Here is a 68,946-nt window from a genome sequence, read left to right on the forward strand (position 1 = left end):
ATATCGAAGATGCTCAATACACAAACAGAAAAATCACTTGTGATGCTTAAATCAATCTAACAGCAAGCTCTTGCAAAAAATTTATATAAGCAAGTATATTATCTAATTAAGTTAGCAGGTCAATAGAATGATTGATATGAAATCGATTCAACTTCGTCCGGTTTTCAAATAATAGAAGCTAATGAGACAGAGCCATGTATCATAATTAACCAATTTAGGATGTTAGTGAAGGTGATTAGCGATTTTCATAATAGATCTTCCAAGTCAAAATAATTGTAAATCTAAATTCGAGAACATTAAAAAACGCAGCGACAACTTAATTTGTCCGACAACAATTATTAATATAGGCAGTCTAAGGCTTTGTTTGGCAAAACTGACTGAAATGGAGCTAAAACGGATAAGGTGACTGAACTGATTAGGTAGCAGCTGAAACTGTTAAGGTGCTGAAACTGATAAGCTAGCTGATTGCATAACCTGTTTGGTAATATTATTTATGACTGTAGCTGAAATTTATTTTTAGACTTAAAAACATAAAAAGAAAATATATTTTTAGGCTTAAAAAGATAAACAGAAAATAATAATAATAATAAAATTTCAACACCTGATCTTAGAAGCTATATTTTACTCCAACTCAATTTAAGTCAAATTTTGGACTTAAATTTTATTTAAGTTCCTCCACCAAACACCACTAATCATATAAGGTGACTTAAAATGATAGCACCTTATCATTTAAGTCACCTGAAATGCTTCCCCAAACAGAGCCTAATTCTAACATAAAACTAAACAAACTTAAGCATACATACTCATAACAAGCCCGTTTCATCTCACTCTAATCCAACACTATCCATAATCAATAATCACCTCGCATCAACTTAGTCATCCCTTCTCTTCTCCTTCCTTTGTTTCCCTTTGAATCTCTACAACTGACAATGGTTAGAAAATAATTCGACAGTCTTACCAAATGGATTAAACTAGTCACTAAATGAATTAAAGAATGTAATTACTGAATCGATTAAACTGGTCACCAAATAAAATAAACAGATCAAACTAGTCATTACATTTAAAATATGCTCTATTCTCTTCTTAAAATTAAGATTATCCCATTGTCTAATTTTCAATTAAAAAGTAGACGATATGTTACAAAACCAGCGGTTGAGAGGAATATCGACTCTGTTTGAGAAGCATTTTAGCTACCTTAAATGATAAGGTGCTAACATATTTTAGGTGTTAAAATAATTAATAGTTTTTGAGGAGCAACTAAAATAAATTTGTAGGTGGTTAAAATGACTTAAATGATAAGTTAAATTTTTTTACCTTTTTAGAATCAAATGACTGAAATTTTGAAAAATCTTTCCAAAATTTTGACAATAATTAATTTTGCCAAAAAAATTTATCAACTAATTTTGTCAAAATAATTTCTCAACTAATTTTTTCAAAATAATCTTTCAACTAATTTTGCCAAAATAATTTAACTTATCAGTTTCAACTTTATCTTATTAATTTTAATTAACTTATTAGTTTCAATTTATTTTTATCTGTTGCAAAGTCGATTTTATATTAGGTAAATATTTGAAATTAACAGCATACCCCTAATTTTGGCATAGTAATAAATAATTAATCACAAAACTCGAAAAGTTTTTTTTAAAAAATGGAAATGGATAAAGCTGCTTCCTTTTTGTATTCTTTCTAAATTGACAGAACTCAGAGGAGAGAGAAAGAAGTGAAAAATAAAAGCCCTTCTGCTTCCAAGCGTTAGTTACTTATGGCCGAAGCTTCTCTATCTCCACAAACAGTGGGATTATATTATTATCTTAAACTATTTTTTCACTAAAACAAAAATAAAATTATTATAACCTACTCCTTTTCCTATCAAGATTAGATGTACAGAAGACCTAATCAAATTACCACCCAAGTCTGAAGAGTTTCAATAATTAACCCTCCAACAGATTGCGTGAAATACTCTATTTTCTCTCTCCTCTTCAATTATCTTTTGGGGCAAGTTTTCTTCTCTTTCTTTCCCAGAATTTTGTTATTTGTTGTCAGATACTTTTTCTGGGTTGGAACTGACGATCTAAGTGATTGATGCGTTTGTTTGACTGTGAATTTGGTATTCAATTGACTAATTTCTTCATGGGTATGTTAGATTCTGATACTTTTTGATGATTTTGTTGGTGGGTATATGATAATTTAGGGTTTTATTGATAAAATCGTTGGTGGGTCTGTTCTTTTTCTTGATTTTATTTGGTGGGTATTGAGAAATTTGGACTATCTTGGTGGGTTCTTTTCTGTTATGCTGAATTCTGCTGTTTTTGGGTTGATTTTGAGTTTGAGGTAAGAAGCACTGTTTGCTTATAGTTATAGTGAAATTTCTGTTGCTGGATAATTTTCAAGGTTACGTAATTTGCATATTCAGAATAATTGCTGTAGTTTTGTCTTTTGTCTGCCCAATTTCAATGTTGGGTAGATTTCAGTATTAGAAATTTAGTTGTTTTTGAGTTGCTTGGTTGTTTTCCCGGTTTGTGTTTGGCTCCATTGGGTTGTCTTATAAGTAAGTAAGATTACTTGGGAGCTAGTTATCTAGAGGTTGGTGCAAATTAGTTTGGAGATCAGTTGGTAATTACTTTTTTAGGGGGTATTGTTGTTCGGGGATAAGATGAGCTCGAACGTCACCGGTGGTTACGTATGTAGGGGAAAGCTTTTGATACACATTGCTGAAAATGGTCACTCCTACGAGTTGGATTGCGATGAATCCACTGTTGTTGAGGCAGTTCAAAGGTTTATTGAATCAATGGCAGGGATCCAATTTGGTGACCAGCTCCTTCTATGCGGGGACATGAAACTTGAGGCTAGTGAGGCGCTTGGGGCATATAAGCTACCATCAGATGAGCAGGAAGTGTTTTGTTTCAATAAAGCAAGATTGCAAGCCAATGCAGCACCCCCTCCTCAAGAACAAATTGAAACTCATGTCATTCCAGAGCCAAGTCCACCATCTTCGAACCATGATCCTCACCCATTGGATAATGCTGTGGACCCTGCACTCAAAGCCTTGCCTTCTTATGAACGGCAGTTTCGATATCATTACCATTGTGGACATGCCATATACAGTCGGACAATTGGGAAATTTGAAATCTGCGAGAGGCTTCTGAGAGAACAGAAGGTGGAAGAAAGGGCAATAGATATTGCCAGGCGTAACTTGGATTACTTTTTTAAGATACTTAACCAAAATTACATGGATTTTCAGAAGTGTTACACACAGCAACATCGTGCACATTCTGATCTGTTGTTGAATTTTGCTAGAGACATCGAAAAGTTGAGATCTTGCAAACTTATCCCAGCTCTGCAAACATCCTCTCGCAAGTGTCTGTTGGATCTTGTAAAAGAAGAAAACTTGAGAAAATGGCTTGAGAATTGCACTGGTTCTCACAAGCAATTTGACAACAAGGTTTCTCAATTCAAACATGTGTTTGGAAAATTGAAGCACGATGTTGAAGATCTTTTTTCTAGCAAAGCTTCATTGCCAATCAGGGATCTAGAATTGATGATCAAGGAACGTTACCGCCATATCAATGAACAGAGGAGTATTATGCAGTCTTTGAGGTTAGTTTCTGAGTTAAATTTTGTAAGATGATGATGATATTAGCTGCTTTTATACCCCCTACATTGCTACCCTACAAGGCTACAACTACTGGTTTGTCCATGCTACTACTATGTTCTGCTTGTCCCTTGGTTCTTGGTGTTTGATTTACTTAGTAGATGTCTTGATGATTCTCTTTGATGAATGATTGGGAGCCTGAAGAATGTTTGTGCAAAAAGCAAGTTCATTGATGCAGTCTAATTTAAAGTGCTCCAATATTGCATCACACTATCCTATATGAGAGAGATACAACTTTTAATCGATCTATGAATATCTATTCTCATACAACTCATTTAACCGATTGTTACTTTCTATAAGCTCTTCAATTTTACTTCCAATTGTCTTTGTGGCTCTAAGGAATCAGTGACCTATCTTGAAGCGTGGAAGTGTTTTTTTACACCTTGTTATTCTGATCCCTTTATGGTTGCTGTTCATAGCTGCTCTAGCTTCTAGAATTTGTTACAATCTGAATAGTTTCTTTTTGAGCTTTATTATGTTGGTCTGGCCTTCATATCTGCGATTATAACCATATGTTACATCCCTTCATGGTATGACCTTACAGTTGTTACATAGAGTATCCTAGGGTTCATTTCCATGGGTACTTAAGTAAGAAACTTTGCAACTTTCCTTTCAGCCCTTCTTGTAATGAGGTGGCTCCATAATCTCGAATCTTATCAGTTCCGGCCTGTAGACCAAATAATACAATGCAAGATAAAGTTCCTAGATTCATGGAGATATAGAACAACATATGGTTCTATTTGCTTCACTTGAAAAGTCACCTAATGATTTTCTCTTTTATTCTTTAAATAATATGTTGGCTAGGAAAGTCAGGCACCATTGGAACTCCAACATTGACCTATCTTGCCTTTTCCTACTTCTATAAGAAATTCCTCCACTACACTCCTAAACCTCGGAGTTGCTTTCTTCGGACTTGCTTTCCAAACCTCATCAGATAGTTTCTTTCTATAACAAATTCATTAGGCCACCTCTCTAAGTCCTTCCAAAAATATCGTTGAATAGATTCCTCTATGTCGAGTTGACGTGCATAGGGATCACCTTGTCTCACAAAACCTCTGCTCTCATGATTCTACAACTCTCTTCTTTGTAAAACTATCTATCATTTATAATTTCAGCTCCACTCTAGTTCCTTTTTTTTTTTTTGGGAATTGCACACTTATATATCCAAGGTGCATTGGTTCTGGCTCTCTCCTACTCGCTTGGTTTCTTGAAGATGCATGATTTTTAGTGACACTTCTATCAATTAGGCTGACTTACGTGTATGTAAATTGATGTTTCAAAAAGGAATTCCAATGTTCTTCCCATTCCAACTATTTCCAAGCATACATGTCTAACCTTGTCTAATACCTAGAAGCCCTTATTTTAATGCACCGCTACCAGGAAGCAACCTAGCAACTTATGACACTTCATGTATATAGCCCCCATATATTGTCATATTTGTCTTTGTTGCATGAAGATGTTACAATGTTTTACGTTCCTTGTTACCTATCTACTGCAATTCTTCTCTTTATATGGGTTAGTGTACTCGCAATGAATGTCGAGGAAGTACTCTCAAGTGGAATTATCTTCAGTTGTGACTCTATATTGAAGACTCAGTCAAAAGTACGTGAACCAAGATCCAATTCTTATAATTTTTAGAATAATTCAGAACAAGAAATGGATATTCTAAGGTTAGACGATCATTCTTGAATTTCTAACAATGAATCTCAAATGCACCTCTATTCTTTTGGATTGAACTAAATTGAACTGAACTTAATTTATTAAACTAAACTGAAATGAACTTAATTTATCTGGACTTAATAAAAACTGTAAGAGGAAACTAATTGAACTGAATTGTCACCAAACTGAATTTCCATTGATTCAGTCCAAGAACAGAGTCTTACGTTATTTGAACACTAGTTTTTTTGGTGACATTTTAGGTATAACTATTGCTCGATATTAAATGAAATAAAAAATAAAATTATGAAAGTCTATGTTCACCTTCATTTGGTGAGTAAGAAGTATTTAAATACTTACAGATAATATCTAAAAATATTTTAAAGTAAGTTAACTGTATAAGTGATGAAATTGCTTATCTAAGTAATGAAGAAACTGATTTTTTTTGGAGTTTGTATTTGATTAATTTTGTATATGAGTTGTCTTTCTAATAAAAATGCCATATTCTTTTTTATTGTCTATGGTATCAATTTTTGGTAAATTCTTGATTACGAACTTTTTTAGTTTATTGGATCTAAATAAAATTTAATTGAATCTTTTTTATTGGCAAGTTATGTGATTGACAAAAATATGAATTGATTGGGTTTAATAGAGATTTGGTTGATTTTTTTTGGTAAGTTTATGTGTGTAATGGTTTTATGTTGTGGAGGGGTGAATATGTAAATTCAAAGGGGGACACCATTGCTCCCCCTTGGTTTATATAATAGAGAATAGTCTTGTATGTATGCAATGCGTGCGAAAACAAACAAAAGGTCAATTGCGTAATAATATATGCGAAAAATTGTTCATAATATTCATTGTATATATTTTTTTCTGTTTTCTGAAAACCAATAGATCGAGGATGATGTAAATATTTTGTTAATTGAGGGTATAATAGTAAAAGATGGTAAATTTGTATTTTGTTACTTAAGGGTATAAAAGGGTTTATCATTTTTGGTGTCCCCCTCCTCTTCCCTTATATAATGGAGATTAAACGAAAAACTCTCTTGAAATTCGGTTAATGAAAGCAAGCAAGCAAAAACACTCACAAAGCAATAATAATATTTGGATAAACACTCTAACCCTTTAATGTAGGTTAGCCGTGTATATCTATAGTCCTAGAGCAAGAAATACTTGCCCTCCAAGCACCATTCACCATCACTAACCGGTTTTAGGTACAAAGAAACAAAAGAAAACTTTCCTAAAAACATCTTTAAGCACACGCCTAAATCAGATTTAGGAAAGCATGAAGAAGCTTTCCTAAAATATAATCTAAACCACGTGGCCAGATCAGATTATGGGAACTCTCCTTAAATCTTGACCTTGCTGTGCAAGCATATTCTATCTTGGTAAAGTATAAGCTACTTTCCTAAACTAACACTGAAAGCCAACTAATCAACTACTTGGACTTCAAGGAACGGGATTATAGCATATTTTCGGATCCCCTTTACATTATTCTACGCCAACTAACAAATTTAACTAACAAGTAACTACTAGAAAGCAATAAAGATATTCTAAGCAAGGTTACAAGACTTGAAAATCAAAACACAAGAGAGGAATTCTTGCTTAGATGCAAACAAGTTGAACCCCATAGTAAATCAAAGCGATTGGCTCATCTTGAACAAGTGGCTTTGAATCCGCATCGAAGGTGTTAGTAATATACGTGTTCTCTAATGTTTCTTCTGCTTCAAGATACATTGACAGGGGCTGTCTTATTTAGGGATGTAAGCATATTAGTCAAAATTCTGCTGCTGCATGCTTTCTTAGATTGCTTTTCTCATATTTTAATTTTTGTCTTATGTGGACCTTTAAACCAAATAAAGTGTTAAGATATATCCACAAAAAAGTGCTAAGATATAGTTTACTGTGAAAGGTTTATCTTCTATATCAATAGTTGTTAACATGGTTGATCGTTCTCTTAGGTGGACCTTGGTTGAATATTGTCCATGCCTTGTTATTTGTTTGAACATTTACTTACATTGCTTGGTAGGTTGTCTAAGATGCAGAGGATTATATATGAAAAATGGATTAAGCTAGTAGGTTGGCTGGCTTACATTGCTTTGTAGGTTGGTTAACATGGTTGATTGTTCTCTTAGGTGGACCTTGGTTGAATATTGTCCATGCCAGTTATTTGTTTGAATCTTTGCTTACATTGATAAAAGAATATCTACTTTTTTTGAATGAAGAAGCAAGTCAATTTCCATGTTTTTTGAAGGTTGAACTGAGAGTTCCTCTTGAGAGTTGGTAGGCTAAAGTTTGCATTTGACTCCTTCTAGATTGTGCTAGTATTGGTAGTTTCATGTGCTAGGTTTATGATTTGCCTCATCAATTATGATAGTATGTCATGTTTTCGAGTGCGGCCTCTGTTATATGAACGAAGAGGTAAGTCAATTTCCATGCTTTTTGAGGGTTGAACAGAGAGTTCCTCTTGAGAGTTGGTAGGCTAAAGTTTGCATTTGACTCCTTCTAGATTGTGCTAGTATTGGTAGTTTCATGTGCTAAGTTTATGATTTGCCTCGTCAATTATGATATTATGTCGTGTTTTCGAGTGTGGCCTCTATTATATGCATGTATATGGTGCCGATGTGCTTATCTACATGGGAACACATATAGCTTTTACCAGGCTGCTTCCCTTGGGAGTGGAATCCAGCTTCATTATTCCATTAGCAGCAATATTGTCGTATATTATAAGTTCTGCGACCTCAATGCTCAACTTTTGTTCTTAAAGTTGAGGGCCGAGTTGAAGCGATCTTCATATGTGTCCGTGAGATTTATATATTTTAAATTTGAATTCACATCAGTTATTGTACAGTATCTGTACTACTTGATTTTACATGTTGAATCTGCTATTAGGAGTGATCGTCAGCAGTTAACGCAATGCATAAAATGATTCTATTCGTGCTGTTATCTCCAAGCTGTATGTTTCTTGGCTTTCAAATCAAATTGTGTGCATATTTTGTAATCATCATCTTTCCTGAAATTGACTAATGTACATTTTCTTTTCTTCTTCTGCATGTCCTTAGCCTATTTTTAGTTCTATAGCTCTTCAGTTTTACTCTGGGATATCTGAGTCCAAATGATGTATGCTTTTGTCATTTGCAGCAAGGATGTTAGCACAGTCAAGAAACTGGTGGATGATTGTTTATCAAGCCAGTTATCGTCTTCTCTCCGTCCCCATGATGCAGTTTCTGCCTTAGGCCCCATGTATGATGTCCACGATAAAAATCATCTTCCGAAGATGACAGCTTGTGACAGTTCAATTTCTGAGCTTCTTGATTACTGCAAAAATAAAAAGAATGAAATGAATATATTTGTTCACAGTTACATGCAAAAGATTGCATATATTCAACATACCATAAAAGATGTTAGGTTGCAATTCAATGCTTTCTCAGAGGCAATAAAGCGCCAGGATGCTGTATTTGAGGGCTTAAAGGTGGTTCGTGGTATTGGCCCTGCTTACAGATCATGTCTTGCAGAAGTAGTGAGAAGAAAGGCTTCCATGAAGCTTTATATGGGCATGGCAGGACAATTGGCTGAAAAACTTGCTATAAAGAGAGAAGAGGAGGTGAGGAGACGGGAAGATTTTTTGAAGGCACAAAGTTCTTATATACCAAGGGATGTATTAGCTGGCATGGGATTGTTTGACACTCCAAGTCAATGTGATGTCAATATTGTTCCTTTTGACACTAGTTTGCTTGATATTGACATTAGGGATATTGACTGTTATGCTCCAGAATCTTTGGTTGGACTGCCATTCAAAAGTGAGAAACCAGGGAATTCACGGACCTCACTTTCTATGTCCAACAGCAGTACTTCTTCAGATGTTACAGGGAACGCTGTTGTTACCCCTGAAAAGTATGAATCTGAGGACTTTGATGTATGTGATATGTTCGATGTTGCTGGAACTAGTAAAATTGAAGTTGAAAATGCAAAACTGAGAGCTGACCTTGCTTCTGCCATTGCAAGGATTTGCTCTTTGAGCTCTGATGTGGAATATGAATCACTTGATGATAGTAGGGCAGATAGTTTGCTAAAAAATGCTGCTGAAAAAACAGCTGAAGCATTGCAACAAAAAGATGAGTATGTAAAACATCTCGAGTCCATGTTGAAGGCCAAACAACAGCAGTGTCAATCGTATGAAAAGCGGATTGAAGAGCTGGCCCAGCAATTGTCTGACCAGTATATGCAGGCACGAAAGTGTTTAGGCAATAATGATGCAGCTTACTCCACGAAGGCAGATGATTGCAGGTCAGAAATTCTAGATCACACGGAGAGGCAACTTGCTTGTAGGAGTAGTGAACTGATGGATGAGATTTCTTGTACATCTAACCGAGATGATGCAAAAGATGGACTTTTGCCTACGATGACTAGCAAACCTCAAGAAGTAGATGAGAATATGACCGATTCTTCTGGAACTCAGAATCTTCATCTGGACTCATCTATGATGGATCCACAACGTGATGAGCAGCTGCTTGCCACAGGTAGTTCTTTAGATGTGTTACCTTCTGAGGCTCCTGCTGATCCAAGTCTGAGTGCTGCTAAGGTCAATGCTGATGTTGTGCTAGAACTGCAAAGGGCACTTGAAGACAAAGCAAACCAGCAGGCTGAAACTGAAAGTAGGCTTAAATCTGCATTGGAGGATATGTCCAAGCTCGGCTTAGAGTTGGAAAATAGCAGGAAGCTTCTAGATGAATCACAGGTATAGCTTTGACAAATGCCAAGACTTGTTCTTTACTGACTGTACCTAATAATATCCCTCTGCTCGACTATCTTGATACGATACATCTTGCTTATTAGTGCTCCTCTTTGAAATCCTATCTAGCTTAATCCAGCTTGATTTTATCTTCACAGGGGGGTACCCTTAATCTTCTAGTTTAACTTTTTCTCCTCTTTCTCTTGGATTTGCTCACAGATGAATTGTGCTCACCTAGAGAACTGTCTGCACGAAGCTAGGCAAGAAGCTCAGACCCATCTCTGTGCTGCTGACCGTAGAGCTTCAGAATACAACACTCTGCGTGCATCTGCTGTGAAAATGCGTGGACTTTTTGAAAGACTCAAGTCTTGTGTCAATGCATCTGGGGGAGTTGCTGGTTTTGCTGATGCACTGCGTTCTTTAGCTCAATCTCTTGCCAGGTGAGGGCCAAATGGGAGAGTATGTTTGTTTGTTTATATGTCGATACTAGATTTTCTTACATGTCCTGCTAAGTGCACAGTTCTTGTTGAAACTATTACTAAGTTGATCTATCTTTATTCTCTTGGCAAGTTGGGGGTTAAAATGTGGTTATTGGAATAGTGTACTGAAATATATCATGTTTTGCTGCTGTTTGTCAGTTCTGCAAGCGATGCTGAAGATGATGGTACTGTTGAGTTTCGTGCATGCATTAAGGTCCTTGCTGAAAAAGTTGGTATCTTGTCAAGGCAGCGTACTGAGCTGCTTGATAGGTATTCAAAGGCAGAGGCTGCAAACAAGCAGCTCTCAAAGGAGTTGGAAGAGAGGAAAGAATTGGTTAAAACATTATACACAAAGCATCAACTAGAGAAACAGGTATGTTCCTGATCGTGATCTTTATTTTATCATACATACCATATCTTATTGATCTGGCGTCCATACAGCAAGTTACAATTGGTTGAATGCACAAAAACTGACCTACATAGAGTTAAGATAAGCAAGTTAAAGACGGTTAGACTGGAGAGTCAGATAAGTGCTCTAGAATTTGTGGCTAGAGAGTAACTGTTGATGTCATCAGTTTGTGTGACAGTTAATATTTTTATCCTTTAACAGGCAAATAAGGAAAAGATCTCTTTTTGTCGTTTTGAGGTCCATGAGATTGCTGCCTTCATCCTCAACTCATCAGGGCATTATGAAGCAATAAGCCGGAACTGCCCCAACTATTTTCTATCTTCAGAATCTGTGGCCTTATTCACTGACCATCTTCCCACTCGCCCTGCCTATATCATTGGGCAGATTGTCCACATTGAGCGACGTGTTGTGAAGCCACAACCCGGATTGTCAAGGTACGAGCACAACAGTGGAGGAGATCAAGCCGATTGCGTGACATCATCATCAACAACACCATCATCTGACACCTTAGCCAGTCTTCTTCCCAAGGGTTGTGAATACTTCATCGTAACAGTTGCTATGCTACCTGATACAACCATTCATTCGCCGTTGCCTTCCTGATCTCCGGCGTCAATCTTAACAGACATGATGGAAGTAGGGATAATAAAAAGTAAAAAACAAAGAAAAGAAACTGTAAATAATGTATCATATCTTAAACTTTTGGACATTCAAATCCTTAATCTTTATTGGGGTTCCTGTATAGTTGAATGATGAATTTGGTTTAGACTTTTCCCTTTGTAAATAAGGTTACTTTAGCCGTAGAACTGTTTAAATATGCTCTCTAACCTTTTAATGGTCTTTATTGTTCTGGTTCTCACAAACCCATTCATTATGTGGAAATTCAAGTGCCTCTTTAATATGTCTCTTCATTAAGTTTAAGCTTCTCATTTGTTTTGGCCTAAATCTTTGGTCTATCATTGGCAATTATGAAGCTTTTTCTCACATGCCCAATATGTCTGGACAACCAAGTCATACTTTAGTGTGTGAATTGTGATCATACCCTTTCTTTTGGAATACAAAGGTAGCTATAAAGTTACTTCTTTAGTTTATTAGTATGTGCTACCATGTTTTATGTGTTAGTGTCTTTTTGATATCATATGATTTAAATTAATGAACGAATTGTTATTTCAAAAAAATGTGTTAGTATCTTTTTTAAATAATTTATATGTAGATTGATCCATAGGATTTGTTTAGCCATTTTTGCTATTTTACTTGGCTTATTTTAACTTTTAGCTTGTTGATATGTTCAAATGATCGTAATTGTCAATCTCCAAATTTTTTGTAATCTTGCCAATGCAAGTCTCTTGACATCGTTTGTTTTGCTTAATTAAGAAGTTCTACTCTCTACTTTGAACAACTAATTTAATTTATTTACATGCCTTGCAGACTATAGGAACATAAACTGATTTATGCATGTATGTGGTTGTGTAGATTGTCTCATGTGATGCTAGTGTATTTGGTTTCGACGAATGCATTTTCTTGACAAATTTACATATAAATTCATTCTCATTACCAATATTTGTACTAATTATCAAACAAACCGTATGAGATATTAACTATCTTGATGATTTTTTTATTGTAACCATACGATTTCGCTATAGTTATTGTTAAAACTCATCGTTATTGGATGATCTTTAGATTATACTAGCAAATAGATGATCCGTACAAAATCGCACTCTTATCGAGGTATAGAATGAAATCAAGGAAGCTATAAAAAATCTCTATTCTTTCCGATTTATTTATCTGAATTGATAAATGACGTCCTAAAATTTCCTACCTATCCCCTAAATATATACTTGTCCGGTTATCCCCACCCCTTCATGCATTTGAGGCCTTGTTTGGTTGTATATAGAAAGTCATACTTCCCAGGAAGTTATTTTTTTCCATGTATTTGAAATTCCTAAGAAGTGTAAAATTGTGTTTGGTTGATAATGGGAGGTAAAACTTTCTATGGAAAGTTCTACTTACCTACGGGGACCTAGGTAAGTAACTTTTTCCATTTTGGAGGAAGAAAAACTTCCTAAAAAATACAAATTCTCATGATTTTGCCGATCAAACAACTTCATGTACTTCTAATTCTTAGGAATTTATATTTCCCATGATTTGTTTTATCAACCAAACAAGCCTGAGTTTCTCGTTTAATTAGTATGAGGGTTCTATACTTCTTCTATCCCCTCACTCTTTCTCGATTCTTCTTCTCGTCTTTCTCTTCAACTCTTTTTCATCTCTCTCTTCTTTCATTTATGTCGATTCTTCAACATTCAGACCTACAAATTCTCACATTCATCTCTTAGGCTTAGGTCATACCGAATGAGCGCAAAAATGGAGCCACGGCTTGTTGAGAGGTTGGAGAAGGCTGTGTTTCACGTTTAGAGGCGCTTTCTTCTTCTTCTCGCCGTCGAACTTTCCGCCGATCGATCTCATCGCGATGGTATGCATTTTCCCCTTTGCGTGATCTCCTCGTCAAAGCTAAATTAACTCAGGTAATTCCGATTTTTTCAAGTTTTGAGTTTCATGTGATTCCGATTTTCGAGTTTTTTTTCGTAGTTGATGAATTTGATTTCAGATAGGGAGAAGTTTGATTTGTTTCAAATGAGCGTGTTTCTTTGTGGAATTTGTGTTATTGTTGATTTTGATTGGAGAAAAACGTAGTTTAGATATGGAAGTAGAGCGGATAATAGATCTGCACCTAGTAGTATCTCACATGTATGTATGTATGCAATATCCAAAAATGTTAGATAATTTGTGATTTCAGTAATTCAGTTGTTTTTCGTTTCTATAACCCTTGACATAGATTATCTTGTTGGTGTTGATTTAAAAGTGCAATGTTGTTTATTTCTTTTCTTCCATATTAGTTTGTGCTTTGTTAGAATCCTTTCCCCTATGTTTCTCTCCCAATTTCTGAATGAACTCATGCTAGTCGTGTAGTTGTTGCCTTTTTGTGATTGATTCTCATCCTTGCATTGCTTTTTTTGAGGTTTCTATGCCATTAAGATCCCAAAGACTTGTGTTGATTTAGAATCGAATGAAAATCATTTTGATCTAAGATTTGCTGCTCCTTTGAAAGAATTCTGTTTGGGAAAAATTGATAAAATAAGTCCCAAGTTTATGGCATTTTCGTTTATTTATATCCCCAAATTTGATTTGTTTACTAATTATTCCAAATTCCAGGATACCCTTCTTATAGTGGTCTCAATTTAAAGTTGACAAATTTAGCACCTCATAGTGATGAAAATAGACGCGTCATGCTCAAATTGGTCATGGTAGCTTTTTTTTAACTGAAATAATTGGTCATGGTATTGGGAGCTTTAAGAAGGAATAGGGTAGAGGGGGAGATATGAGAATTTTGGCCCAAAAAAGGGAGTAATATCTAGCCTATGAAATTGGTCATGGTAAGTTACTTGGGACCAATATAAGAAGTATTTTCAAATCAAAGTTTAGATAAATATGGGAAGACATCCCAAACTTCAGATACATAATGTCAAATTTTCCTTTTTTCTTTTTATATATACAAGCTCATCTTTGTTTGATTGCTAATATTATAGTGACTGATCAGTGAATAAGTCCCTCGTATATTTCTATGGAGGATTATTGCATTGGTAGTTGTCAGCTATAGGATAGTCTATTACTAAAGAAACTAAGCACGAAACCAGCACTCATGTGGTTGGATGCTTAATTAATTAACTGTTAAAACAAGCGGGTTTAAGTGCTACATGGTGCTATAAAAAGGGGAATCCTTTTGGGGGAATATTGGTTTTAGCAGTTCACATTAGCAGCCAAAAGCCAGTTTTAATTTTATCTTTGACCATAATATCTCCCACCTTGATGCTTCTTTGCTCTCTGGTATGCTTCATTCTGATTACTGTGATACACTAATGCGTTCATCAGAAGGAACAATCCACCTAGTATGAACGAATCGTTCGACTATCACCTGGTCACTCAATTCTATTAATGCCATCATTGCGTGGACCGACTATGCTCCTTTATCTTAATAGCCAGTAGTATGAAAACTGGTTTATATGCGAGTGAGTAAATGTGATTATTGTATCCTAATAAGAAATGTGATTATAGTATTTGTCGAAAGTCGGTTTGATCAACAATATTGTACGTATTGAGTATGTATCTTAAATCTTATTGCTTTTGGGTTTTGACATTCATCTGTAGAGGATTCTACAAGCTTAGATACCAACGTCAAATTGCCTATCCCAAGAACTTTTCATAAGCACATATGATAGTGACTGGCATTTTTCTTGTGAGTAAACTGAATTCACTTTGATTCTCTTCTGTTGTTCAAATTTTTCTTTTGTTATAAATGATAACCTAGCTAATAGTATTTAATACTGTTTGCTTAACATTGAATGATTGAATGTTGGGTGCAAAATCTATTTACTTGAACAGTAGCATTTGTCCTTTCCTATTTGATAAAAAACCGTTCAACAATAATGATATTTATTTAATCTGTATGTTACTAAGAGGCATATCATTTGTGTTGATGTAAAGTCCATGTTTGGGTCTTGCTCAGGTGAGATAACACTTGGTTATATTTTAGTTATTTTTGATGTTTCAAGCACCATGGTTAAGCACCATTACTCTTGTTTTATCTGCTTACTCTTCTCATATACTTCCTCCGTTTCTTTTTAAGTGACACATTTGCATAGTGTTTACTATTCACAGTTTAAACTTTAATTAGCTTTGGTGATTTACATTTTAGGAAAAACATAGTCATGTGGGATCTTGTTAGATTCGTCTAAATGTGAATTTTTTTAATATCAACTTTTTATAATTTTTACTTATTAATAATTGAAGATATTAATGGTTAAAATAATGTATTGGCAAACGTGAAAACAAGAAATGTGTCACTTAAAAAGAAACGGAGGAAGTATGTTTTTACATACCAATGTATGTTCATTGCATTGGGATCTCAAATAGCAGTGACTCCTTTTTTTAATAGTATTGACCGGAAAAATATTAGAGACTATGCTATTGCACCTGCTAGGAGTGATTCATTAAATGTTGCTATAGATATGCGCATGTCATCAACTCTATTGTATCTCAGGTGAGTTGCTAATGTTATACTAATTAATTTATCATTGAAAATTCTGTTATTGAATGGACAACTATTTACCCGTATCCATATATTTTAAATACATAGATTTAGCTTAATTAGCTACCAATGAGAGAACTGTCAAAAAAAAAAAAAGCTACCAATGAGTGAGCTTGCCTAATGTATGGAACTAAATCCGTAAAGAGAAATTCAAGAATGTCTAATGTGGCTTTTAGGAAACCAATTTTATGATGATGGTGATTAGGTTGCTTATCGCACGAGTTGAGACCGAGCTCCCCCGTGCTCACCTCGTGGGCTTGTCTTGAAATTTCATAGCGCGGCTCCTGGGCTCGTCAAGCCTAAAATTCCAGAGCTTGGCTCGTGTCAATTGGTTATGCTTATCAAGTCTAAAGAATTCATACATTATAGAAGCTTTACTTTTTTAAATTAATCACATAGGCTTTTGGTGAGACCCTTTTTTCAAGGCCAAAATGTTGGATTTCACATAGAAGATCCAAGTTCAATAATGTGTTTTGTAAGACAATCTTGCTTTCCTTTTTATGTTTTGTTGTTGTGGATAAGGATGGAGTGGGTGATAGACACACTCTAAATGGAAAATATTTTAGCATTATTTTGTTTGTTCAAATATTAGTCGGAATCAACTCATCAAAATGTTTCTTTAACTTCTTCTCATGGCGAAATGTAATTAACATGACATAATTCTGTTTTACCCCTAATTAGTTGAAACTTTGAGACTATGAGAAGGATAGGAGTTAATATACCAGATAAAATATACTTCCATTGTTCCATATGTACATGGCTTGACTTTGGAAAAGTTACTACACCTAGCCACAACCCTTTGTTACGGCTATATTTTTTCTCCATCTCTCTCCCTTGATTATGTACTTAAGCTCTATATATAACTATCGCTATAGTGTGCTCATCTAGTTTTTAATATGGGTGTATTGATGGTTAATCGTCATGAAATGACATTTTAGTTAGGTAATTGAAAGTTTCGATTCGCTCTTTCGATTAACTATTAACTGTTATACTACATTTTACTTAATGTATGTATATATTTTCTATTTTTTTGATATAATTTAATACTTTCTTTGTTTCTCAATAAGTCAAAAAATAGAGAAAGTGTGAGAATACCAAGAAATATAGGTAGAGAAAGTTGAAATTACAATAAAGTAAGGTAATTCTTGGTGAAACAAAAAAACAAATAATATTTAACTTTTTTAATCATTTTGAATTTGGTTGTATTTATTGTGACTATTTCAAATAAATAAAGTGTTTCACTTATTGAAAAACGGAGGTAGTATTATATATATATTCTAATATAAAATGTAGTATAAAGTGAACAACAAATTATTTGGAAACAACATTAGAAGTTAATTTCATTTCTTAGTTATATTTTGTTTCTTGTTATTTTGATGAATATTATGACATAATTTTCTAGCTGAAGGCACTGTGTATGATTATGCGGGAAAGTAGGGAGTAATAACACAAGAATAATTGCTCTGGTTCCTTTTCTATAACCGCAGCATAATCATAAACAGTGCAGATAATAAATGAGTAATTGTTTCGGTTTCTTGATACAACCGCTGCAAATACTGAAAGATATAAGCTCCGGTTTCTTATTTTGCGACCGCAGCAAATATAGAAAGAGTAATTGTTCCGGTTTCAGCAACAACCGCAGCAAATGCTGAAATATTATATGCTCCGGTTTCGTCTTTACGACCGCAGCAAATATTAAAAGAGTAATTGCTCCGGGTTCAGTTTTAACCGCAGCAAATGCTAAAAAGTATTTACTCCGGTTTCAAAATACAACCGCAGCAAATACTGAAATAGTATATGCCCCGGTTTTGGCGACAACCGCAGCAAATGATGAAAGAGTATTTACTCCGGTTTCAAATATACAACCGCAGCAAATAATAAAAAGTATATGCTACGGTTTCCACTAACAACCGCAGCAAATGCTAAAAGAGTATTTACTCCGGTTTCAATTTTACAACCGCAGCAAATAATGAAACTATGCTCCGGTTTTAACTTTACAACCGCAGCAAATAATGAAAGAGTGTATACTCCGGTTTCTATTTTCGTTTATTTTCGTTATTGAACTTTCAAATTTGTTGTTTAGTACTTTAGGATTACATATTTTATTAATTTTGAAATAGCAAATTTAAGATCAAGCGCTTAAAAATAAGCTTATAATTTATGCTCCGATTTTTCTAACAATTGTTTTTTGTAACTTTATATTTGAAATAGATTAATTTATAAAAGAATAATTAGAGAATTTAGTTAGTATGGTGTATTAAATTAGAAACATGTGTAATTGACAAAAAAATAATTTTAGAAAATTAAGAAAATCGATTCAGTACATTTAGGGAGATTCGAACTCATTTTTTTCGAATCCTTAAATAAGAAAGATTCATTCTCTTCTTAACGAATTATTGAATATAAATGAATTTTCATATATTATTAATATTAATGAAATTTTATACATCGTTTAATTAAAATCGAGTTCGCGATAAAAGGACAAAGAGAAGTTTCTATCTAGGGATTCTTGACATCATACTCATAAAAAAGAGTAATGATCACATCAAGGAAGACAACAGAGATGCTTTTGGATGAGCACTCAGTCTTCATCAGGCGTAAAAATAGATGTCATGAAAATCACTATGAAAAAACATATAGTAATACTGTTAAAAATCATACAAATGCTCTTTGCTCCGTAATAGTGTAGCAGACACCATATTTAACAAATGCTTTCGTTTCTTTAAAAACCAAAGCATTTTATAATTAACGAGTCAAATGCTCCGTTTGTCAAGAGAAAATCAGAGCATTTGCTATATTAAAAAAAATTGCTACTGTTGTACCATACAATAGTAGATGAGTAGACCAAAACATTACAATGACACATACTATGCAACAACTACCATCCTGAATTCGCATAAGAGAATCCATCTTAGAGCGCGTAACTTAAAAAAAACTAACATATAAATGAATGAGCTATTCCAAGTTTCAACCAGCATAAAAAAAAATTATCAAATAAGTGAAAAGGAAAGGTAAAAGGATCATGATCCTATACTTCTCCTTCCACATATCAGACAACTCTTCAACATTAGACTCATGATCTTCCTCACTCCACTTATCTTCGACACCCATGTAAATTTCAATCTATCTATTCCCAAAGAATGATTGTGTCAATGCTGCAATGGAAGCGTAAATATCAAAAATCTCTTAACCTCATCAGGAAAAAAAATTAGGGAGCATCATCTTAATTCTTCAAGGACAAGAAAAGGGTGATACTAATAACTTAGGCGAGCTAAAACACCTAATTTGACTCTAAAATGACATAACATGTACTATCAATCTTAAACACCTAATTTAGGAGTGGTATACTAGTCTTACCACCAAAAGATCAGTATAACAAAAACATTAAGATGAAACAAACACTTCTTAAGGCAGTAAGTGTTCATTCAGAGATGAAGCACACCAAATTCTAAGCAGGATGGGAACCCTTAATGTAGTACATCATATGAAAAAGAACTTTCGGGGGAGTTTAATAACCTGGACAAGTGTCAGAAGAGCTTCACGGACTTTGCCTCTATCAATAACTGGTGTAGCAACACTATGTGGTGTAAGAAATGACGATGGTGCACGAAGGTAAGGTTGAAGGAATGAGGCAATATATGGGAGTTGCGGATTCAATGAAGGCTGCAGTGCACTGGTTGGCATGGACAATGAAACAAGTGGCAATAAAACTGCAGTTGAAGAAGAATGGCGGTTGAGATAGCAAATTGAAACTGTCTATCAATGCCAATTGATCAAAGAAAGGATGATATGCTTGCATTGACTGTCTTTATTACAGATATTGGCCGTCGCCTAAAATCATTAAAAAGAAAAAAAAGCACATCCAAACCAGTCAGATAAATTTTCTTCTTTGCTCAACAATTAAACATCCAATATATACTACATAATTCAGAGAATAACACAACAATTCATGCATCCTAAAGTCATTAATTATGCAAAAAAAAAAAAAAAACTAGTAGCAGATGCAACTCTATGTCTTCGAAAAATATGTAATATTTGTTCTATTACTTATGGTCAAGCTTGCAGTATATACAAAACCATGGAGGAATTCATGCAACCAAACAATCGTATACCATGGAAAAGCATGGCAGATGAAGCAAGTAGGAGGATAATGCTACAGAATCTCCCTTCTCAAAATTAAAAGCATCTATTCTTCTCAAAGATGGAAAAAATTATTCAACATAGAGAATTGAAAACTATACAACAAAACTAACAAAAACAAACAAATGTCAGTTACTCTCTGCCGACATCTGAGATATTCCATGGCCTATATATACAACAAATGTCATGCATAAAACGTGTAATGAATGTATGTATTATGCAATTTCAGGAAATTAAAGAGATCAAGTCATACATTAACAGATTTAAGATACAGAGAGAGGGAGAAACAAGCAAACACTACATTTGCTGGCAAGATCCGAACTCAAATCCTCAAGAATCTAAGATAAGAATCTTGTTAAGTGACTAAGTTCTACTTGACCTAGTTATTCTACAAGATTAAGTAAGACAGATAATGTAGCTAGTATACTGATTATAACTTATAAGTAGAGGTGACAATGGATCGTAGGTGGGTCATATGGGGCACCATCTACCACCCGATTTACCCTTCATCCACATTTGATCCACCCATTATCAATGGATGAATAATCGAAAAAAATAAAAAGTATACATTGTATTGTGACACTTAACATTTGGAAACATAATGATTAATATAAGAAAAATTTGATACATTTTTCTAATATTTGTTCTTTTTTACCGACAAAAAAATCACAATTCAACCCAAACGTTTCAAATAGACATCAAAGTGTATATATGTGTGTGTGTTCGAGCACGCGCGTGCGCATGCGTGTGTGTGAAATTCTATTTTTTTTATATATACATTTAACGCGTGGATGTATGGGATGGGTTGGATGGTCCTCCACCAGGATCCCAACCGATTTGTCACCCGATCCATCCAACATTCGTTTATCATCCAATTAAATTTGACTTTTCATCCACATATCTGGATCGGGTGGATCATGGATGGTCATCAATTGGGTTTAATGAAATTGTCAGCTCTAGTTATGAGTATACATGTTTTCAGAATCAAGTGCGCACGCATATACACGTGTATGTATTATTCCCTCCATTTCTTTTTAATCTACACACTTTCATTTTTGGTATGTTTATTTTTTATCTACATGACTACACATTGTTGTTTTTTCTATTATAGGTAATATGTCTCATCTACTTTCTCCTCGTTTTTCACCCATGTCATCCACTTTTTAATATTTTAACCCACTTTTCAGTTTCTCTTTTCACCTTTTCGGTTTCTCTCTGATACTCTTGTAGTTCCTCCTTGGTTCTCCCCCAGAGTGAATGAGTAAATTAAAAAGAAACGGAGGGAGTAGCTCTTAGAAGAATCCATTTAAAAAAATTCTAGATAAAAAATAGTACTTTAAGCGTATAATTTAATTTGTAGATTGTGGAAATCGTAACTTAGTATGTAGCTATATTCTCTATCATGCATTTATGCTCTACAAAAAAATAAGAACATCTATACAAATATATTAAAAGGTTTGCGTGACAATTATTTATACACGCCACGTGGTACCTTCGTTACTCCACTAGAATTGTCCAATGTGTATATAAGTCATATCAATTAACAAAAGTAAAATTAGCTTACAACAAGCTTTGAACCTGTGACCTCTTTATATTATAGATGACATAAGTACCACATCAACCAACTTTTAATCATGCTTTAAGTATCCACATTATTATATTTGTACCTTTTAAATGTTGCATTTTCCTTAATATATTTTAGTAGGAATGGGAAAAAATGCATATCAAATTCGACAAACACAATACTAACCTGGGGCAACGCCCGGGCCCAAATACTAGTAAATATATTAAAAGTCGTTCTTAAACAAGAAACGGTACCACGTGGCCTCTCCCTAGAGGTGTTTTACTTTATGTAATTCATGTAGAATAAAAAAAATTAGAAATTGCATAGTATAGGATTTGATCCCGTGACCTCAAGTTTATATATACTAGTTGCATATGCACGCGATGCGTGCGTCGACTATATTATGTAGTTATATATAAATGGACATGTTTTTTTTATCTAAAATTATTTTGATAGTTATGTAAATTATTGAGTTTAATTTGTGATGTTATTATCTTTTTAAATTAAAGATGAATGATTTTTAACTGTTCAATACCATCACTGTAAAATTTGGTTGATGATTTAATAATTTTTCTTTTCAACGACTTTAGTATAGTTCTTTAACAATAGATGTTAATAAACCATATTGTTTGAACTTTGTAATCACGATATGTTGCTAACTTTTTTTGGTTGAAGATTCTAATTGATTTCGTGAATTGATTGTGTCAATCTAGTTTGTCAGGTTATTAATGGTATTGCATATTTCATTTTTGACCTACTCATATGCCAAGTTTCATTGATTCTCATTTTTCAATTTTTTTATAAAAAGAAAAACTTACACTAGTGGAAAAATCATCAAATGCTCCGGTTAAAAAGCCCACAAATGCTCCGTATTTGACGCGTAGCAGATGTCATACGAGCATTTGAGCATTTTACAAATGCTCCGGTTGTAAACCGGAGCATTTGAGCTTTTTTATATGGGTATAAATCAACAAATGCTCCGGTTATTAAGCAAAACCGGAGCATTTGATACTACAAATGCTACGGTTTTCCTAAACAACCGGAGCATTTGTAACTTTTGAATAATAAAAAAAAAATCAGCTAGCTACTGCCAGCCTGCAGCCATTCTCTATTGCTTTAAGAGATACTATCCATGCCTTCCTCTAAGGCTATCCATGCCTTCCTTTAAGGCTTCTAGTAAACTTCTATGAGCAGTTGGGCAACCCACGAAGCATCCAATTACACAAAGAAGATGACATACAATATATGTCACACTCATAAAATTTACTAAAATAGCCAAACCAATACTGATGCAAACAATCACATCAATTAATGTGAGAATCTACATCTTATAATAAGTTGGCAATATTTATACCAAGTTATTCAACTATACAAGTAGGATATAAACACACAGAGATGAAATCACACACAAGTTTCCAAGAAGTCAAGATTTTTCTACTAATTCATCCATTGGTTCAAAACTTTAAGTTATCGGAGATCCGGATTAAGAAATGTGATACATGAAGCTTTAATTTGGTTGAGGATAAGAAAGATTCATAAACTACCCATGGTTGTGGTCGAGAGTGTTGTTCTTCCGCTCTTAGCTCCTCCGCTCTTTCTATTACATTATAATTGTATTACATGAAGCCATAAGTACTATCTTGTGTGCTTCTGCTTCATAGCATTGTATCCATCTTCACATTCTAGTACTGTGCACCAAAAAACAGAAAATTAGAAAAACAAAGTGAATTAAGGACATTTAAAATATACTTCATAATGGTAGTTCCCATAAGAAATTAGCAATATGGAACTCTTTATATGACACTTAATGGCTTTCAAAATGTCAAGAGATCTATACTACAAAGTACTTGAAAAGAAAAGGTTAAACTGGGTTGCAACAAATATGTTGGAACATTTATAGGGTAATGGGTTTGAAACTCATAAGGGTATGTACTAGAAGAGGAGGAGGTCTAGTATGCAAAAGACTAGTGTGCATCAAGTGGCAAAACGCATTGATAAACCAAGGGAGACAGAAGACTGGCCGCGAGTCGCGAGTCGCGACCAGTGGCCCGTCGCGGGTCGCGACAGGCGTCGCGGGTCGCGACCAGCGCCTCGCGACTCGCGAGCTTCTTCGCGAGTCGCGACGTGTCTTCTGCCTTGGAATGCGAAAATTGCCTCGACGGTTTTATATCCGTTGTGATGCTTTGTTGATCATTTTAATGACTTTTAAGGTCCTTTAATCAGTAGATTAAAGACCTTTGATGAGTGATTAAGATGGGGGTTATGTGATTAACCTCTTGAGTCAATGTGATTAAGATGGGGGTTATGTGATTAACCTCCCTAGTCAATGAAAGGTTTATTCTTCCTATATAAACCTTGGGATTCCTATGAGTGAAGGGTTAGAAAAAAAAATCAGATTTTCTATACTCTCAAAACCTTCTTGCTTTGCTTAAGAGAAACTTGCAATCTTCTCTTGAGTGTTCTTCACAAACACAAAACACAAGTTCTTGTTGATTCACTTAGAAGATCATCTAAGTGGATTGTTTCTCTCCATTGTATCTCATTAGTTATTTCGTGTTAACCCGGTGATCCTAGAGGGGCGAAATTAAACTAATAGGAAAGCGTAGTTTCCGTGCCTTGGAGTGGATATCCGGTTCTCTCATTGATCACATACCTAACAATCTATTAGTTTAATATTCCTTTCTTTCGGATATGGCTCAATCACTCAAGGACATGACTATGAACTTCCAAAAGTTGGATAAGTTTGAGGGGGTGGGCTATCGGAGGTGGCAAAAGAAGATGCACTTCTTGTTGACCGCCTTGAATGTGGTGTATGTGTTATCAACTCCTATGCCACCACTCCCGGAAGATGGAGAGGAAGAGCCTCTTGAGACTACTAGGAAGAGGATAAAGTGGGAGAATGATGACTACATTTGTCGTGGTCATATTCTCAACTCTCTCACCGACCCGTTGTTTGATCTCTACCAAAATGTGGAGAGTGCAAAGGAACTTTGGGATGCTCTTGAGGCCAAGTACATTTCGGAAGATGCTTCAAGTAAGAAATTCCTTGTTAGTAATTTTAATTCTTTTAAAATGACTAATGATCGGCCTATTATGGAGCAATTCCATGAGGTTCATCATATTTTGAACCAAATAAGATCACATGGTATGGTGATGGATGAGGCAATTGCGGTTGCCTCAATCATTGACAAATTACCAAATTCTTGGAAAGATACAAAACATCTTTTAAAACATAAAAAGGAAGACATGTCCATGGAGCAATTAGGAACTCATCTTCGTATTGAAGAGGGGATCCGGGCTCAAGATGGGGTTAAGGATACTACTCCTAGTATTCCTAAATCTACCGTTAATTTGGTAGAGGTTGGTGGGTCTAGTAAGACCAAGAAATCCAACAACAACAACAAACAATAAACAAAACCAATGTTGCAAACAAGAAGAGGAAGACCCTCTCTTGTTGGATATGCAATGGTCCTCATCTTAAGAGGGATTGTCCTTCTAACAACAAGAAGAAGACAAAGAACACACAACCTAGTGTTGTTCAAAACCAAGGTAACAATGCACATGTTAATGTAATTGAAGAAATGCATTTTGTTGCTATGATTTCTGAAATTATGTGTGTGCAGGTTGATGATTCTTGGTGGATAGATTCGGGAGCCTCTAGACATGTGTGCAATAACAAGGATTTCTTCAAGTCTTTGAAAGATTTGGATGATGGTCCAATCTTGTATATGGGGAATGATTCTACGGTAAAGGCTAGAGGCATAGGCCAAGTAGAATTGTTGTTAACCTCGGGAAAGACTTTAACTCTCCGGGATGTTGTGTATGTACCGGAAGTTAGGAAGAATCTTGTGTCAGGAGGTCTCTTGAATAAGTATGGTTTTAAAGTTGTTTTTGAGTCGGATAAATTTGTACTTTCCAAGGGTGGTATTTTTGTTGGACAAGGTTTCTTTTGTAATGGAATGTTTAAATTTAGTATTGATAATAAAATTGGTACTAGTTCTATTTACATGCTTGATGTTTCTTCTCTATGGCACAATCGTTTATGTCATGTGAATTATCGTAGATTATATGACATGTCTAAAATGGGGTTATACCTCCTTTCGATTTAAAGTTAGAGAAGTGTCACACTTGCGTGCTAAATAAAATTACAAAAAATCCTTATCCTAGTGTGACTAGACAAACGGTATTGCTTGAATTGGTGCATAGTGACTTGTGTGACTTTCATAGTTCACCTTCTTTAGGAAATAAAAAATATTTGTAACTTTTATTGATGATTTTTCAAGGTTTTGTTACATATATTTATTATTTACTAAAGATGAAGCACTAGAAAAGTTTAAGACCTTTAAAATCGAAGTGGAACTCCAACTTAATCAAAAGATTAAAAGACTTCGAACGGATAGGGGTGGTGAATATTATAATCCAAGTTATTTTAGTTCCATTGGTGTAATTCGTGAAACAACCCTCCCCATACTAACCTCAAAGTAATGGTATAGCGGAAAGGAAAAATAGGGTCCTAAAAGAAATGGTTAATACCATGCTTTCTAATTCGGGTCTTAATGACGGTTTTTGGGGTGATGCAATTTTAACTGCATGTTACATTTTAAATCGAGTTCCTAATAAAAGGAATAAGACTACCCCTTATGAACTTTGGTGTAATAAAAAGCCTAATCTCAATTACCTTAAGGTATGGGGTTGTAGGGCAATTGTCAAATTGACGGAACCTAAAAGGAAAACTTTAGGTGAAAAAGGAATTGATTGCATTTTTATAGGCTATGCGGTACATAGCAAAGCCTATAGGTTTTATGTCATTGAGCCCAATGACTTTGTCTCTATTCACTCCGTAATAGAGTCAAGGGATGCAATATTTGATGAGACTAGATTCTCATCGATTCCAAGACCAAAGGACATGATACCTAGTACTAGTTCCAATGTTGTAGATGACATTTCAAATGATCATGATACTACAACACCGGAAATTAGGAAAAGTAAACGAATTAGAAAAGAGAAATCTTTTGGACCGGATTTTCAACTATATTTAGTTGAAGGGTCAAGGGAGTCAATTTCGACTCAAATTTCATATTGTTACAATATGGAGGAGGATCCTAGGTCCTTTGATGAGGCTATGAAGTCTCATGATTCTGCTTTCTGGAAAGAGGCAGTGAATGATGAAATGGATTCTATAATGGGTAATCACACTTGGATTTTAGCTAATTTACCTCCCGGTTGCAAACCCCTAGGTTGTAAATGGATTTTTGTAAGGAAAAAGAAAATCGATGGAACCATACTAAAACATAAGGCCCGGTTAGTGGTCCAAGGTTTTAGGCAAAGATATGGTATCGATTACTTTGATACTTATGCTCCAGTAGCTAGAATAGCTACTATTAGACTATTGATAGCATTAGCTGCGATTCATGGTCTAGTAATTCACCAAATGGATGTAAAAACTGCTTTTCTTAATGGTGAATTGGAGGAGGAAGTGTACATGAATCAACCTGAAGGGTTTGTGGTTAAAGGTCAAGAAACTAAAGTTTGCAAATTAGTTAGATCTTTGTATGGTCTTAAACAAGCACCTAAGCAATGGCATCAAAAATTTGATGAAGTTGTGTTGTCTAGTGGGTTCAAAATAAATCAGTCCGATAAGTGTGTATATAGCAAATTTGATAATAACGGTAAAGGAGTTATAATTTGCTTATATGTTGATGATATGCTTATTTTTGGGACTGATTTGGAACAAGTGGAAAAGACCAAAGTCTTCCTTTCCTCTAGCTTCTCCATGAAAGATTTGGGTGAAGCGGATGTTATTCTAGGTATTAGAATAATAAGAGGGAAAGGGTCGTTTTCTTTATCACAATCTCATTATATTGAGAAAGTGGTCAAGAGGTATAATGAGTCAAATTCGACTCATTTTGCTACTCCTATGGATCCTAGTATTCACTTGGTTCCGAGTAGTGGTACTCCAATTTCACAATTGGAGTATGCAAGCTTAATTGGAAGCTTGATGTATGCTATGACTAGCACTCGGCCGGATATAGCCTTTGCTATTGGCAAGCTCAGTAGGTATACTAGTAATCCTAGTATGTTGCATTGGCAAGCATTGAGAAGAGTGTTAAGGTACTTGAATAAGACCTTGGATTATGTCATAACATACAAAGAGAACCTTCTATCTTAGAAGGTTACTCGGATGCTAGTTGGATTTCGAATAAGGAAGATTATTCATCCACTAGTGGTTGGGTGTTTCTTCTTGGAGGAGGTGCCATTTCATGGGCATCCAAGAAGCAAACATGTATAACGGATTCCACTATGGCATCGGAATTCATTGCTTTGGCTTCTTGTTGCCAAGAAGCGGAATGGCTAAGGAATGTGTTGAGTGAGGTGGACTTATGGGTGAAACCAATGTCACCTCTTGCTATCCATTGTGATAGTGCATCAACCATAGCTAAAGCATATAGTGAAGTCTACAATGGCAAGTCAAGGCACATTGGAGTTAGACATAGCTATGTGCGGGAAATGATAAGGAATAGTTGTATAACTATTAATTTTGTTCGGTCTAGTTTGAACTTGGCGGATACGTTTACAAAACCGTTGTCAAGGGAACTAGTGAACAAAATGAACAAAGGGATGGGTCTTAAGCCTATTGATCAACCTATGGTGAAGGAAAACTCTATTTGATGTCTAATACAACGTTAGATCTCAAATTCAAGGAGGATAGTACTTCTCTAAGAGGTTGGGAGCACTTGTTTAATACATCCCGAGGTTAGTGCTTGTTGCTACAATGATAAAGAGGTTGAATTTTATTCTTAATAAATCTTTGATAAGGTGCTCAATTGTAGGAGCATGTCCGGAAAGATTTACCTATGTAAGCTAGAAGTTTGGCCGCTTCATCAAGTCTTAGGCTTGACTTGGAATGCTTATGAATGGATATGGACACCAAGGCTTCATAGGTGTCGGAGGTTTTAAGAACCTAGTTTATGTTTGTGTGTATTAGTAACTTCAATAATTTGTAATGGTTATATGATTCAAAGCTTTGTCTATCATTATGATCTAAATTATTGTAAAGATTACTTTTACTAAATGGAAATTCAATCGTTAGATATTTCCATGATGCATGAACATGTGTGTTTGCGATTTATAGCAAGTTAAAAACTTTTCAACATTACCCTATAAATGGGAGGAGGATTGTTGGAACATTTATAGGGTAATGGGTTTGAAACTCATAAGGGTATGTACTAGAAGAGGAGAGGTCTAGTATGCAAAAGACTAGTGTGCATCAAGTGGCAAAACGCATTGATAAACCAAGGGAGACAGAAGACTGGCCGCGAGTCGCGAGTCGCGACCAGTGGCCCGTCGCGGGTCGCGACAGGCGTCGCGGGTCGCGACCAGCGCCTCGCGACTCGCGAGCTTCTTCGCGAGTCGCGACGTGTCTTCTGCCTTGGAATGCGAAAAATTGCCTCGACGGTTTTATATCCGTTGTGATGCTTTGTTGATCATTTTAATGACTTTTAAGGTCCTTTAATCAGTAGATTAAAGACCTTTGATGAGTGATTAAGATGGGGGTTATGTGATTAACCTCTTGAGTCAATGTGATTAAGATGGGGGTTATGTGATTAACCTCCCTAGTCAATGAAAGGTTTATTCTTCCTATATAAACCTTGGGATTCCTATGAGTGAAGGGTTAGAAGAAAAATCAGATTTTCTATACTCTCAAAACCTTCTTGCTTTGCTTAAGAGAAACCTTGCAATCTTCTCTTGAGTGTTCTTCACAAACACAAAACACAAGTTCTTTGTTGATTCACTTAGAAGATCATCTAAGTGGATTGTTTCTCTCCATTGTATCTCATTAGTTATTTCGTGTTAACCCGGTGATCCTAGAGGGGCGAAATTAAACTAATAGGAAAGCGTAGTTTCCGTGCCTTGGAGTGGATATCCGGTTCTCTCATTGATCACATACCTAACAAAATATATCTGGGTTGCAACAAATATATCTATTTTTTTTGTTCCTATGTCCTAACTACACTAAAGATGGGGTCAAACATAATCCTAAAAGAATATTAGAACGAAGCAGGAATATTAGCCAAACCTTGACAATAAAATGCCCCAACAAAAATCCAATTCAATTCTGATATTATATTGACAACATTTTGGTTTCTCTTCCCAGCTGAATCAAAACATGGCAAAAGCAATGTGGAGAAATAACACTAACTTTAGTATCATTTTACTCTTACCCCCAAAAAGAAAATATAATAACTTTCCCTAGATAAAAAAGAACAAATCCATACATAATTTCCTGATTGAAATTATCTCCATATATTCATTAATCAAATGAGAGGTTAGTTCAGCTGAAACATCTAACACACTATATCTACTTTTATCTACTCAAATGTATCCTGACCTTTCAGAATATATGACATGAAAGAATTGTAGTTGATCACATATTTTTCCTCACCTTGTATTTATCCCATGAAAAAGGGTTATAACTCTTCAAATCAAGTACTACACTTAACCTAGTTTGTGCATTTCTCCCAGTAAAATGCAATTTAAGTTCTCACCACTTAGTGAAATGTAGTTGAAAATGTTATTTCAGTCTACCTCTTTATAGTGTAACTTATATCACTGATGAACAAAGAGGTATGGGGTTTAAAATGTTATTTTAGTCTCACACCATCTTACTTGCAGTACTCATAGTCATTAAAGAAGGCTTAGAGGAAGGAAATCAAGGGAAGTTTTCCAGGACAGTCCTCAATATCACCTATCAGGCTTCTAAAAAATCATACAATGATTCCATACTTTTATCAGAATCCAACTATTGAATACAAGCAAAGAATGAACGACTTAAACAATTTCACTTTATAACATGCAACAATCAACCAACAATACAACTATTCAAACAATTTCAGAGTGCACCTGGGGAGGTGACTTTATCGTTTCATCGAATAAAAACGAAAATGGGCTAAACCTTCATTTTCTTTTCCCCTCTCGTTGCCTGGTCCAGCATGCCTCTGCTCGCTCGTAAAGCTACTTTCTTTGCCTGTGCTAGCTTCCATTTCCTCTCTGCTTCAAAGTCCTGGTGTAATTAAATATGTTATGATTGAAAGTATTTCTTTAAGGGAGTGAAGCTGAAGAAGAGTTCAAAGTAGCAACTATATCGAGAGTATTTCTTTAAGGGAGTGAAGCAGAAGAATAGTTCAAAAAAGCAACTATGACACATGAACACATATACCTTTGACAACCAAATCATCTCCTCTAAAACATGATCCCAATGTGTTTTAGGACGGCGAGGTCCTCTAGGAGCTTCAAGCGCCTGGAACAATATAAAAAGCAATGTATTAGATTATTAGAGGATATTTTAGTCACTTCAAAAGAGGACACCACACCTCCTCCCTTGGCTTATATAATAGAGATATTAAAGTTTTAACCATTAGACCATGTTGTATTTAGTGTTAATATTTTAAAGTACAATATTAATAAAAGAAATTTTTCCTTACCCGAGACATAGTCCAAACCTAATAAGTAATAACTATTTTGCCTTTAAAACCGAATCAGGATTTTTTTTTATAATATTAAAATCCAAATAAGTTATAAGTTAACCACAGACTTTTTAAGTTAAATTAGGGTACACTCAACTCAACTTATTTTGATCTTAAATTAAATCCGAATCCGATTCCAATTAAATAAACTCAAATAATCAAACTTTAACCGAAATCTATTCAAATAAGTTGCTCGCGAGAACCTCAACTTGGCGGTAGCCACACATTAAAGGATTCGAAAAGGATTCGAAGTAAAAGAGTGAACGAGGGCAAGAAAAAAAAGGTTGTATGTTGATGGAAAGGAGGAAAAAGGTTAAAAAGGACAAACTAACCGACTAAACCGATACCTTTAAAAGGCCGCCTTTGATAGTTTTGTCAAACCCCCAAATCTTGAAATTCCCTGCAATTTCGACGCCTCTGTTTCGCTAACTCTTTAACCCCCTTCATCCACCTTTCTCTCTCTCTCTCTCCTCCTCCTCTACGATTTGCAGGAAAAATTCTTTTTCTTCCGCTTTCAGGTAATAATAATTTGTTTTAATTATAGCTTTTATTGGTTTTTCTTAGTTTATTTTATTGCTTCTTTGATTTTCTGCATGATGTGTATTTGATAATCGATGATTTGTTGTTTTTTCATCTGGGTATCAATAAATTATCACAACTTTTATGTGTAACAGATTATTTCGTGATCTGGGTGGTTGTTGAAATTTTTATTGAATTTTTGTGGCTGTTAATTTTTTTTTGTTTAATTATTATGTTAATTGAAGATGGGTAGTTAATTATTGATGTACTGTAGTTTTTATTTATTGAAGTTTTTACTTTATTGTTACTTCTAATATTAAATTGATGCTACTAGTTTATAACATAATCTTTATTGTTATGATAATTGATATGGTAATAAATTAATAATGAGATTGTCATTATTTTTACAGAATATATGTTGTTCCGATAGTAATATGTTTTTATGAGTTTTTACATGGCTAATGAAGAGGTAATTGATATTCATAAATTCATGGTTGTAAGTTCTTAGATGCGCCCGGGAGCACCTAGCATTGTGGACATGTACAATATACATGTGTCTGCGTGTGCATATAGGAAGCGCGTGCCCCGCATGTGGGTGCACAGGGTGTGTGACGTGCAGTCGTGCACACACCCATTCATGCGCGTATTATCTGGCGTGCAGTAGATTCTGATATTGTTGCAGTCTGTCATGACTCATGACAGTAGATTCTAATATTGTTGATACTAAATTTTTTTTTGGCTTCAGTGATCTGAGATACCATGTCCAACAGGAGGGAGAAAGAAGGCGTAAAAGAGAGACACGCTGGTGGTGGAGGCTGTGGATTGCCCTGTGAAAACGCTAGTACTGGTAGACTTACACGTTCTGGAAGATCATCTAATATTACAACAAGAAAATGCTCTACCTCTACTGTTCCTTGCAGTACAATTGAAATTAAGAAGCCAGATAAATCTTCAGAGGCTGCTAGAAAGCCTACTAAGGCCCGTGTATCTGTGACTGAATCCACGAAATCTGGAGCAGTTACAGTGCCCCTTGGTGTCTCGAGAGTGAGAGCGTCACAAGCAACTGCAAATTTTGCCACAAATGTGTCTCCAGAAGTTAAGCGCATCGCTGCTACTGAAGCTGCAAATGAGCCCCCAGCAGTTAAGCGCACTGCTGGTATTGTTGCTGCAAATGCATCTCCAGCAGTTAAGTGCACTGCTGCTACTGTTGCACAGAGCAAAGCAAGAGGTAGTAATTTGATCTTCTGTGCTTGGTAAATTGCTGTTTGGATGGTTAGTTCTTGTTTCCAAAGGTGCCGAAGTTGGAAGAGTTTTACCCCCTCCATTCCTTTTTGTTCTTCCTGTCTGGCATCCACAGTTTCAAATGCAAACTTTAATCATAGATCTTTGGTTATGTTCCCTTGATAAATTTTGAAGTTTGACTTTTCAAAACGCACATTGAAAGAGTTTTAGCAAGATCCCACATGATGTTTTCTCTGATGTGTTATGAAAATTAAAGCTGTTTGGCTCTGTAGCGAAACATTCCATCCAAAAAGAGCGTATAGGAATCGAGGGATAACTATAAGATGAAAATGTAGCATACTTATAATGTCCATTTAGGTCGAGTAAGAAAGTCTTCAAAAATCTGTGATCTTGTATTCAGATGTTTCTTTTTGATATATTAGCAGGCAGACAAGAAAGAGCTCAGGTGACTAGGACTCCTGTTTCTGAAGAACAGCCCAATCCCTATCTACCGGATAACAAGACAAAAGAAAAAACTCTACGCCCTCATCAAATTTGGAAGGAGAAATCTCAACCTGAGTCCACAAGTAGGAAGGAGTTCTCAGCAAGAAAACAGCAATTGCAAATTTCGATTGACAACTCAATGCAGTCCACTCAAAAAACTAATTCTAACCGTCACACTAACAAGTCAAAGATGCCTGCAATTCAAAAGCAGGTTTCAAGAAAGGAACCTCTACGTAGAGTTCAATCTTCTAAAGGGAAGCAGGTTGAACACAGAGTTTCTACTAGCTCATCGGATTTGGAATCAGAGAGTTATCTTGAACATCATATAGTATGGAATGGTATGTTTCTGCTTTAATTCTACTCGTGTAAACTATCCTCTTTTTTCGTTGACAGAATAAACATTTAGGAACAGTGAAACACCTTAGGTTGTTACTTTTCTTACCCTTATGCTTGTGTTCCCAAGTAATAATTTGTGGCATTCAAGATCAGTTCAATCATCATTTGTTGAACTAGGACAATATAAGATCTAGTGAATGGCTTGTAATAGTGGTTTATGTTGTTGGTCCTATTATCTAAAGATTTTTTATTTGAATCCTAACCCGAAAATTTCGATCTTGACATGTGATTAGAGTTATTTACCTCCACTTTATTTGATGAATAGCTGATCAATAAAAGTGTCACAAGATTATACTAACTATTATTTGTTATTTTTTGCTTTTACAGGTCTTGGTGAATCTGGTAACCTAATAGGAGTATGTTGCTGCCTATGTGAGGAGGATCTGGGGGTTGCACCATATGAAGTTGAGAGTGAGTGTGATTACGGGTTCTCCGCAATACCAATTGTAGCCATCCTTCCTTGTGGTCATGCCTTCCATAGTCACTGCCTATGGCTTGGTGAACTTGAAGGACCAGGAGAGCCACCTTGTATATTTTGTGAAAGTTTTGCGTCTTCTTGAGTAGGGATCACTTGCACCATTTTTGTAAATCTCGGTACAGCTTGTTATATAGTGTTGGAAGAGTTTGTGCAAGACTGCAAGTGCTTCGAAGTTTTGCTGTGCATACCCAAAACTTGTACAGATGATTAACTGCTTGAGTTAAAGATGTTCGGCTTCCTTTGGTTCAAGCAGATTACTTGTTTTGGAAAAAGCTATTATTGAATTTCTTCAAGTATGCAAGGTTTTTTTTTTTTTTTTCTCACCAACTAATACTAGATCTAGTGGCAAGGGGTGTGCCTCATGACTTTGTTCATGGGATCAAATGGGATCCAATTTCCATTACCACCAGGGGACATTGGTGGTGAGGATTTCTCTTTTTCCAACTCTTAAGCGTAATTCAACTAAGTATGACTCATATGGGTTGGATCCAGCTGGATTATTCACTTTATCCACCTAAAATCATCTACATTTGTTAACCTCCCTATCTCATGAGATTCCCCATTTACCATCTCTCCAACTTTTCCGTATTTCACTATCTTTTCTCTCCCTTACTTTCCATAACCCGCCAACATTAATTATATAATTTGATTTATCACATTAATTTTAGATAATATTAACTAAACCAAAATATGGTAATCATGCTATGTAATTGCCTTCTAATTAATCGAATTAAGTCGTTAATTGTATTACATTAACAAAAATGTTATTTTTAATTACTCTGGTTTAATCTGTAATTACACTAATTTACCTGAGAAATTACGAAAATTTTGAAGTGTTATAACTATGTCAAAATTGATCTCTATTTGTAAAGGATAAAAAATATGACCGTTGGTTTTTTTTTTTTTTTATATAATTCATTAAATTAAAAAAATTATTATCATTTTTTGTGAACGATAGTATGACCATTGAAAAAGCAAAAAAAGTAATGCCCTTAAACTAACGTGCTGCAAGTGTCTTAGTTTCCTCTTCAAATGTGACATTACACTTGATGACAGTCTCGGTATTCTGACCAACGTTTAATTGAATGTTCTTCGTAACTGTTGGAGTAGGTGATACTACACTTCCCCCTTCGACCTTCGTATTGATATAATCCTATTCTTTGCCTATGCAGTAAGAGAAATTCACTTCAAGAGACCTTTCATGACAGCAAAATATGTACAGATTTCATACAGAAGTATAACGTAGACGACCTAAAGGGAAAGCAAAAAAAAAAAACACTCCGATTCCAGAACATTTAACGATCGATGCGCCACGAATCTCAAGTTGAGATTCTAAGAAATACATGTATAAAAAGAAAGCTACATTCACATTTGCAGCCAAGAAACTAAAAAAAGAAGCTGTAATCTATCCCCGTGTGTCTGTTAGTTACTCTTTATACAGTTATTTACCGGGATTCATCATCAAACCAAATTTCTGAATCCCAATAATATACAAGGTGCAATACAACAATTTCTGTTTCCATATGAGATGACAAAGCAGCGCTTCTTGTGTCCCAAATCTCGAGAGAATCTGCAATACCATAAGCCATAATCAATGAATATAGTACACTTCAGGATCTACCGTGCTTGATTATCCCCATCTTCAGAAATGTCGAACAAGAACTTCGGTAGTGAAGCAATCCTAGGAAGGTGGTGAAGCAAATCCCCAAAAGAATCAATTCTCGGCATGCTTGGTGCCTGTTTGCAGACATCTCTAACAGAACCCTCAGCTGCAATTATGTCACCTTTAATTGTATTCTGATCCATTAGCTCAGGTTCATAGCTAGTAGTTTTTAGGTCCTTTGCCTCATCTGTTACTTCGAAAGTCTGAACAGGAGTGCCATCTTTCTGGAGGAGGGAGCACAAAGAGTTGACCCTCGACATGAGGGATTTCTCATCAGAGCATGGTGTGAATTGGACGTCACCAAGCAGGTGTTGAGCAATATCCTCCAGCATTTTAGTATGGGACTCAGATCCTCCTTCTGTACACTCGGGATTCTCAGAACTCATCTGTTCTGAAATACAATTTCCAATGTGATTTACAAGATCAGTCATTGACATAGACGGGCGAATTCCTCGCATGATTAGCTGCTCAACGCTTTTTGAGCCGTTCAGTTCGCCTGATTGACTACTTGTACTACCTTCCATTACACGCATATCCATCACTGAAATGGAAAGATTGAATCAGAAAAGAATTCAGTAATAATTGGTTTAAAAACAGAGAAAGCCACAAATTTATGCAACAATCAAAGACATCAACGACTTCTGAATTCTTGGGCAGCAGTAACTGAAAGTTGAGACATACAGATCGAGCTGGATGTCCCCAAGTTGAACAAACAAACAAAAAAAGCCATTACGCACTATGTAAAATTAACAGGAAGCATGACCACTGAAGGTATTACATTAAACCTTACAGCAATGTCATATAAACAAACTTAAAAATTGATGCCCAACAAACTATGTAACATGCACAAGAATTGTGAATAGTTTAAACCACAACGACAATTAAAACTATTGCGGATATGGGCCAGAACATCCTCAGCAACATGCCAAAAGAGCAAGTCAGTAAAACCCAATCCGATATGCTCTAGAGAGATCCAAAATTATGAACAAAAACACCAGCACAAAGGTAGGCGAAAATCACGCTGTTGTATAATCCAATCAGATACGATCTAGAGAGATTCAAACATCTTCAAATTTAAGGTGTTCATGACAGTAGCTCAATAAATCAGCTTATTTTTCTGGAAACAAATAAATTATTTACCCTTCTGAAATCAGTGTAGTAATCTAATATCACTTCCGCTGACTATTTAGAATCTCAAGCAGTTTGATACAGATACCGTTCTTTATATTATTATACCTTTCCTTATATGTATAAATTGTAATATATGCTGTTACAACTTACAAGACAGACTCCCCTGAGAAAAAAAAGTACAGAACTTACAAGACAAACATACATATAGGCAAGTGGTAACAAGCTTTAACAAGGGCAATTAACTGGTACAGCCATACCAGCAGTTCTGCAATGTTTGATCCAAAAATTTCAACCCACGATTTTTCTAATAAAACATGGAGAAAACAAAGTACATGCAACTAAATTCTCTTCTACTAATTATAATGGCAGTTGATAGAATGTTGACGATGAGAACAAAATCGAAGTGAAAGTTGACGAAGAATACGCACCAATTATAAAGAAAGCAGAGTCTCCAATATCATTAGAAACAAAACCACATCATTCATGATGCTATAAAGATCTAAACGCATGGAGATATTAAGAAAGAAGTAAAAACAATACCTGAGCTAGGGGATGTAGCCTCACGAGACAGAATCTCAGATGCTCCATTAACAGCATCCTCTTGTTTGACTGAGAGAGAAGATGTCTGGGATGCAGAAGGTGTTCCAACATCTTCAAAGATAGAGGTGCTAGGTCCTCTGCTGGTTTCTCTTTGATTCACACTATAGTTTTTACATTCATTTGAGTCATCAAAAATAGAAGGCTGAGAATCGAAGTATGGAGAATCGAGTTTTATTTCTGGTTGCCTGCTCAAGAAACTAAGACGCATATCACACTGAATTAATTTCTCAAAATGCTTGTTTAGTAGGCCATGAGGCACCTGAAGAAAATGCTTCCTGCAGCATATCAGTAACAATACATTCTGTTTAGGAACTTCATTAAATGAAAACGCCAACATGCAAAGTAATCGAATAGAAAGATAACACAAATCTAAGAAAATGAACTGGATGGTTTGTTCACGAGATTGTTATATCAGAACATTAAGTTGAACTAAGCGAGTCAGGACAGAAACTGGAAGTTACACGCTGGGGATAGTTTATTGTAGATTGTTATACATTATTAGCACAAAGAGAATGTCTAATTGCCAGAATATCATATTCTTACACCTGAACACTTCAGGCTTTCACTATGATCACTACCTTAAAGCAAACAGGTCTATTGTGTTAGCCTCAACAAATAGAAACAATTATCTCTATAACAGTGCATCCAGCTACCAAACAAAGAAACTCATCGAAAGATTAAAGAACAGCTTGTCGATAAACAAATTCAATCTCTTGCAAACTAGTTATGAGGGTAGAAGTTTCACTTCAATGTTTGTTCAGTTGTTTCCGAGATCCCAAATCGAACAATGATCACTTCAAGTTCTAACGACCTTCTGATGTCATACAACGATTCCAGAAACTCTTTATACTTTTAAAAGTTTTCCCCATTGTTTTTCTGAGGTTTATTCTTTCTCTTTCTTTCCAATCTAATTCTTCCCTGCTTACTCAAATTTTGATAGGCTTATATCCTTTCATTTAATATTTTCAGTTTCAATATTCAGCCACGAAGCAATAACTGTCTCAAGTTAATGAAAAGGCCATCATGAACCAATCAGAAAAGGTAAAGAAAGGAAAAATTAACCGAACATAAATGTTACTTCCTCTGTTTCTCTATAGTTGCTACTTTTCTTGTTTCCACGCCATCCACTACATTACTCTGATCAACAATATCTTTAATTACGCATACCAAAAATTATAAGAAGTTGATATGATGAAAATATGCATTAAGATGAGTTAACAAGACCCCACTTGAGTATGTTATTTCTCATACATAAAAAACAGCGTAAGTATATTTATAGCAAAGGATCTGTTTGAAAGTAATGAATCACCAAATTGTCCCAGTACATCGAGTTCCAAATAACCAGTTTTCAACCTGTCCGACATTTCTCCTTACACTTATCAAGGCACATAATTTTAGTTTATAAACTGTAGTTTGGTTATCACTTGTCATTGAAAAGGTAGATGTGATAGGAGTTAGCGAGTGGTGGGCAATACTTGAATATTAGAAAGATTAAAGTAATAGTAGGCCATGTCCAAAGATTGTATGTAAAGGATAATGCGGGAAGGATGAACGTGGAAAGAGTCGTATTCATGTGGGACGGAGGAAGTACAAAGAAGCCACACAATAAGACCTACAACAAACAATGCTAATCGAAGGCATAAATTGACTAACCTATGTAAGCTAGCCTGTCCATTAGTAAAATCTGCAGTAGCCTGCCAAAGTGTGTGTTTTCTTGGCTGAGGATTTGTCTCTCTAAAGAAAAGAGGTTGACGTGCCAGCTGTGTAAGAGCAACAGAAACCTTTTTCAGAATGAGAGGCCAAACAATGCTATCTCAAATAATAGGTTCAGGAACAACATTAAGAGAAAAATAAATGCAGTTGCATGAAAGTTGATACAAAATAGCATACCACTACGATCAAGGTTGCAGGTGCTTCATCTGGAATGTCTGCTTTCAATCCCATTATATCAGACCACTGGACTTCAATTTTGCTCTTAAGGCCCCCTTCAAGAATTTCCCAAACAAGTTTGTGCTTAGCAAAGTAACATTTTGCAACTAGATCTCCTTCATATCGAGAAGTATACTGCCAGCAGAAAAAAGTGTCAGCTACTATTATCCACCCTTTCAAAAAAAACCACATAATGGTATCAATAGAGAAAAAGCAAATCTAATTACCTCCCAGCAGCCTATCTTAAGTAAGGAAGCAGGAAAATTTGAAGCCTTGAGCTTGTCCGTAGCCCCAGGAGCACTGCCTTTGGTGTTACTTTTTTCTTGAGATCTGGAATCATCATCAGGGACAGATCCCGAAGTAGATGGTTTGCCTTGAGAAAGCCTCATTTGGATTAACTCAAGAAGTGATGGGCTCTTTCTCAGCCTCAAACCCAATGGACTAGGCTCCTCAAGTGGATTGTATTGCGAAGGCGGGGCTGGAAATATATTATTTCCAGAAAGAAACTGCATGTGAATAAACATAGAATTTAATGGATGTACCATTCTTAACCTTCTTCATAAGCCCTTCACATTAATTTATTCTAAATACTCGATGTGTAGCTAATAATAGTTTTTATTAGAAAATCTAGATAAAGTGCATCTGAGTGTTAGAATCGATTGAGATATTATTTTAATAAAAAAAGAATTAGGGACCTCTTGTCCCCACCCCCACCCCCGAAAAAAAAAGGAAAGAAGGGACCTCTCTTCTCTCTTCTTCTTTGACAGAATTACAGTACTAAATTTGACATGATCATACTTAATTTGGGATAGGTATGTCTGATTGGATGAATCTTTATTGTGTTAGTATATGTTGTGTTAGTATCTGCATCAGCATGATGGTGTAGTGTCCTTTATTACATCCAAATTCTACAAATAATTTTTCCAGAGATAGACTTAGAAAATTTTCCAAGTGGATGCACTATATGAAAAAATATATCTATCAAATAAACTACTCCCTCCGTTTCTTGTTAATCTACACACTTTCTTTTTAGTCCATTTTTTTAATCTATAGTGTTAATTTTTCTATTTTTGGTAACATATCATATCTACTTTCTCTTCTTTTTCCACCCATGTCATTCATTTTTTAATATTTTAACCCACTCTTTTGTTTTTCTCTCTCACTTTTCAGTTTCTCTCTCCACCTTTTGAGTTTCTCTCTCATATTTTTATACTTCCTCCTTACATTGGCCCACGTGGGTTCGGACTAATTTTAATACAAAATTCAAATTTAATTTTTTTATTTGAAATTGCAATTTTTTAAAGAAAATGAAAAAAAAAACTTTCAACAATTGTAATTAGCGAGGCTTTCATTATCGATTACATCATTACAAAAAAATAAAAGACTATCAATTTTTTAACAAACTATAGAGTTATACAAAGTCCCAAAAAGGAAAAAAACAAGACAAAAAGAAAGCACAAACATGACATAGACAAAAAAAAAAATGCGAATTAACCAAATTCATTAGCTTTTTACAATATTTGTACTAGGTGGGAGGGGAAGATTTATAGATAAAAAAAAAAGAGCTTAAAAAATAAAGAGAGGATTAAAAAAGAAGGAAAGAAAAGACCAAGGATATAATGCAGTAAGCCAAAAAGGAGAATAAAAAAATGGAAAAAAAGACCAAAGATATAATGCAGTAAGCCTAAAGGGACTAAGTGAGGTTCAAAAAAGAATGAAAAAAAAAACAAACAACCTTAGTACATTACAGAGATTCGAACCTGAGACCACATAATATATTGTAACTAAGCTATACCGCTGAACTGCAATGACTTTCAATGATACAATCCGTTGTGTTTAATATATATTTAATGTTCTTTTTACCCAGTTTCTTTGTTTTTCTCCCGGATCCACGTGGGTTCAGTTGAACCCACTGAACCCACGCTGGATCCGCCCATGCCTCCTTAGTTCTCTCCCAAAGTGAAGTGAGTAAATTAAAACGAAACGGAGGGAGTAATAAATAGAGTGAGGACTAAAAAAGGGAGCAATTTTGGTTCTTAAGAGTGAAGAAATATATATGCGCTATATAAGACTTGATCTTGTGACCTTTAAGTTCAAAATACACTTACTCTTTTTTTTTTTTTTGGTAAGAAGAAGTGGCCCAGACCAGAGTTGGTCTTAATGGGCCAAGCACTTGAGAGTAAGGGGGAAGGGTAAGGGGAATCCCTACCCTCAAAGTGCCTCTAGTGGGGATTGAACCCCCAACCTTGAGGTTGGAAAAGTGATCTCCTTACCACTAGAACTAGACCAAGTACTACTTGGTCAAAATACACTTACTCTTGTACTAACCACTAGATCACTAGAATCAGTGTAGTCTGTAGTATTTTATGGGATCTATTGTTTTCAATGATTTGTCAAGTGGGGGCACGTTCCCGCACTTCCTAAAGGGTGAATCCGCCATTGACTTCCCCCAAGCTCCATGCCAGTCACATCTCACAAGCCTGTTCAACTAGATATCACTAATAGTAACATTTTTCACCATTCGTCAATCACCACAAAACAAATTATCTATGAGATACCACTATAGAGCTTTCTTATAACTACATTCCTCATATAGTCGAGCCACTCAAATATACCACCTCAAATAGAAGCCAAACTGGCAAAATAATAATAACTAGAGTTCTTCCTCATACAGTGTCGGATCATGAGACAATAGAGTTTTTTTCTACTCCTAAATAATTTCTCTCTTGCTCTAATTGGGATTTTAAAAGAAAAAGAGATCTGATTGATCTTCTGCATAAATTATCTCGCAATTCTTCCTTGGTTGAATCGATTTTAGTGCTCAGAGCCTCAGACCATCCATTAATGGCGGTGGAAGAAGATGGTGTGAGAATAGTGACGGTGAAAACTCCGACGAATATAGCAGTGGTACAGTACTGGGGAAAGCAAGATCAAACCCAATTTTGCAGATTAAAGATACTATTGAGTCACACTTGATCCTAGCCATCTGTGTTCTACTACTATTGTTGATATTTCTCCTACATTTCATAAAGATTGTATGTGGCTCAAAAAAGTGGTGACCGTGAGTGAGTGGTTTTGGAGGGGTTTTGTGAGTCTGCACCAGTTGGTGCAGGCTAGCTGTTTGACATGGTGGCAGTTGGGATGGTGGGTCAGGTGGTTGATGGGCGGCAAGGCAACACTAGTGGTTGGCGGATATAAAGAGATAGAAGTGAGGTTTTGAACTCCATTCATGAAACTTGGAGATTAGAAAAGAGAGGATCAAGGATCAAAAGAATGTTAGTGGGTCAAAGAGAGATGATAATTAAGATTAATACACTACCGGAGTTATACTTCCTTCAGAACTAAGGGCATATTCTACATTTTCAAAAAAAAAAAGGTGTAGGGTGAATCATCAAAACATCAAGGGCATTAAGTGAATAGACCAAAAATCGGGGTGTAGTTGGTGAAATTCCGCAAACAAAAACTACACACAGAGGAGTCAAAAGAAATTCCCTTCACAAAGGACCCCAAGGTTTAAAAGATCTAACACCTTCTAGATGCATAATGTCCATTCAATAAGAGAACATGATATCAAGAACTTTCAACATCAACCATTATCAATTCCATATTTCCATGGACTAAACTAAATTAGTAAATTACAACTAGTTGGATGAAGGTCACGCACTATTTTACTGATGTGGTGACTCAATCCAACATAAAGGTGTCACTTTCACAATAAGCTGATTACAGTCTTCCAACTGAAAGGTTAAGAATTATATTAAGACCAGTAAACACCAACACAATATGAAGACTTTGGTGAACTCATCCAAAATGTGATTTATAACTCACTACACTAGTCATATTAAAATTGTGTTCGGGAGTTCATCTTCGAACTAAGAGGTTAAGAATCTGATTCCTAACTCACCTTCACACCTCCCTCGGACCTGAAATACCTACAAGATCCCTAACTTCATCGAATTCGATCATTGTTTCAATCAAAAACATTTCTCTTGCGCCCATTTTCAAAGCCAAAAATCCAACCACCAGTCCACCACGCCGAATCGCCAAAGATAGATAACTTCACTAATAACCGAGCTACTAATCATTAACTTCCACCACAAATGAATACCTAAAGCTATGCATTTATCTATATCAAGTAAAACAACAAACAAAGATTATTAATAGCTAATATCACAATAAAAATAACCCTAATTTCTTCAGTTTACACTACTCCAAATCTAAGTTTTCTCAACAAACCAACTAATCAAAGCATTTTTCCTCAATCAAATCAAAAACAAAGATTTAACCTGATCAGCAGACGAAGACTGTTTCTGCTTCTTATTAAAAGGACCATGTTCATCAACCAAAGACTCTTCAATCTCCAATTTCACCGAAATCATTTCTCCGGCAACCCCCGGCGGTCGAATCTGCCGTTGCCGCTCCTCGAAACTCGCGAAATGTACCATTGAAATTTCACAAAAATGGATGAAATCAAAATCGAAAATTTGAAATTGAAAATCGCAATCGAACTTGAAATCGAAAATCTAGTGCGAATTCCGAGAATCGGAGGAATCTTTTGTGGAAAAAATTCTATAAAATTGAAGAGACGGGTGAAAATTAGGTGAAGAGATTCGCAAAACCCTAGATTTTTATATATGGGGTGGCGTTTTCCTTCACGGAAAGTCAGGTGGGTTAGGGGTAAAATTGGAAATTCAAGTGTATGAAAACGGTGATGATGGGCACGTGTGAAGGTTTGGGTCAGAACTCAGAAGAAGAGGTTGTTTTGGATTATGTGGTTAAATTACCAAAAACACCCTAATTTGTTGACTTATTGTAGCTTTGTGTAGTTTGATTGTAGAAGGGTGTTTTAGGGATTTCAAGGAGTTGTTTTGATGGATAATTGTGGGACCCAAATGAGTTTATTGGGATGTGAGAGGAAATAAGGTGACAGATCATTGAATTATACAAGTTGGCAATGGTTGGAAACATGGAAACAAATGGATATGGTGTGTCTTGGATTTATAATTTTATTGCTTTTTGAGAAGTGGTTTTTTATGTGAGTTGTGAGATAGGAAAATCAATTTGTATTTGTCAAGTTGTGTAACTTTGTGTGTTGTGTATGTTTCAATGGAATAGAGGATTTGTGAACTTTGGAAAAGAGAATGATATTATAATTTTATCACTTTGTTGAGTATAGATATCAAGCATATATAGAGAATATTTCCAAAGAAATATTACTATCCCTTTGTTGGAAAGGGGATTGGTGAACTTAAAGTTTATCATTGTGTTTTAATATTTTCTCTCAAAAAAATATTTTAGTGTTTTTAGTGTAATTTTTCATAAATTAAAAAATGTTTGTATTTTATATTTTTTGTATTGATTGGTAATAGTTGGATTGTGAATTCATACTATCGAATTAAATTATGTGGACAACTATTTTTTTTTTTTTGATTCTTACGTACTTTCAGAGATATAAGAAGCAAAGGTGTGACTGGATCATCTTTTTTCAGGAATAACTATGCTTGTAATGGAAACGGGGACTGGAATATGCCACTAAAAGACTATATTGAGACAAAACAAAGATGGGCTGTCAAAAATGCGGAAAAGGTAAGATCTCTCGTGTTTAGTTGCCAACCTTGAGTATGGACCTCTGAACGGACTGTCGGTGATAAGCTGGAGTAAGGTGAGGATGATGTCAAGTCATCATGACCCTTACACCCTAGACGAATTTAGGACTTCCTCCTCACAAGGAAAATACCTAAATTATCAAAACTACAGAGGTCGCAAAAGGTATTATCGAATCAACGTCGTCTATCGTGTTGGGTCTGAAAATTAGTGACCCGATCCTGGAAGATAACTGACGACTTGATTAGCTTCTCGAAATATGTGCACAAATTGAATCTTGTGAAGGTGTTTTGGATGAAGCTCTTGATGTCCATAATGATGGTATTAATGCGTTGTTTGGCATTTGAAAGCTCTTTTCATTATGTTAATTACCACAATGTTATCTCCTTCAATAATTAGTTAGTAATTACATGTTGATATCCGTTTAATAGAATGTGTAGATTAAGGTGGACATTTTTAACCTGAAATTAACATGCTTTGACCCATTTTATTACTCATTTATGTAAATATCCTAAAAACTTCTGTTGGATATAAACAGTGAAAACATCTCCTTCAATGATCATGCATAATTTCAATTAAAATTGAATAGTGAGAAATATACTCCCTCCGTTTCATTTTAATCTACACACTTTGACATTTTACACTATTCATAAATTTCACTTTGACCATCATTTGTGATTTATAAGCGGATGAAAATATAGTCATGTGGGATCTTGTTAGATTCATCATAACATGTATTTTATTAATATGTACTTTTTATAATTTTTACAAATACAAAACTAAAGATAGATGTCCTCAAAGTTTTGCATTGGCATGCGTGAAAAGTATAAGTGTGTAGATTAAAATGAAACGGAGGGAGTATGAGTTAAACATGTTAAATGGGTAACTCTTATAATTAGCATGTCATGTTAGAGTTAAAATTTTCAACTTTTTTACTAAATAAACTAGTTTAAGACTTTGCTCTTGTCAACTTATAAAAATAAGTTTAAGCTACAATTAAAATAAGTTTCATATGTTTACAAGCCCGAACCCTATGGCTACAAGGACGCCCCAATATCTAGTGATGTTTTTTTGGACTTAAGAGGTAATCTGTGACTTGTGACATAAAGGTCAAAATGCAGTTTATTTATACTTCCACCAATTTGTTATAAATGAAACATCAAATATTATTAAAAAGGACGGTCTAATTTTAATATTATTTGTAGACCTAGTCATTAAATGAATTAAACTAGTGATCAAAAGAAATTAACTTAATCACTATTGGGCTAATTCTCTATTTGGGCTTATCATTACCTAATTTTAATTTTAATTTTAATTTTAAAAGTAGACGATCTCTTACAAGATAAATCCATGAAACATAGAAAAAGAAAAAGGAGACTCATATAATGAAGAAAAAAAATTAAATACCAAATATATTAATATTTTATTTATTTTAAAACGACATAAAATGATAAAAAAATTCTTCTATTTTAGAACGGAAAAAAAAATTCTTTTTGATAAGGTATAAAGATTACTTATGTTCATCTATTATTGTGTTGGCACTTTCATCACTTCATTTCAATAAATAAAGTCCATCTAGTAAATTTCGTAATAGTGAATTTATGTATTGCAGCTTTGTTTTGAAGAAAAACACATTTTTTAATTAGAAGGAATAAATAACATACAATTTCATTTCTTCCTTCTTCTAAATATTCCATCCTCCCCATTTCAACATATTCATTTTTCCCTTCCTCTAATCCTGTCTCACTTTCAACAAATCTACAATCATGTTACACGCAATATCATTTATAATTAAGGATACACAAATTATTAGAAGAGACGATCTAATTTTAATATAAAATGAGACCTAATTACCAAATGGATTAAACTAGTCACCGAATGAAATCAAAGCTAGTTGCTATTAGGCTAAATCTGTTTTAATATAAGGATTTTCGTTGCTTAATTTTAATTTAAAAATCATCCCTAATTTGATCCTAGAAACTGCTTTGCATCACTGGGCATACTCAAATTCAATTGATTACAAACAAAAAATTTCCTCAAGGATTTATCATACAATTACAAGAATGTGGTAAACAGAAGGGATAAGAACTAAAGACATCTTGAATGTAGATGATAAACTAGAATAAAAGCATGATGATAAACATGATTAGGATATTACAAAAGAGATTGATGATTTTCATAAAGTGGGAGATGTTGCCTCCACTAAAATTTCCTGTTTACTTTCAGGTATGGCAAAGCCCCAATCACATTGTCATAATCACTCCTATCAACTTGAACCTGTGCATAAAGTAGGGGAAAAGAAAGAGTCAGATTCAAGCACAGAAAATAAATATCAACACTGCATTGGCAAAACTTACTATAGGCAAAGGATAAAGGTTGGTTAGAATAACTAGTTTCTGTAACTCAGCAAGGGAAATCTCAAATCAACATTCTACGTCGAGATCTAGTATAAAACAGTCTCACAATAACTTGGGGGTAACTTTTTAATTTTGTTAATGGGTAAATTTGAAAGGGTCATATCTACTATAAGGTTGCACAAATCACTAGTTTCAGCAAAATCAGCAAGGGAAGAAAAAAGGAAAGCAGGTCCAAGCCGTCCAACGTTCACAAGAAGACCTCTGAAGAGACAATTGAAAATATGGTTAGTTCCTGTCCTCCCAGAAATATCTAAAAGCGAACGAGAGTTAATACAATGCACTTAATTGGTTATTGCTCCTTTACTAGCCAAGATTTAATCAAAGATAAAGAACTAATTAGGAAAGGGGCGGATGTAGCCAAGTGGATCAAGGCAGTGGATTGTGAATCCACCATGCGCGGGTTCAATTCCCGTCGCTCGCCCAATGGAAAGCAATTACACTGATTCACTCTTTCGATAAAGTATGAATGTATGATAGCTTTTCTAGGTTATCTTTACTTTCTCAACTAGCTTTTTTCTCCTACTACAGAAACAGAGATTTGGGATTTAGGAGGCTTGACAATATCTCTAATAGTGAAGTTAGGAGCGATATACATATGATTAAACAAGCTTCAAATTCAACCTTATTGATACTATAAGTACCAAATCTTACAAGAGGAAAGTGGTATTTCTGGAAAGAGAATTAGATTATTCTGAGTTCAAGGTTCATATCAAAGATAAGGGAAATAGGTTGTTAACTACAGAGAGCCTTTCTCTTTGAATTATATCAATGCTATGAACTGATATATGGAGTCATTACTGGAATAGCTTTATAAATTAGTATAGGGTTAGTCAGAAAAGAAGTATTATATATATACAGCTTATGTAAGAGGGGACGTCATGTCGAAAATTGATTAGTAAATTGGGTGAGCTTTTAAAAGTTCAATTGGGAGAGAATCAAGCCTCTCGAAAGCTTGAATATCATTTACATTTGAAATTTTAGAGTTCATTTTCTTCCATTAATTTCTCCATTTTAGCAGTATAAACTGTCCAAGCCACGTGAGTTCTTAGCAATCGACAACACAAAAAGTGAAGAAGGCACATAAAAGAAGGGTTGTTAGGCATACCAATACCAACCTAACTCTCAATAGTCAATACTAAAGAAGGAAAAGAGAGAAAAAGGAAGAAACCTAAAGTGCGAGACGAGATCATTTTATCGAAATAACGTGTACAAATATTATTTAGTTTTGGTTTCTCTATAATAGAAGATCCATTTTGGTTTAGACTTCAACATATTTGAGGTTCAGATTAGAAGAGGAAAAACTCCCTTCACCATCAGACAATAGCCACTTCTTATCTTTCCCCTCATGCCATTTCTGGCTCCCTACATGTCCACAGCCAAACTAAGGTAATGAAATACTACCCCACTCTTCTATTAACCCAACTTGGTTTCAGGCATTAAAAGATTGCTTCGTTATGTAAAAAGTCTAATTTTGCGATCTTACGCCTTAAATTGCTATCTCAAGCGTTCAAACAAGACACTGACAAAATAGATGGAAAGGAAAAGGTTGAAATAATCATTAACCCAAAAGGGTATTTATATTACATCATATAAAACCTAACTAAGGTAGAGCTAGGAAAACATATCCTAAACTAAATATAATACTAATAAATATTATCTCTAAATAAACACTTCTAGATAGATAGATTTAGGAATTATTTCTAATTCTATCCTAACAGGCTCCCTGGGGTAAATGTAATATTTCACTACCATTTCTCTGAATTCTATGAAGCAAATGAAATAACCAAGGTCCTTAGCTTTTCCTTTAAGCTTTGACTTATGCAACTTGACTCAAAAAAGCTATGAATTATACCACAAAGATATCTTAAACATGCATACTTAGCCTTCAAGCCAAATTCTCCAAACAGGAATTAATTGCGAATGAGCTAACTAACGAAAAAGCCACGCAACAATAAGCTCTCCACTCTACCAAGTAAAAATACTCGAAAAATTAGCCTCAAACATCATATGTCACGAGGCTTTCCGCATCATTCATCGATTTACATACCCCAAATTCACTTAACATTAACATTTAGTACAAGTCAGCTGTAGGATTTGCTAACTACAATTTACATTTAGCACAGCCAAAGGAAGTCACAAAACTCAAAGAAATGCAATCAACATTTCCTATTCTTATGCTAAAAATACTACTTTTGAATTGTTGAATTAAAAAAAAAAAACTTTGTCTACCCAACGGATAATTTATCCACTAAATACACATCAATAAATAAATAGTGGAGTCCAACGCGACACTATTAATAATTTTGTATTTGTCTATTTCTAGTGGTTAGCTTACCTAGTGGATAGATATATCAATCTCCATTAAGTAACATAGTTCATATAAACCCCAATTTAACTTGCATAGTAGCATATTGAACACAATCTTAAGACCAATATGAGTGTCACAGAACTAGTTACCTTTACCCCTGAATTACTCAAAATTCAGATAACAATGACATAAATTTCTGTAAAAAAATGCATCTTAACATAAATAAATTGAGACAATTACCATTTTAGAGAGACGAGTTTTCCTCTTAGTATTCTTCTTAGCAAGAAGATGCTGTTTCCCAGCTCTCCTCCTCACAATCTTCCCTTTTCCAGTGACCCTAAATCTCTTAGCTGACGCCTATAAAAAAAATCCAAAATTCACCCAATAAAACACACAATTAAACAAATAAAACCCATAATTCAAAATTCAATTTTTCAACGAAAATGAAGAGAGAGAAAATCAATTAAGGGAACCTTATGAGTCTTCATCTTGTACCCTTTAGCAGCAAAAACAGTAAAAGAAGGAGAAGAAGTTGATGTAGGAGAATCAACGGTTGAGATTCTGTTCTGGAGAGAAATGGGTTGAAGCACAGATGATGAAATGGAGTGAGAAGAGGTGAGTTTTAGAGTGTTGTTAAGGTGTTTGTTGAAATGCGTGAGAGAGATTCCTTTAGCAGTAGTGCATCGAGTTATGGGAGGAGAGAGAGATGAGGTTTGGAATGAGGATGATTTGAGTGAGAGAATTGTTGTTGTTGCGGAAGCCATTGCCATTGTTGTATTCGCCTCTCGAGAGGAGGGAGAGAGTGAGAGGGTGAGCTTGTAAGAGTTTAGTTATGGAGGTTGAGTTTGTGGATAAACAGATTATATGTGAGGAATTGAGGATATCATACATACGTGTCACATACTATGGCAGTTCTACTATGGCAGTTCTAAGGCTATGTTTAGTTGACCTGAAATTTTCTGATCTGAACTTATCTGATCTGATCTGAACTTATTTTTTCTGATCTGATCTGAACTTATTTTTTCTGAACTGATCTGATTACAAGATCTTATCTTTTAGATTTCTCTCAATATAAAAGAATAAACATAGTCATGTGAGGTCTTGTTTGATTCGTCTCAATGAGTACTTTATTAATATTCAATTATTATAATTTTTACTAATATGTAATGAAAGATATTTAATAGTAAAAATAAGTTTAAAAACTGACAGATCTGATCTGAACTTATTTTTTCTGATCTGATCTGATCTGATTAGATCTGAAATAAGCAAAAATAAGGTGAACCGAACATAGCCTAACTTCTAGCCATCTAGGGGTGTTAGTGAGTAGTGAGTGGCTGCCTCGCAAATTATTCGAGCTTGGCTATATTTTTTTAGTTAAGTATTGCTAATTTAGATTAGAGAGTTTGTGGATAGACTCCGGTTTTGAAATAGATGAAATGTTTTTCTATGTTATGTAAGAGTTTTTTCAAATAAGTGTTCTATTATTTAAGAATGAAAAAAAAAATTGATTGTAACTAATGTATTTTACGATTTAAAGTGGATTTAATAGCAAAATTTGCACATATTGGTAAAGAGATTAATAAAGACTATTCACTTGGTTGATTTTTTAAACTCTAGTCAATTTTCAATATAATTTAAACTTGAAAATTTAAAAGTTCGAGTTTTGACTTAAGCTCAGATACCAATATTGTGGGTGGCTAATCAACCCCGATTTCAAACTCAATTTGCCTTAATAACACCCCTATGTGTGCCCATGTTAATAATCAAGTAATGGAAAAAATAATTTTTTGATTGGAATAATTAATTAATTAAGTGATTTTGATATTCACATTGTTTAAAATGTTGAAATATCTATTATATACTCCCTTGATGTCAATACATTCACTTAACATTGTCTAATGTCTCAAAATACTTTGCTTATTTTCTTTCTTTTTGAGTTGGGACAAGATCACAATTAACAAATCATTCTATTTATCTTTCTCCTTAATAAACAATTATATAGTATTCCATCACATGTACATTTTCCCTACCTAATTTTAAAATATTGCTCATTATCTTCCATCACATCTATTTTGCTCTTTTTCCTTGTTCCATAATCAAGATTTCACAACTTTCAAAAAGCAATATTGAGATTCTTGGAGGAATTAAAGTAAGCAAAAGTGAGGAGATGAACATGAACACCAGACCTCTTGAATCAAGAACTAGTAATTAATCTAACACCAAGTAGACATTGAATAACTAGTTCAACATTGGGAATAAAATAACCACATATTGTAAATCAGACCAGAGAGAAAAAGGGCTCAAAAATTGCATTCCACAGATGAGACGAAAAATTCTCCTTAGATCCTATTCATGTGAAACCTTAAGCTATCCTCATCAATTACATTTCACGTCTTAAGTTTACATACAACGCGATAGAGTTACAAGCAAAAGCTACATCGAACTCCCTGTCCAGCAGAATAGAGCACGATACCCCCAGTCATGGCCTTGGGTGGACAATTCCACAGTCGTCGTTATGGAATACAAAAGCATACAAACCCTATTGTATGTATTCAATTGATTTGGAGCTTTGTATCATATCTGAAGTGCACGTTGTGATGGATTACTTAACTGTTTTCAAGTTGGCCATATTGGACAACCATTTCTCATCAACACTTCTTATCAAATCCAAGTTGGCCATATTGAACAAGCTTTTCTTTCACTCTTTCTGATAACTACCCTCTTCCATATATTAAGACCTTGATATTATAGCAATAGATTCCCATTCCAAGCTGCATATGATATCCTGCAGGTCAAAATATAGATCATTAGGCTGAATTACTAGCTTTTATTTGTGCGATGTATCTTTAAATTGTACTCATATTTAACCAAATACTTACAGAGTAGTTTTGCTTGTCAATGTCAAAGCTGTTGATAGCGCAGGGTTCTTCCAAGAGTTCAATTGGTTCAGCACCTAACACATGCAGCGGAAATTCAGAACTTGGTTGAAGGATCAAGAGCCTTTCCTACTTGTGAAAAATATCAAAATTAACACCACAAAGCTTCTATCTTATGGAACATTTAGGATGTTAAATTATTCTAGTTTTTTCCTGGTGAGTTGTTACTTGTTAATAAATTCCCGAGATCTTATGTTTCTCATGCTCATCACTTCTTAGTTATTCGCTGTCTACTGCAGAAAGAGACAAGACAACTCATGACTGATGAACTCATCTTCCCTCCCTCAATAATAGGCCACATTTTGATTGAGGATTATTTTTAAAGAACTGAAAAAAAAAATCATTATTTTTAAGGAACAAATTTCCTAAATGCAGTTACAAGAAAAACGTTAATTTTGAAATAGCTCCTCATGATACTGTACACGTAAAATCAGACTCGGAAAATTTGTTACTGGTCAAAAGTGAACAACTAACACTAATAGGTTTATACTGAACTTATTATTATTAGCACAAGTAAGTAAGCAGTTCTATTCTGGACCTAAGAAAAAAAGGTACATGCTACCATTTCTACAAGGAAATATCACAGATATAATTTTGAAAAACGCTGCAGCATAGGTATCTAATTAAGCTAAAGTCCAACAGTTATCTTTAAATTTAACCACTTTGTACTTTGACACTATTCACAAACTCAACTTTGAGTTTTTTTTACCATCATTTGCGATTTATATGCACAACCAAAAAGATATGCATGTGGGCTCTTGTTAGATTATTGATGATTAAAATATTACTGGTCAAAGTTATGTGTTGGTAAACGTGAAAGTCAAACTGTGTCGATTAAAAAAGAACATAGGTCGTATTTGGAAAATCGATCGTAAAACTTCCACCAACTTAGCATTAGAGGAGTTGTTCTTTATGTTAGTTATCACTTTGTTTAGAGACCGGAGGGAAAGGGAGGGGAGTGAAAATGAGAGAAGAGATAGGGAGGTGAGGGGAGGGAAAGAGTGAGCTCCCATTTCCATCCAAATATTTCCAACTGTGGAGGGATTTGATTTATTGAAGGGGGCGAAAATGGATCCTCCAATTCTTTTCCCGTCCCCCTCCCTGTGCGATATCCAAACAAGAGAGCATAAATCTCTGACTTTCTCTTTCCCTCCCTTTCCCTCCAAATCTTCCTATCCAAATATGTAAAAGCTTGAAATTTAACTTATCAATAAAGTAAATGATTGATTTCAGATAGATTATGATAGAAATGTGGTCTGCTGTTTAGGGACAAAACAATGGAATATTAGCATGCATCCCTGAGCTCTAGAAGATTCACTTTTACATGCGAGAATTCAAGAGAAGAACATGCTGCAATATTTTAGCTGTGAGATTTTAAAGTGAGAAGGTGAGAATTGGTATAAGAGATTGGAAGGAATGAATAAGTAATAAGCCAATATCATCTCACATAAAATGAAAAAGAAGAAAGTAATTGACCACTGACCAGTATAACTGTATAACATGCCAATGACTATATCTCAGAAAATTCATTGTGTACCTGGTTCAAGAACAGCAAGAATCCCTTCTTCAGAGCACATCATTACAGGTAGCACCCTTGATGCACTCATACTGGCAATATTTGACGACTCTAAGTGACAGTCAAACTGCACCTCCCATACTTCACTTTCTGAAATAGGATTGGCTGGTCGCTCCCCAATCCCAACTCCAGAAAGAATAATTGGTTGTTGTGGCCACCTTAGGTCCCAAGCAAACACAGTACCAGAAGATCCCCCTGCCTTCAAACATTATCAGATAAGAAACAAAAATAATAGAACAAAGGTTCCCTCAACACTTGTTACTTTATACATAGATCACTGTATACAAATTTGAATCTCAAGTGCCTTCAATGAGATCAAGAAAAGAAAGATTCTGAAAGATGTACAAATTTTTTTCATCTGCAAATTCCAACTTCCAAGCATGCTTGACGGAGGAGATCTAAACATGAAGCCGAAACAACTAGCTGTTAGTGCCATTGTAAGCTTTTTCCCTTTTCCTTGATCATTATTAATTCATGGCTCTTTTGTGTTTTCTCATAAAGTTGAAACAAGTGAAGAGAAAGTTACTCTCCTCTTCACAATTCTGCCATCTCTCCATCCAATCAATGCAACCCTCACTCAACATAATGAATCTTAGAGACTTGCAGCTTTACCATAAGCTTCACATAAACTACTTCCGACTTATGTCTCTTCATATTAATCAGAATTCTATTCCCAAACTGCAACAGGGCAACACATTAACCGCAACAGGGAAACACATTAACCACAGCCATAATGGGGTCACAAAGAAATGGAGGTCATCCTGTGGTCTGCGGAAGCTAAGTTTACAAGCAGCCAGACATAAAGGCAGAGGCCAAGCAGAAGGAAAGCTAAAGAAAGGAGACATAAGCAAGTTGCCAAAGCTTCCGCACATAAGCTGACAAGTGGCAACAATCAAACTGTACCGTTCACATGGGCTGCAACCTAAGGGTGAAGATATAAATTCTACATAGTACGTTAATTTCAAAAATTGTCAAGAGTAGAAAGATGGATCTAGAAGCTACTGAAGAGTAACATCCAGCAAGACATAAGCCAACAGCCAATCTGCTCCAAATCAGAATATAAAAAAAACCAATCATATACTTATGTTACTCCTTTCGTTCCATAGTGATGTTTCCACTTTACAATCTATTCCGCTCCAATTTGCTGTTCCCCTATGAAACATTTCCTTTTATAGCCTAGATTTTACCCCCACCCCCCCAACTGCCTCACAGCTCACCTGGTGGGTCTCACCTACCCCCACTAACTCCTCCCGCGCAATTATTAGCATCATTAACCCCCTAAATCCCCCACCTAATGAGTCCCACTCAACCTATTAACTCCACCCACACACTAATCTACTTCCTTCATTCCTTTTTAGTTCTACCACAGACTTTTGACACTATTAATACATTTTACTTTGACAATCTTGTATTATATTAAGTAAGGAAAAACATAATCATGGGGGATCATGTAAGATTCGTCGAGTGAACCCCACCCCTCAGCTAAAAGAAAAAAAAAGACGCATCACCTACATCCAAATCGTAGAGGTGTCTACTTAATGGTATTGCACGGCATATAAGGCAAAAGTATGTGAAGTCAAGAAGAAGACTTTGTGGCACCAACAACATTAGAAGAGACCATCTTACCATACAGGTGTGCTTCCTTGATGGATGAATATCGATGGAATGCACAACTCCAGAAGCAGCTTTTTGAGGCCTGCAATATTATCTCTGTCAAAAAAAATTCTAAGTTTTATATAAACTTACTATCTAATAACTCTATTCTCTTTGTTATGAAATGAACAAATCCACTCTATTGCCGGTTCCTTGCCAATTCTTCTATCACAGTTCATTAGAAAACGAATAACACCAGTTAGGCATTTCTAACTACAGTTTCAGCGTTACAGCATCGAATATAACAAACTTCTGATAAATCCGATATTATCATATCCCTCGCACTTAGATATCTTTCCAACTCATCCAACTAATCTTCACTTCTCATAAATTAGAGAGTGATGATTAAGGCATCCTTTATAATTCATGCTTTCCAAAATCTAGACACTTGAAGCTTGCCCATGTTAGAGACCCTACATGTTTATTTACACTAGAAACCCAAAACTTCTCATTATTTGACAACAATCGCAAACACATCAACACAATATGTTTTCCTCCAAAAGCCGACAGAATTTGACCCTAGCTAATTTATATGTAACCTCAAGTAACTTGCCCTCACCTAGCACTTTCTAGTTCTAAACTATTAATTAAAGCGGGTTTCCATTTCTTATTTAGATCAAAAGAACCTCACAGCTGACAGCAGAGAAGACACTTTATTAACACTAAATAGTTGATCAAAATGCAAATTAATACACACTACATGTCTAAAGAGCTAGAGCTAGAGCTAGAGCTAGCCAATCACTCAATTGCAAGTACATGTAACACTTATTCATACCAAAATGCCAATCACCAATGATCAAGAACAACATTATCATAAGCACAATCCAAAATTTAAAATTCAATGTACGACATTTTCTCACCAATTATTCTTAAACTGCAATGCAGGCTCACCAGGCTTCCTCCTCTGATCCCACCACTGAAGACTACACCCCAATCCACCCGTGGCAAACTCCATGGGAGACGCCCATTTTACGGCGGTATACGAAACGAGCCCATTGCTGTCGAAAACCCGCCTATGATTCGCCTTTCCACCCCCAAAATTCACCAAATTCACCCTCCCATCTTCTCCAACACTCACACATTCTCTCTCCAAAACGTCAATACACGAAATGGGTCCAATGTGAAAATCATTGTCCTGCAAAAAGAGGGATGAATTGAGGGAAACTTCGCCGGAAGAAGAGTAATTAGGAGAGAGAAAGCTGAGGGAGCCTGAGAAAGTGGAGAAGGCAATGAGGGATTGAGAGGTTTTGAGAGAGGAGGTTCTAGAGAGAGAAGGGGAGGATGAGAGAGGAGAGAGAATGGATTTAGGGTTTTGGGAGTTTGTGAATTCGAGAGAGTGGATTTCAACGGCGGAAGAAGAAGAATCAGGGTCGAAGAGAGACAAAACGACGAATTTGTCGAAGGCGGAAAATGGAGGTAGCCAACGAACTGCGTCGATGTATTTTGATTGTGGGAAACGATGGATTTGGAAGTTGTGGTGTTGTTGGGTTTGGGATTGGATTACCGCCATGGTTAGGGTTTTTCAAGGTTTTAGCAATTTGTTTGGAAGCTCAGTGTTCAGTGTTGACGATCTATGACTATGCGTCTATGCCACTACGCCAGTAGTATTTTTTTTTGGGATCCCCGCTATGAACCTTTGGTAAGAAGAACTAGGAACAACGACTCTATTGAACTAGCACTTATTGGAGGTTTAATCAGTCTGATTATACAAGTTAACGCTTGAGAATAGGAAATGATTAAGAAAATTCCTACTTCAAAGTTCAAAGTCCAAGTAAGGTAGTGAGGTTCAAACTTATAACCTCAAAGTCACAAGGTGAGTTTCCATGTATGGTGAGGTTATTTCCCCCACCACCTCCACAAAGCAAGCTGAAAATGGTATAAAAAAAAAAAAAACACACAGAAGATATGTTACGCCAAAATTTGCTCTTATTTTTCAACCAGAGTTAGCCTAAAGATGTTTTCTGAACTTTTATATTGTATGTCTATATCTAAATGAGCACTAATATTCTCATACCAGATATTGAACAATTTAATTGTCCAATATTATGGTATTGCTGATAACAATTAATATAGAAAAAATATAAGTTTTACAAAAAACTATTATTTTTTATATTTTTTTTGTTTGGGATTTGGTGAAATTTAGTTGATATATTAGATAACTAGTATATTATATCTTGACACAATCTTACGTATCGATTGACTACTACATCATATCTTGTTTACATCTTTTTTTTAATATAGGTAAGGAAAAATAAGGTTAGGAGATCCTATGCACGAGTGAAGTTCCAACCTTATCGTTTACAAGAATAGAAAAAAGAGTTGAATTAGTACAACTATCTATAATAAACTAAGAATCGATTAAATAACCCATATTGGCTATCCAATCTGATTCTTTATTTGCTTCCCGGTAGATAGGACAGATATTCCATGAATTGAAACAAAGTAATAGGACTTGAATATCTTTGATAATATGAGCAATCTACCAATGGGGAGTCCAGAGATCTTTAACTGAATCGATGACCGAGAGATTATCTCCTTCGATGAGAAGGTACTAAATGTTGTTTTGAATTGCGATACGAATTCCTTGATGGAGCGCATAGGCATCAGAAATGAAGACTTCGGCAAAACCAAGGTTGAAGGCAACATGTTTGTGGAGAGCACCAAGAGGATCCATGATAATAACACATGATGCTGCTGAATTTACACGAACCGAACCAGCGAAATTGAGTTCGAAGAAGGGGTTGGGATGTGGCTTCCAAGCTACAAGGATGGAGGATGGGAACATCGGGATGGAAGGAGCAACAGAATAGTGAAGAAACGGGGAGCCTGAAGAAAAGCAGTGGTCCACTATATTTCTCAATTTTCATCCTGAAAATACAAATTTGGCTTTATGAATGATCCTATAGATATTTAGAGAAGCATTATGAAGATTATGTCATTTCTTTCTTTCCAGATACTCCATATAAGATAAACATATTTGACCATGTAAGTTTTGTCTTGTCTTAATTTCAAGATAGACGCTAAGAGAAGTTCATGTAGAGTAAGAGAGATCCATTTTTTTAGTTCTAACAAATGCCATAAGGGTGTGAGACGGTCACAAAACAAAAAAAGATGATCCAAGTTCTCATCTTGATGGTTACATAAAGCAAATTGACTAAAAGGAATAATATTTCTATTCACAAGAGTAGCGCGAACACCATGACTGTTGTGGCAGACTTGTTTTTATCTTATCATACCAAAAATGTTATATTATATTGTATTGTATCAAGTTGCTAGTAAAATTACAAAAATGTATGATATGAGACAAGTTGTCCAGTATCATATATGGGATAATACTTTCTCGTATCTAAATATGGATATAGATACAAGTACATTGTACACACCAAGCTTAGTTTGGCCTAGTGGTAAGTAAAGAACCTTCCAACTAACCTTAATGTTAGGGGTTCGATCCCTATTAGGAGCACTTTGAGAAAGGGTTTTCCCTTATCGTTCGCTCCACTCTTAAAGTATATGCCCGTAAATACAGATCGGGTTAACCTATAAGAGGTTTCGGTCTAGCAAGATCCTTTATCTTACCATGGGGTCCTCAGTGGGGAGACCCCCCAAAAAAGTACATTGTACATATTCATACAATTCAGTATATCCGTCGAACTTATATTAAATTACTTGAATTTATTTTTCTTCTAATAACTGAAAATAAGGTAAACGCAACACACCATAATATGATTGCACATCCAATAACAAAATAACTTTGTTGACAAAAAAATCTCATCAATTAAATAAGTTTGTTTAATCACCTAGATATAGAGTGTCTATTAATTAATCTCTTAATATACAAAGATAGACCGTAATAAGCTGCTCGAATTAAAGTTTAAGTTATTTGTATTACAAAAAAATGAAGGATTTGTCATGCATAACAAGCAAGTACAAGTTGGGGCTGACCTCGCTCATATTGTTCAAAAGACTGCTCAAAGGATTAATCTTTGGGAGTCTGGTTCCTTTTTCAAAGCTGACAGGCTCACCCTCATTCAGAGTAATCTTGAATCTCTACCATCTTAGACTTGTGCCTCCACCATATTCCCTCCAGATTTAGCTAAATCCATTGATATCCTTCACATTTTTTTCTAGCGACAAAGTAAAGAGAAAAATGCAACTTCGCTTATTGCGTGGGATAAAATTTGCACTCCTAAATGGCATGATGGCATTGGCGTTATAAAAACTTTACCCATAAATAAAGCTTTAATAGCAAAGTTAGGTTGGAAAATACTTACATAACCTATACTAATTTTTTGCGTAAAACTGATTAGAGAAAATATCTAAAAGGTCAACCCTTCTTTAATTATAAACCCAATCCACAAGATTCCTCCTTTTGGAAAAAAAAACTACTTCAAAGATCTATTCTGCATAAAGGTATTAGGTGAAAAATATGTGATGGCCTACAAATTCTTTTTTGGCTTCACAACTGGTGTTTAGACGAAAATATAATGAAAAAACTAAAATTATCACATAATCAGGTTTATCATAATCTTCATCTAAATGAATTCATTCTCCCCAACAGATTTTGGAACATTGATAAGCTAAAACTTTTGCTACCTGACCCCATTATCAATTGTATCAAAGGTATCCTCATTCCGCCCAAACCCCCTCCTGAAAGAGCCTATTTGAGGTCCTAGCTATTCAGGTTTATTTACAGTCGAATCAGCTTACTGGTTAAAACATAATCTCACTTCAAATCCCGAAAAATGGCCCCATCGCTGGATCCGAAAAATTAATATTCCATCTAAACTTAAAATTTTCGTGTGGCAAATTTGTGAGCACAATCTTAGGGTTAGAGCTATTCTTGCTAAACACAACATACTTCCTCTTAACCACTGTGGTATTTGTAACACTTACAAGGAGTCTTTGGATTATCTCTTTGAGGAATTTACTCATCTCAATCTCCGTTGGCAGATTCAAGATCTTCATTGGATACCTCACACCTTACATCGACCTACTATTTTAAATACTTTTTCTAAAATTAGACATGATAGGTTTTCCACTATTAAATTTGTCTTTCTTATTTGGAGTTAATGGAAAGAAGAAATTATATTATCTTTCATAACGCTTTTCTTAATGTTTACAAGATTCTGCATAATCCAAAATGGAGACTTAGGAATGCAGTTGACATCTACATCTCATTTGTCTCCCTGTTTTCTCATTCTTCTCTTCCTCCTTCCACTCCAGTGTATCCTTCTTTCATCCTTGTTGCTTGGTAGCCACCTCCCACCATCTTTTTCGAACTCAACTTCGACGGCTCGGTTCGTGGTACTTATGCTACATCAAGTATTATCATTAGGGATTCATGATGGACATCTTCATAAAGCTGCAGCTTTCAACCTTGGTTCTTCTTTTGTCTTCAATTTGCTCTTCACCTTATTATTGTAAACGATAAGGTTGGATCTCCCCTCATGCGGAGGGTCTCCTAACCTTCTTTTCTCCTTACCTTTATAAATAAAAAAAGTATTGGCTAGCCACCCTTAGCCTAACCACCCCCCACCACCAGGGATGAGCATGAACTAAGGGCCAGCCCCAAAAGCGATTGGACCTGACCCATTTTAAAGGGTTTGGATATACAAATTTGAGACCCATTGGATCATCTAGGTATGGGTGTTAAAAATTAGATATGATAGATTTATACACATACCCGACTCACATATCTATTATCTTTTTATATATTAAATATATATTTATATATTATAATACAAAATATATAAAGAGCAATGAGACTTTTCACTCTAACATTTGTATTTTTAGTTTTTTATACAACTTTGTGTCAAGTAACTCAAATCCTCGATCCCTATACTTCTCACTTTGTCGTCTGTCGATTGGGACTCAAGCCAACTTATTGCGAATGTTTTAGTTTAGAATATTTTGTAGAAGAATTAAACTATATATATTTTTTTTATATCTTTTATCATTTAATAACTAAAAAAACAAGCTTAAAAACTCGCGGGTTAAAAAAACAATGTAAGCTTCTAATAATCTTGAGACCTGTTTGGACCTAGGATCCGCCAAACCCAATGGATCTGGTAAGGCCTCAGTTTTTCCAAATCGTATGGGTCTAAGGGGATTCTAGGTTGAACTTAATATTTACAAGTCTATGTCTGGTTGGATCACCCCGACCCGACCAATTCCATCCCTACCCAGTACCCACCACCCAAGACACTCATGCTCCATCCCACGCCACGCAACACCTGGCCTTCCTTCCCAATTCACCACCCCTCGTTTTGTTAATAGAAGATTGACAGTAATATATTACGCATTTTAGTGGTGTAATTTTATATGAACTATCATAAACTAGCGATAATATGATACATATCACTAAAAATTCTCTTTACGGATTGACGGTTGTAGTTATGATTGCCAAGTGAAGATCATTTTAGTCCATTTTAGGTCCTTTTTTGTCACTTATTATTTAAGATCATATTAAGCCATTTTGTGTTTAGGTTATAATCGGTAGTTTCATTGCTATCAAGATTTAATTAATGTATCTTACTTTTTTGTAAGACTATTTTACACCGTGAAGGACTTATGAGTGTTCATAATCGGGTAGTCGTTTTTCGAGTACCCGGATATGCAGGTCGTGGGAAAGTTGGATAGTGATCCAACTTAGAAAAATCACTTATCGTTGAAGATCTACATTTTAGTCCTTTTTATCCTATTTTGGGTCCTTTAGAATCATTTCAAGCTATATCTTTTTATAGCAAAAAGTCACTTGTCGTAAATGTATTTCCACTGAAAGTTGGAAGAAGACGAACATCAACGTTAACACCCAAATTTCCTAAAATCATGGCTAGAATAAAAACCACCATCAAATGTCTTCCTTCTAATGCTCTCTTCATCTTCATTATTATACGGACTATGGTGCTTGTGGCTCAAGCCTCAAACGTAGCTCTTGGACTTTTCAAAAGAAAACATGTCCCATTGGATACCAACTCTAGTTGGGCTGCTGCTGAATAGTTTTTCACTCATAACCTAAAGTGGGTCAAGCTCCCAACACCCTCATCCCTCTTTCGTGGTCCCCTCCTCCTCCACACTATCTGAAAATCAATATTGATGGTTCTTTTTATTTGGGTACAATATAGGCCCATATCGTTGCTATATGTAGAGATCATTGTGGAAATCAATTTTTTTTGAGAGAATTATGGAAATTAATTTTAAGACTTTCATACTTTCACTTTTATTTTCTATGCATTTGAGGCTGAGGTTCAAGTCATTTTACTAGCATTTAAATAGATAAAGGAAAAAAAAATTGGTAACATTGCTTTATAGCTATTGATTGTACTATTGCCATTTAGATTATTCACCGGAGAAAACAGAGAGACAAAGAAAGCCCTAATTATTCATGATTTAGATGAATACATCCGTGAAATAGCATTGCGGCAAATTTAGAGAGAGAAATGAAGAGAGAGAAAAGCTCTCCATTAGCTTGGTATCACCCACCTCCTTTATGTCCCATCATCCAACAACTACAACAAAATGCCCCTACTAAACCCCATAGATGTAGCTCAAACACTCTGTAAATACCAAAGCTCCATAACAATGGCACGTCAACAACCCAAAAAAACCTTTTGCAAATTAATCGACACCTGTGAATCACTTTGGTGTGTTATTGTCAAAAATTCGACCAAAATTAGAAAAATTCTTGCACAAAATAGATTCAATTATGTGAAACATTTACGGGTGAAAATTATTTCAACCCGGATGAATCAAATGCGAACCATCGAAGTGAAGCGCGGATCTCAAATGGATCTTATTAAGTTAGCTAAGCGAAAGGACACGGAAGGCTTCATCTCCATTTCAAACCAGTTGCTGGAGCTCCATGGGCAAAAACTTTTTCAGATAAGTTTTCCTCTCTTTTTTCTTATTTTAATTTTAATTGCACAGATTTACTCAATAAAATGCAACGTGTCGAGAAATAGACTTGGATTAGTGTCCTGTTTCTCTTGCTTTTGGTGTGTTGTCACTATTAGATTATACTTCTATTCCATGATCAATGTTAATTTCTGCACAATTGTATTTTGGTTGGAATTCAGTTCACCAATCTATGACTCTATAAATTGGAACTTTTTAAAATTAGGTTCCCTCACAAGCCAAATATTCAGCCTTCCTCCTTCCTTCACTGAACTAAATAGTCTGTTGTTTATGTCTTCTTCTAATCAATCAGAAAAAATCTCAAATTATGCGGATATTGTCCGATCTTTTTCACGTTCCAATCTTCCTATCAACTCCTCACCACCAGATGGTGAGGGTGGAAATTCCGATGCACCTAGAAATAATAGCCCACCCCAGGACCCCACCTCCTCTTCGAAACACCATACACTACCAGGCACAAATGTGGGACTTAACAATATCCCTTCTGCTGCCCCTATCTCACCTGAACATGTTAATGCCACTATCAATAATCCTTCTCCAGCTGACACTTCTAAACTTCCCATGAAAGAAGGAGTGGCTGGGAGTTCTCATCAATCTCCAAACTCGGAACCTGACCCCTCTCTGGTAAATGATCTGTCAGTCTCTTGCCTCCTAGGCAAGCCTTTTGGTGACTCTATTCCGGTTTCAGTAGTGACAGCTAAACTTCGTAGAGAATGGAACATGCTCAAAGGCCATGTTACTTTTGTGGATATGGGCAACGGATGGATTATGTTTAAGTTTGTTAATAATGAAGATAAACTATCAATCTGGAATAATAGGCCCTGGTATGTTCAAGGTCTAATCTTAGCCCTTTTTGCTTGGCAACCTGCTTTCAACCCTTTCACATTTCAAATCCACACTCTAGCAATCTGGGTACGTCTTAATCTTTTGCCTCTTGAATTTTGGTCTAATAAGTGCCTCTCATGCTTGCTTAAACCTGTGGGTCCTATAATTAGAATCTGATGATTTTACACTATCACGAACACGAGCACGCTATGCTCGGGTTTGTGTAGATGTAAAAGTCTTAAATACGGTCCCTGGATCATTGCTAGTGAATCTACATGGACAAACTAGAGAAATATTTCTCACATATGAAGGAATGTTAGAAGTATGCCCTCTATGTGGTGCTGAAGAACACACTTTAGATTCCTGCAAGGAAAAAGCAAACCATACCCTTCAGCTTGTGGTTGATAAACTTCAGGCTAGCTCTATTAATTCATCAAGTACAACCTCCCAACCTAAAGAAAATCAAGCTAAGACTGAAGCAGGTGAATCAAGCGGCAGGTGGATTAAGGTCCTGCCGAAGCGAAAAAGTCGAAACCCAACTGCAACAAAGAATACAAAGGCAAAAAGTTCTTTTTTTAAACCCCCTCCTCCTGAACCCAAAAAAGATGTTGCTCATGAAGTCAGAGAGACCACCCAATCCACAGAAAATCAACCTACACCACCTAAAGAAAAAACAGAGAAAATTACTGAACCCCCCCAACCACCAAGCCCCCCCATCTGTTTAATGACAAGGATGTGGACTCCCTCTTAGCAACAGAAACTATTGATGAAGCCGATCCTCAAGTTGCGGAGGTACTCCAGATTTTGGAAACATCCATCCCGCCCATTAAATTTCCACCTACGCTAAATGAGTATGGATCCAACATACCCCATGTTAGCCCTTCTATCTCAGACTTAGCCCTTGCTCGTGAACTATCAGAGGCGGACAAATTATTTTTTGACGCCTTAGGTCCACACAAAGAGATGTCTATATCCTCTGACTCTTCCAAGCGGCGCAGAACTGAAGATGAGGCTGACTCAGCTTCATCAAAGCAAATAAAGAAAAAATAATGCAGCTCAAATGACACTCCAATCATGTATTTTTTTGTGGCTAACCCGTGCTAGGCCAATCAAAAGTAGGCCATACATGGCAAATAAATCACTGTTGCCTTGTACTAAAGCTGTTTCTTTTCAATTAGATACTACTTATATGCTAAGTAATCATGTAATAGATACATATCTTAAACTATCCTCTGCCTATCCTTTTGTAATGAAGAAAGATGTCAAGTTATATAAGATGGGTAGAATTATCTACTTCTGTTCAGAAACTCCCCTCAAGTACTACATATTAGCAAAAGAATTTAATTATGTGGTCTTACATTGTTATACAAGATGGCTAAATTCAATTAAGATTATCATAAGCAATGCGTATGCTAGTATTTTAATTATAGTCACAAACAGAATTTTCTATTCATTGTGGGCACCTCTTGTTGATCTGACTCATGATTCATTTATATATGATATCCTTAAGTCATGGTTATGGAAGTTATATGAATATTGTCAAACTTGTAAATATGTAATGCTAGCAGGACAAAGGATGCTGCAACTACTTCAACGGTCATCAATTTTACAACCTAAATGGACTACCAACCTTTCATACAGGTCTGGACAGTTGAAATGCTACATTCTATGTCATGGAAAGACCATTACTTGGTACATAATCTGGTTGTATGTTTTTTATTCAGCTTATATAAATAGTACAAACAATAGTACATTGTGTATAACTGATAGCTATATATATCAATGCAAATTTTGGTGCAACACTAGTGTCTGGATATGGAATGGAAATACTTGGGATAGGCTCAAGCCTTGCCCAGCATCTTATGATGCCCGCCATAGACTTGCAAGTCTTTGCAAATTGCTATCTTTGAAAACATTCTGGGCCAAAATCTACTTTGCACCACTGCACTGGACGTTTACTGACTATGCAAAACAGGTACCATTTTCAACCACGCTGATGATTGTCATTCTTATTACGAATACGTGTTGGATCAGGAGAGATATAAATCTCCCCTTACCCCAAAAATATGTACATAAATGGATCGATTATTTCACACAACAGCGAGCAGTACCAAAGTTTGTTCATTTGACTTTCACAAAATTTGCCTACTGGACAGTTGTCATCCTTCAAAAGGTTGCATTTTACTATTGGGTGCAAAATGATAGAGCTACAAATTGCCTAAGCAATATAAAAGTGACAATGACAATTACAAGGAAAATGATAGAATTACCAAAATTCTATATTAGAAACAGCTACTTTTTAAGTATGACCAAAACATATTGACCGCATATTTATGACAAACATTACTTAAATTCGCAAATAAAAAATTATCATAAAAATTGTTAGTTGGAATATTCAAGGTGCAAAAAAACGTAATGTAATTAGTGAGCTCCTTTTTCTCACGCGAAAATATAAACCTGATATGTTGATCATAATTGAAACAATGAGTTCACAATTAAACCGACATAAAATCATGACCACATTGGGGTTTGAAGATATATGTATTATAGACCCAATAGGACATAGTGGTGGAATTTGGATATTATGGAAAAATGAATCCTATCTAATTTCACCGCAACCTTCATCAGCTCGGTTGGCACACTTCCTGGTTCGACACAAAATCTCACAATTTTCCTTTTGGCTGACTGGTTTATATGCCCCTGCCCAAAATAATGATAAAAGACTTTTCTGGGCAGAAGTAACAAATTTTTTTACAAACTGTCACCTCCCTTGGTGCCTAATTGGAGATTTTAATGAACTCCTACACATCAGTGATAAAAAAGGGGGGGCTTGTGCCACCCTATCAAGGTGCCAAATCCTTCAAGATTTCATGATAAATTGCCAGGCACAAGATATTCCTAGCCAACCCCACACGTTCTCCTGGAAAAGGAGGCTAAATAATCAATATATATATGAAAAACTTGATCGCTGTATAACATCCCCTATGTGGGCAGCTTATTATCAGAATGCTTTTGTTCACTATGATGCTTACACTTGTTTAGACCATGCTCCTATGATATTACAAACTCAACGAATACAACATCACAAGAAACCCAGATTCAGATTCCAAAACGCTTGGACTAATGATCCTATTACGGAAAAAATTATACTCAAACATTGGCACCGAAAGCATTCCCATTCGCATTTTTATAATATAACTAGAAATCTTCAATTCATTAAAGAAGATCTCAAAAGCTGGGCATCGAAAAATTACACCCACATTCACAAAAAGCTCGACCAAAATCACACTCGGCTGATAAATGTCCAACAGCAATTGATACAATATCTAAATAATCCTCACATTGAACAACACTTAGACCGCTTAGTAAGACAAAGAGAACGCCTACTAGCATTTACCCAAAAATATTGGGGTAAGTACTCTCGAAAACAATGGCTGACCAAAGGAGATCGAAACACTTCGTTCTTCCATTCTAAAATAACAACTAAATTTAAACGACAACAAATTCTCCGAATAAAAAATCAATTAAATCACTGGGTTGAATCCCGATCAGACATTCAAAACGCATTTAATTATGAATTTCAAGAACGATTTCAATCTGCTCACCGTTATCCTCGATCTATATCCTTACCTAATATCTCTTCTATAGTCTCTGATACTGATAATTGCCAATTAACATTACCAATAACTGACAAAGAAATTCGAGAAGCGATTTTTAGCATAGATCCTTCTAAATCACCAGGATCTGATGGATTTGGATCTAAATTTTTCCAAAGATACTGGGATATTGTAGGACCGGATATTTGTAAAGCAATTCATGATTTTTTCAATCATGGGTTCTTTCTTCGCAGTATTAATCATACATTAATTACGTTGATCCCAAAAGTGACTAATCTTGAAAAACAGAATCAATTTAGACCAATTAGTCTATGCACAACACTTTATAAAGTCATCTCCAAAATATTAGTTGAAAG

The 68,946-nt window shown here is 35.3% G+C and overlaps 5 protein-coding genes and 1 long non-coding RNA gene across 9 annotated transcripts; 3 read left to right on the forward strand and 3 right to left on the reverse strand.

Annotated features, from left to right (window-relative positions):
* The first annotated feature begins 1,697 nt into the window (after positions 1 to 1,697).
* Positions 1,698 to 11,826, forward strand: LOC104901741 (autophagy-related protein 11). Of its 2 annotated transcripts, none has more exons than XM_010689343.4 (5): positions 1,698 to 3,597; positions 8,450 to 10,046; positions 10,260 to 10,480; positions 10,679 to 10,892; positions 10,961 to 11,123. In XM_010689343.4, exons 1-5 carry the CDS (start codon positions 2,654 to 2,656, stop codon positions 10,976 to 10,978), a joined length of 2,994 nt encoding a protein of 997 aa, XP_010687645.2. In that variant the 5' UTR covers positions 1,698 to 2,653; the 3' UTR covers positions 10,979 to 11,123. The 2 variants fall into 2 exon arrangements, with proteins under 2 accessions (XP_010687645.2, XP_010687644.2); XM_010689342.4 differs by lacking the exon at positions 10,961 to 11,123 and adding an exon at positions 11,130 to 11,826 and having other exon boundaries at positions 1,700 to 3,597.
* A 960-nt stretch (positions 11,827 to 12,786) lies between these two features.
* Positions 12,787 to 16,741, forward strand: LOC125492526 (uncharacterized). 2 transcript variants are annotated; one of them, XR_008967401.1, is made up of 2 exons: positions 12,787 to 13,450; positions 15,132 to 16,741. It is a non-coding gene; the product is annotated as an uncharacterized LOC125492526 (long non-coding RNA). The 2 variants fall into 2 exon arrangements; XR_007269134.2 differs by lacking the exon at positions 15,132 to 16,741 and adding an exon at positions 14,856 to 15,122.
* Positions 16,742 to 31,407: 14,666 nt separating this feature from the next.
* Positions 31,408 to 34,710, forward strand: LOC104901743 (uncharacterized). Of its 2 annotated transcripts, none has more exons than XM_010689344.4 (4): positions 31,408 to 31,817; positions 32,564 to 33,046; positions 33,483 to 33,881; positions 34,267 to 34,710. In XM_010689344.4, exons 2-4 carry the CDS (start codon positions 32,578 to 32,580, stop codon positions 34,497 to 34,499), a joined length of 1,101 nt encoding a protein of 366 aa, XP_010687646.2. In that variant the 5' UTR covers positions 31,408 to 31,817; positions 32,564 to 32,577; the 3' UTR covers positions 34,500 to 34,710. The 2 variants fall into 2 exon arrangements, with proteins under 2 accessions (XP_010687646.2, XP_048490182.1); XM_048634225.2 differs by having other exon boundaries at positions 31,409 to 31,817; positions 33,486 to 33,881.
* A 991-nt stretch (positions 34,711 to 35,701) lies between these two features.
* Positions 35,702 to 44,363, reverse strand: LOC104901744 (hypothetical protein). Its single transcript, XM_010689346.4, has 6 exons — positions 44,027 to 44,363; positions 39,968 to 40,246; positions 39,702 to 39,875; positions 39,465 to 39,571; positions 37,752 to 38,086; positions 35,702 to 36,621 (listed from the first exon to the last, which is right to left on the reverse strand). Exons 1-6 carry the CDS (start codon positions 44,183 to 44,185, stop codon positions 36,035 to 36,037), a joined length of 1,641 nt encoding a protein of 546 aa, XP_010687648.2. The 5' UTR covers positions 44,186 to 44,363; the 3' UTR covers positions 35,702 to 36,034.
* A 2,981-nt stretch (positions 44,364 to 47,344) lies between these two features.
* Positions 47,345 to 50,938, reverse strand: LOC109135796 (50S ribosomal protein L35, chloroplastic). The gene is made up of 3 exons (XM_019251369.3): positions 50,543 to 50,938; positions 50,310 to 50,426; positions 47,345 to 47,621 (listed from the first exon to the last, which is right to left on the reverse strand). Exons 1-3 carry the CDS (start codon positions 50,837 to 50,839, stop codon positions 47,547 to 47,549), a joined length of 489 nt encoding a protein of 162 aa, XP_019106914.1. The 5' UTR covers positions 50,840 to 50,938; the 3' UTR covers positions 47,345 to 47,546.
* Positions 50,939 to 52,355: 1,417 nt separating this feature from the next.
* Positions 52,356 to 57,868, reverse strand: LOC104901878 (nuclear pore complex protein NUP43). Its single transcript, XM_019251367.3, has 5 exons — positions 57,095 to 57,868; positions 56,208 to 56,277; positions 54,543 to 54,780; positions 52,949 to 53,022; positions 52,356 to 52,854 (listed from the first exon to the last, which is right to left on the reverse strand). The coding sequence occupies exons 1-5, from the start codon at positions 57,742 to 57,744 to the stop codon at positions 52,801 to 52,803; spliced, it is 1,086 nt and encodes a 361-aa protein (XP_019106912.2). The 5' UTR covers positions 57,745 to 57,868; the 3' UTR covers positions 52,356 to 52,800.
* Positions 57,869 to 68,946: the final 11,078 nt, after the last annotated feature.

Source organism: Beta vulgaris, chromosome 8 (assembly GCF_026745355.1).
Source record: "Beta vulgaris subsp. vulgaris cultivar EL10 chromosome 8, EL10.2, whole genome shotgun sequence".
In the NCBI taxonomy this organism is placed as follows: domain Eukaryota; kingdom Viridiplantae; phylum Streptophyta; class Magnoliopsida; order Caryophyllales; family Amaranthaceae; genus Beta; species Beta vulgaris.

What these genes read in the sequence shown, in the direction of transcription:
- LOC109135796 (XM_019251369.3), bottom strand. Translation starts at nt 50,839, where the DNA reads ATGGCAATGGCTTCCGCAACAACAACAATTCTCTCACTCAAATCATCC. An exon ending in ACAAGATGAAGACTCATAAG is followed by an intron (nt 50,427 to 50,542) that starts GTTCCCTTAATT and finishes TTTTTTTTATAG; the next exon opens with GCGTCAGCTAAGAGATTTAG. An exon ending in AAACTCGTCTCTCTAAAATG is followed by an intron (nt 47,622 to 50,309) that starts GTAATTGTCTCA and finishes CTTTATGCACAG; the next exon opens with GTTCAAGTTGATAGGAGTGA.
- LOC104901743 (XM_010689344.4), top strand. Translation starts at nt 32,578, where the DNA reads ATGTCCAACAGGAGGGAGAAAGAAGGCGTAAAAGAGAGACACGCTGGT. An exon ending in TGCACAGAGCAAAGCAAGAG is followed by an intron (nt 33,047 to 33,482) that starts GTAGTAATTTGA and finishes TTGATATATTAG; the next exon opens with CAGGCAGACAAGAAAGAGCT. An exon ending in ACATCATATAGTATGGAATG is followed by an intron (nt 33,882 to 34,266) that starts GTATGTTTCTGC and finishes TTGCTTTTACAG; the next exon opens with GTCTTGGTGAATCTGGTAAC.
- LOC104901878 (XM_019251367.3), bottom strand. Translation starts at nt 57,744, where the DNA reads ATGGCGGTAATCCAATCCCAAACCCAACAACACCACAACTTCCAAATC. An exon ending in CAAGGAAGCACACCTGTATG is followed by an intron (nt 54,781 to 56,207) that starts GTAAGATGGTCT and finishes TAATGTTTGAAG; the next exon opens with GCAGGGGGATCTTCTGGTAC. An exon ending in TCTTGCTGTTCTTGAACCAG is followed by an intron (nt 53,023 to 54,542) that starts GTACACAATGAA and finishes TGCATGTGTTAG; the next exon opens with GTGCTGAACCAATTGAACTC.
- LOC104901744 (XM_010689346.4), bottom strand. Translation starts at nt 44,185, where the DNA reads ATGGTACATTTCGCGAGTTTCGAGGAGCGGCAACGGCAGATTCGACCG. An exon ending in GGACAGGCTAGCTTACATAG is followed by an intron (nt 38,087 to 39,464) that starts GTTAGTCAATTT and finishes GATATGCTGCAG; the next exon opens with GAAGCATTTTCTTCAGGTGC. An exon ending in GGCTACATCCCCTAGCTCAG is followed by an intron (nt 36,622 to 37,751) that starts GTATTGTTTTTA and finishes TTTCCATTTCAG; the next exon opens with TGATGGATATGCGTGTAATG.
- LOC104901741 (XM_010689342.4), top strand. Translation starts at nt 2,654, where the DNA reads ATGAGCTCGAACGTCACCGGTGGTTACGTATGTAGGGGAAAGCTTTTG. An exon ending in AGCTTCTAGATGAATCACAG is followed by an intron (nt 10,047 to 10,259) that starts GTATAGCTTTGA and finishes ATTTGCTCACAG; the next exon opens with ATGAATTGTGCTCACCTAGA. An exon ending in AGCATCAACTAGAGAAACAG is followed by an intron (nt 10,893 to 11,129) that starts GTATGTTCCTGA and finishes ATCCTTTAACAG; the next exon opens with GCAAATAAGGAAAAGATCTC.